The sequence below is a fragment of the Ascidia mentula genome, chromosome 7, assembly GCF_947561715.1.
Source record: "Ascidia mentula chromosome 7, kaAscMent1.1, whole genome shotgun sequence".
Lineage (NCBI taxonomy): Eukaryota > Metazoa > Chordata > Ascidiacea > Phlebobranchia > Ascidiidae > Ascidia > Ascidia mentula.
This window is the reverse complement of record NC_138572.1, coordinates 12,852,417-12,924,505: the sequence shown is the minus strand read 5'-3', so window position 1 is coordinate 12,924,505 and position 72,089 is coordinate 12,852,417. Positions and strand designations below refer to the sequence as shown.

At 39.5% G+C, this 72,089-nt stretch overlaps 3 protein-coding genes and 1 pseudogene across 3 annotated transcripts; 2 read left to right on the top strand and 2 right to left on the bottom strand.

Moving 5' to 3' along the window:
• Positions 1-11,720: 11,720 nt before the first annotated feature.
• Positions 11,721-12,785, bottom strand: LOC145909621 (uncharacterized). The gene has a single exon (XM_082996989.1). It carries the CDS (start codon positions 12,783-12,785, stop codon positions 11,721-11,723), a length of 1,065 nt encoding a protein of 354 aa, XP_082853115.1.
• A 2,965-nt stretch (positions 12,786-15,750) lies between these two features.
• Positions 15,751-17,233, top strand: LOC145909620 (uncharacterized; annotated as a pseudogene).
• A 2-nt stretch (positions 17,234-17,235) lies between these two features.
• LOC145909176 (uncharacterized) lies at positions 17,236-17,799 on the top strand. The gene has a single exon (XM_082996506.1). It carries the CDS (start codon positions 17,236-17,238, stop codon positions 17,797-17,799), a length of 564 nt encoding a protein of 187 aa, XP_082852632.1.
• Positions 17,800-44,673: 26,874 nt separating this feature from the next.
• LOC145909619 (uncharacterized) lies at positions 44,674-50,607 on the bottom strand. The gene is made up of 10 exons (XM_082996987.1): positions 50,542-50,607; positions 50,312-50,475; positions 49,571-49,725; positions 47,879-48,081; positions 47,647-47,785; positions 46,567-46,618; positions 46,325-46,490; positions 45,385-45,551; positions 45,160-45,331; positions 44,674-44,748 (listed from the first exon to the last, which is right to left on the bottom strand). The coding sequence occupies exons 2-10, from the start codon at positions 50,392-50,394 to the stop codon at positions 44,674-44,676; spliced, it is 1,212 nt and encodes a 403-aa protein (XP_082853113.1). The 5' UTR covers positions 50,395-50,475; positions 50,542-50,607.
• Positions 50,608-72,089: the final 21,482 nt, after the last annotated feature.

Genomic DNA, 72,089 nt, shown 5'->3' with positions numbered 1-72,089 from the left:
GGATAAACAATTTAGCAATGAATAGTTGCAATAGAACTTATGTTTATCTTGGATCGAGGTCTTCACATAAGTATGTCTGACATTGCGGTCAGATGACGCCACTTTAAATTTTTGGATGAGGCTCCAGAAAGATTAAGTTCACTGTTAATTTCAAAACACTTGGTCTTCATAAATTGTTCTTTGTTTGGAGGCAACAGCAGTAACACAAATTTGGTGGAAAACACCACGGACAAAAATATGACAAATTTATTAAAACTGACATAACCTACTCGGTGAAACCATGACATCGTTTCCTCATATTTTTGTTTCTTCTTTACTTCCTGCTATCACTCCATCTTCTCTTCAAACTTCGTTTAGGCATTTTTGTGATATGTTACCCGCGACAAAAGGGAAAAGTAGGATGGCAATGCTTTAAAGTAACAAAACTTATAAAATAAACCCACTACTACTAGAAATAGTTCCAAAACCTTTGACCTGTTGGCACGTTTAGCACACTTACGTAGACGAGTCGGATTGATGTTTTAAAAAGAAAGAAGGCAAATCCTTTTCTCTCTCTTTCTTGGCGGGAACTTCACGCAACGTGGCGTCTGTACGCATGTTGTTGACGTAGTTGTGCACGGGTTAAAATAAGATAAGGGATTTATTGTTTGGTGTTAGGTCATAACTTGACCCCAACTCATGGTGACGTAATTTGGGCTCTTTGTTATTTCTAGAAAAATGAGTTTTAAAAACTGTAGTTTCAATGTACAACAGTTCGTTTGCCCTACACCCGGGGATTCCACCCAGGGTGTAGGGCAGACGGACTCTGCTGCTTCGAATCAAGCACAAGTAAGAGTTTATCTATTTATAATTTGCAGAAAAGAAAGAAATTTCCGAAAGGGTATTAAGATGAGTATATGTTTTTTAATATTAATAGCTTACAATTTTGCAGGTTTCTTACATTAAAAAGGTTTAAAAAATTGCAAAGGTAAGCAGTTGTGCAAACATTTTGTATATATTTGTAATCTATACATGTACACCAAGTTTTTCAATGTTTTTAGACAGAAAAGAATCCCCAGCAAGTCAAAGTAAGTGTCTGTAAATTGTAAAACACTAATCGTACACTTGTATCAGTAGCCTTAATAACTGTTACTCCACAAATGGGTTCCCTTTGAACATTTTACAGAAATGCTTCTAATTTTTGGGAGTTCCTCTTAGTGTAGGTGTTGTGCCTAATTATAAAATATGGGATTAATTTTGCGAGAAAAAATTGCTATGTGGCCCAAATTTATTCTTCAAATAATTTGACACGCCCTAGTTTTTTTAGCATGTAAATTATGAAAACGCAACCACTTCAGGTTTTGATAGTTCTACAATATTTTTGAGTTTGAAAAAAGATAATCCTTTGTGGTAAGTATAGTGTTGAATAATCTACATTTGATGCTGTGTTACTTGGGTAATGTATAACAAGTAAAAGTATGAAAGTTTATGTGATGTTATTTTTTGTGCAGACAAAGAAACCAAAAATATACTAAGTAAATATATTTTTATAATGGTTGCACATAATCACATAAATCAAAATCTTTTTAACCTTGTTTTTGTGTAGACAACAATTTTAGTAAGTAACTGTATTGACTTTTTTTTAACTTGATTCCAAGTTTTTGTAACAGATACATAAACCACGATAGATAAAATGTCATACCGGTTTCTATTGAAGAGTAACCTTCATTTTTTAGTTCAAGTGTGGTCTCAAACTGGTGAATGAACTCAGACGCTTTATCTAGTGTCGGAAAGTGCTGAAATTTGGAAATATTACACTAGAAAATATAGCAATCATTTTTACTTTTTACAACCTTTTTGAATGTATTTGCACCTCCAAACCACTTTATGGACTCTTCAAACTAAAAATTATTAAAACTAATATAATAACCTAAATTAATTATCTAAACACGTATATTCTTGCAAAACTGTAAATAAGTACAACGGTCACGATACCGGGCCAGACGCCAGAAAAAGGATTTGCTTTTTTTCTTTTTAAAACATCAATCCTCTCGTGATCCGACTTGTCTACGTAAGTGTGCTAAACTGTTGGCACCGTCGCGCAGACAACCGTTAACGCTGCGCAGCGCAATTAAGCAAAATATTATCATTTGCAATAATTACCTTCAGGATAGTGGAATTAAAACGCGCGCACGTGGCGATTTATGTTCGTGTAAGTCGGCCATATAACGTTATGTCCACCCGTGATGGAAGGACAAACGAAAGTAGTTTTTGTCCGACTATTTTTGCGTGCGTCATTTGCGTCACTTCCAAATATGGTCACTTTGCCATAAAAGCGGCCATGGAAACGAAGTATTAAGAGACTTTAAGTTTTGCACACAAATACTGGATGCCACTAAAAAAAGATCAGTGAAAACCAAATTGGCGTATGTCCTTTGCAAACGACCCAAGCAGTGCGCGATACTTACCTTATTCAAATAGAATTTTGACTTGTGGGAGAGGGGCAGAAGTTGTACTTACTTTGAGTGGTTTCGGCGTCGCAAGCACGTGGAATGGCAACTTTGAACACCAAGCGCAGCGGTAAATACCACGTTTGCATCGACAGAAAAGTATACCTGCCACTGGACAGTAATTTGTCATTAAGAGCACGAGCCATCGTCGACAAGTAAACAATTACGTGAAAAAAGTAGCCCAAGCAGGGCGTGATGCTTACCTGATTCAAATAGAATGAGGAAAGTGGTTGCAGCATCGCAAGCACGTAAAATGGCAATTTTCAACAAAATGTGCAGCGGTAATTACCACTATTGCATCGACAGAAAAGTATGCCTGCCGCTGTACAATAATTTGACATAGAAACTTCACCCAACACATTGCTTTTTACAGCCCATTGGTAAATATCAAAAAACTCGTGTAGTGAATCGGAAACATCATCAATTGCCGAATCGTTCATGTTGTGTCGAGCCTACAACGATAAGAGAAAAACATAGCTTCCTCCGTTGATACTTTCAACGCAAATACTGTTTAACGTCAATGTACGTTTCAGTTATCTCGACTGCATCGTGTTGTACTTCGTTGTGTTCGACCGACAGGTCTTCAACATCACGACGATAAGTTCGTTTTAAATGCTGACGAAACGATTTAATTTTGGTGTGCGACAACATTTGGTGCAAAATAAGAGTTGATAACTTGAAAAGGAAAGCCAAAGCTAGTATACTGTTAATCATAATCACTGGGTTCATCATCAGTAATACTACATTGAACTGGTTGCAAAAAAGCGTCGGGTTAATGAAGGACTGAAAGGCAGAAGGGAAACAGCAGCAACAACATCGAGTAACAAACCGGAGGCGTGTTGCGCGACAGCAGCATCGGTAGCACAGTAGCAACGTCATAATTAGCAGTGTGTTTAGCAGGTATAGGGTTTGGAGCTGTCATCTATGTTCGGTGATGGTTTATGTTGCTGGATGTAAAGTGTTTCCAACATGAGCAATTTATATATATTTACCAAATCAAACCACATAAACTTATTTTGCAACAGGAACACCATGCGGTCCTATTTTGTTCGGAGAGGGCGACAGATATATTTTGTGCGGTCAAGTAACTTCGAGTTTTCTGTCAAGCTAACAAACGTCGGACTGGCTGATGTTGCTCAACTTTTAGGAGGTATGAAATATGTTATGATGTAATTGATTTCCGATTAAAGTGTCGACGACAAAACTGTTGATATGGTTGATGAAAGCATCTTAGAAAAAACTTTTTTGTGTATCACAAATACATTCATTTCAATAGACCTTGCGTTAATGTGTTTTCTTTATGTTTGTTGCCAAAGGATGATGTAACTGAGGTCTTGGAATCTAGTTTCGGTTCAAACACCTCGTTAAGTTGTAGTTCCCCTATTTCACCAGATGTTAGGTATACATTTTGGAAATTTTGCTAAAAAGAAATTATTGTGCTGACACAGATCCCTGAAGTTGGGCTACCTTATGGCTTATTTTGGTAAACTGTGATTTTACAGCAAGTAACCCAGGCTTATTGAGAAAATTACACATTTTTTTTGACAAATCAGGCTTTTTAAGAAAACAAATTACTCGTCAATGTTTAGAGCCCCAAAACTATTCAGTTTTAGTGGTAAAAATATAGTAGCCCCTAGTAAAGTAGTTAAATACTGTACTGTAAATATTTCTGTTTAAATTATTGTTGCAACATACACGATTTTCATTCATTTATGTAGATGTGGCATGGGGAAATTACCAGATCAATTGGATAGATACAGAGGAAGAAAACACTGCTATGAATGTGAGATCACGAATTGTTCGTGCAAGTGCTCGGTTTTACATAGGTTTAAAATATGACCTTTCTTTTAATCAAAATAAAATTTTTATGGACGTATTAAAAAGATTTCCTTTCCTACAAGATACATTTGTGCATCCGGATTCCTTTCATAAACATGTATGTGCTTTCTTTTTGTTGAGAATGGTCACAAATATGTAACAAAGTTCATCTGATTTCAGTCGCGACTGAAAAAAAAATTAGCACAAAGAGTGCAAAATGAAAAACACGCAAGCCAAAAGCGACCACCATCATTCTAACTCAAAAAGTCCATTTGCATTGCTGCTTCTGACAGTTCAAATACGATTAACTCATTGAAGGTAGAAATTAACAAGAAGGTAAAAATGACAAAATATTCCAAGGTAAAGGTCCGCTTACTTTTTTACAACAAGGATGCTTTGGTTCTGCTAAATAATATTTTCATGCTTTTGAGGATCACTGCCTGCTTCAAAAACTGGAGCCACATTTCCAAAATTACATACGCACTCCCAAATTAGTGGAGGATATCCTGAAAGAATATTCATTTCTCTCAAAACCAGAATTGGCAAGTGTGTGCTTTCCGTTAAGCCTGGAACTTTATTGCAACACCTTTTTTTAATCAAGGCAATGGTTATATCAGTGTGGTCCAACTGCGGGCCGAAGTTGGCCAGCGAGTTCCGCTTTTTTGCCCGCGAACTGATAGTTAGCTTTGCTTCAATCTAGCAATATCACTTCAATTTTTGTTTCTTTGTTATTGTAATTGACAAAAAAACTTTGTGAATGATCCTTTGTGATGCATAACAATACCACTTTGTTCAAAAATATTTTTTTGTTTTTAGATACTCGCCAAGTTGGACCACGCTGGGTTACATCAAAATGCTTTTATAGGTCGTTGTAGAAAAATGGTTGCTACCTCATTGTATTTTTACTTTTGTTAAACAGGTAATTGAACTTGCCGGAATACTTTTTACACCACAGTGTTTGGATATGGAACAATACCTTGTGGAAAAGCTACATGTATTGTTTGATGTGTAAGTGAACATCATTATTTTTCAAAATTCAAAACAACAGAAGCGAGAATGAACCGACAGACCGAGAGCTAAGGATGTATTGGTGGGGATTGAGCAAAACAAGATAAAAAATTAAAGTGTTTTCATTTGCATTGAGGTGTGTGATATGTAGTGCAGTATTGATAAATTACATAGTTAATGCTCTGTTAAAATATTTTCAGGGGTCGCAGGTTCCTTCAACAAAGCACCCACAAATAATTTAGATGTCTTTTGAAAAGGACATAACACAAGCATTTCTGTCGATAGACGGAAAAGTCATGGAAATTCCAAACCCTGATATAGTGGGTTGCATTTCTTATTGGTTTGTAGTGCACTACTGAGTTAATATTGAGTATGTGGCAACACAAACCTTTGCACTCTATGTAGGAGATAGCCTATGGTTTAAAAACTTTGGTTCGTACAGCATGTAAAAGCAAGCCAAGCAACGGCGCCCGAAGAATGTGGAGATTCTTTACGTTTGTGTGAAAGACGCTGGTTTTGTGTTTTTAAACAAGCGGATGTAAAAATAAATAATCCGACCAAAAAAATCGTATCATTGTATGATTGGAAAAAAAAACATTTTAGTGAGCAGTGTGAGGCCATATTTGACACGCAACACGCGTGTAAATTAAATTTTCGTCCCAAAATGTCCACACCTGCTATATAGGGCCTCCAAGCAGCGTGTTAAAATAACACGTTTGAATTTCTGGTGGGTTTGTTCCCTTAACGAGTCGCCAATTGGTTCGATTTGAAGCAAATATAGAAAATCCAACGCTTCTTTTGAAAATAAACTTCATAAACCAATCAAGCAAAAGTTCTACCAACGTCACATGTTCTGGTGTAAAATTTATTTTAATTTCATTATTTACAAGTAATTGCAAGCATACAATTCATGTTTATTTACATACTATTTTCAAAAACCACCGAATTTATTTTAGAAAATCTATGCAGGCATTTATTCGCTGGCTCCGTGATTATACTACAACATTTCTATCACTTTTTGTAAGTTGTTTCCACTTACTGCAATCCCCTCCTTTCTGCGTTCTTCAGTAATGTTTGTTGCTGTCTTGTAAGCCTCGATTGATCTTTTATAAAAATCAACACTCTCAATGAACCGATTTGTTTCCATGCAAACGATGCCAAAATTATTCAACAAGTGTCCGAACACTTCATACTTGGCTGAGTTTTCACCAAACTGTTTCTTCATCATTTCAAGTTTAATTGTTGATTCTCTTGATGAATAATCTCCAATTAAACCATGGCACCATTCTATCCAGACTAAACACCAAACTTGGCATAAACAAGAAACTTTTTCATCCACGTTTTTGACATTTTGTACTCGGAGTCTCATCTTTTTCATGAGTGGAATCACATGGTCACGAACTATTCCTATGTTTCTAAGGTTCTGATCCGAATTCAATGTTTTCAACATGCTTTTGCATGTCAGTTCAAGACTCTTAACACACTCCTTGACACCCTCCGCGCCTCTCCTTCCGTCCTGTTGTTTTTGATAAAGCTCTGATGAAAGATCGCAAAACAAAATAGATTCTAAATTTTTTTTTTCTTTTCTGTTTTTATCTCCAGTTTTTTTCAAGTCTTCCGCAGTTGCTCCAAGACCTTCAAGTGACCTTGCAAATTGGTCTCTAATTTCATTTGTTTCAGAATATTTTTGTTTTTTTAACAAGTCTACATATGTTTTTGTCAGTGAAGCCAGGTCCATGTTTTCATCTGAAAGATAAGCACTTTCTTTAGTTAAATAAACTGATATAATTGAATACCAAACATACAAATGTCACAAACCAGCGCAATTTTGCATGTTTGGTTTGTTTAATATGCGCCACACCACATACACTATAGAGTTTGTGACGGTTCGTTTGATTGATTCAGACTTGCAATTCCAAGCGAAAAAACGATCATAATATAAATGTGGCATTTGCAAGTTTTGCATTGTAAAAGCACAAAGCGACCTTATTGTTTTTGAACAATTATAGGTTGTTTGCAGCGATTCCACACCATGTTAACATCTTTACACAACAAAAATAAGCATGGATGTCAAGTTAAGTAAAAATTTTAGTTGGTGGAATTATCCACCGAAATTTTACGCAAGTATCCCGATTACACAGTTAACTGGAGTAGTTTCCTAACGAATTATGGGTCAAGGTTTTTGATTTGACGCAATAAACATGTGCTAACAAAATTATGTACTAACCTGTTTGAAGCACTGTTTCATGCATGTTGTTCTCTACATGATTCACTTCACTAAGTGATGATTGACAGTGACCGACATCAGAGGAGGTTGCAATCTCTGTAACACCTTGTATTAGTTTAACAGATTTTCTCGTAAACAACAAAACAAACAGTCTGGGCATATAAACCCTGTCAAAAATTTCTGTTTTGTATGTCCGACAGAGGTATTAAATTCACCTGTGGTTTTGCTTCCATCGTCTCTTGCAACATTTCCACTGCAGTATAACTTGGGCTCTGCCATTGACAAATGTTGAAAATATATATCAAAAGCAATGTAGAGCCAATAATATGAATTGTGTATAAGCTGCGAACAGATAGCCACTGTTTCGACCTAAAAGGTCTCATCAGTGCAGCTGGTGTGACTATCAGACGACTTTTCTGACCAAACGGCCAAGCAAAGACTTCCACTTTGTGGTGACTATACAATCACCGTCATCCGTTGGGCACCAAACTAGGTGCAACCTTACGGAGAAAACAAGGTGGAAACACTATGGCCAAGCAAAGCTCAACCAATAGTGCCGTCAGGCCCCGTGTCACTATAATCATATGATAAGCAAGCTGCACTGATGAGGCATTTTAGGTCGAAACAGTGTCCATCAGTCTGCAGCTTATACACAATTCATGTTTTTCCACATTGCTTATCATACGATTATTGTGATAAAGGGCCTGACGGCCCTGTTGGTTGAGCTTAGCTTGGTCATAGTGTTTCCTCCTTGTTTTCTCCGTAAGGTTGCACCTAGTTTGGTGCCCAACGGATGACGGTGATTGTATGGTCACCACAAAGTCTTTGCTTGGCCGTTTGGTCAGAAAAGTCGTCTGGTAGTCACACCAGCTGCACTGATGAGACCTTTCAGGTCGAAACAGTGGCCATCTGTCTGCAGCTTATGCACAATAAATATATCAGTTAAAGTAATAGGAAAGACCTAATTACAACATATAGATCAGTGGTTCTCAAACTGTGGTACGCGAGAGCTTTTCAGTGGTACGCGATTTAGTCTACTCAATATACAATTTGCCGCACTTTGCAGAAGCCAAAGCCGCTGCAAATACACGATGTCGGTTTTCTTTATTGTGAATTTGTGATGCAATAGTATCAACGTGAAATTGTTGCACTGTTGAAGTAATTCTGACATCGTGTATTCAACAGTGCAACAATTTCACGTTGATACTATGCGTCACAAATGCACAATAAAGAAATCCAAGCAACTGGCGATATTGGCTAAATTGTTATTCATTGGTGGTATGTCATAACAGTTATGGTATAGTAATACGGTGGTACGCAGTGTATTAAAAAACAAATGAGCGGTACGTGATTGGAAAAAGTTTGAGAAACACTAATATAGATGATTGTTGTTTAGAAAATAGAGATATATACCTGCTTCTTGTATTGAGCATTGTGCAAGATGTGATGTTTGTTGTACTCCATTCACATCACCTTTAAAATATTTGCTTTATTAAATCCAAGTTTTTGTCATTGTAAAAACCAAAATCTGTTGGCGTACTGTTGGGCGCGCAAAATCACTTTTGAAAACAGTAACAATCACTTGTTTTAGCTAATAAAGTAGTTCTAATGAAAAAGAAAAAAGATTACTTAACATTGGTTGAACATTGTGTAAGTTGCAGTCAGTATATTCCATCCACATGTTCTTTTTTTCTTTAGCAATGTCAATTGCAAATTTTTTAGCTTGAAGTGATCTTCTGTAAAAATCAACGCTTTCATTCAGCCGATTTGTTTGCTCGCAAACAACACCGAGATCATGTAGCAAATCTCCAAACACTCGATGTTTTGCTGAGTTTTCACCAAATTGATTCTTCATCATTTCCAGTCCAAGGTGAAGTGTTGTTTCGCTCGACGAATGATCCCCGATTGAAAATTGACATATTTCTAACCAAGCCAAACACAAAACTTGGCATAAACAAGAAACTTTCTCCTCCACGTTCTTGACATTTTGTATTCTGAGTCTCATTTTTTCCATCAGCGGGATCACATAATCACGAACTATTTGTTTGTTTTGAAGTTTTTCAACGAAATTCGATGTGTTGAGCAAATCTGCGCATTTCATTTCAAGACCATCAACACAATCTACCACACCATTTGCTCCCTCATCTCCATCGTGTTGCTTTACATAAAGTAGCGATGAAATATCGTAAAATAAAATTGATTTTAAACTATTTTTCTCTGTATCTGCAGTTCTCTCCAAAGCTTCTGCAGTTACCCCAAGACCTTCAAGTGACTTCAAAATTTGGTTTCTTGCTGAATTCGCTTGAGAATATTTTCGTTCTTTCAACAAATCTACATAGTTTTTTGTCAGTGCAATATGATGTATGTCTTCATCTGGAACAGAGACAAATAAAATGACTAAAACAACAAAAACTGTGATGTCACAATTATGTACCCTAGCGTACATTTTCAATATTAGTAGGGTAGGTTTGACGAGACAGTTTTCATCCTTGCGCAAGGACGGTTGCTACAGTTTTTGCCTAAGTTTCGTTGGCAAAACTTAATGAAGCATGGGGCTTCTCACTGCATATTTTCAAGTGTGGTATTTTAGTTTTTGCAAAGATTTTTAGTGACATGAGCGGAGGAAAAGCTAATTTGTAATAAAATTTCGAAGAAACCTTTGTGTAATATGTGTATCTTTTTCGTTTCTTTAACTGTGTTGTGTTGATACTCTTGCTTCGCCAAACACTTTGCGGGAAGAAAAGTGCACTCTGTTTTAATTTGTGTAAAATAATCATGTTGTTTTTACTGTCTTTTAAATCATTTTTGTGCGGTGCAGGAGAAAAAATACTGCACAAACCGCAACTGACAGAAAAGAGACAAGAAGCGACACTAAAGGTCAACATTAGTTAGCAAAATTATATATTAACTCTGTTTGATTTTGAATTATTTTTGATAAATATCTACCAAAATGTATTTTTAAATTTTACTGAATATTTTGTTTCCAATGTACACTTAATATATAATTTGCTAACTAATGTACACTTTATGTACTGTCATCATTCAACAATAATTCAAGAATTTAGTGCAATGTATTCATATTTTAAATAATCTTACATGGGTGGTTGAGAGAGCTTTTTTTTCCAAACCGTTGGAAGACTTTTCTTAATAAACCTGTCTTGGGTCTTGGTGAGCCTAAAAACAAGTGCACTTATTTTTAAATGAATATGCTAATAAACTACTTGGATCGTAGAACGAAAAAACTAAAAGTTTGCTGCTAAGCATGGGACTAATGGAAAGAAAACATTCGCTTACCCCTTGTCGGGTACAGACAGTACAACCAGTTACAAGTTTAACCAGACTTTTCGCCTTGACTTTTCACAATATTATACTAATTCTATGGGTAGCTTGGTTTCATGATCCAGTAAAGTTTGAACTACTGAATTAATTCTGCGAATATTCTTTATTAAACCGTTGCAGTTTTCTAACATATGGGCGACGTGGTGATGAAAAAGCTTACGTAACCTATGGTGTTGATGTTGCTGCCGGGCTTAGTAAATTTGAAGTGTTTCATATAAGTAGTATAAGGTTGACAGAGTAGAGAACAGGGAGACTTCCTTCCTGTCTCTGAGATTCCCTTTCTTGATAGGGAGACAGGAAAGAGTACTCTTTCCTATGCATTTCAAAGGGGGGTCTTGTGTCAGGGAGATACTCACATTTACTCATGAGCCTTCCAGTCTTGAATGGGAGTAAAATAAGATTCTCCTATTGTTTGTCTCTTTCCGGTGTCGCAATCGTGATTCTATTTTTATCTTGAGCGTGTGAACTTTGTTTGAGATGTTTCGATGATCCGTCTGTTTTCCCCGACGCTGCGAATTTGTGGTCGTGTGGCGTTTGTGGGTCTATCTGGTGAATTGTTTCTTGAATGCAACCGTTTCTCAATGCCTTCACGACGACATCACGCGAGATGCGACGAGATCAAGAAACAATTGTTTCTCGATCAGTTGTTAATTGTATCCGGTCTTAGGTGGATGAGGTCGCACATGGATTGTTAACATTGTGGTGTGCTTGCTCTTTATTCGTAGTCAATACAATGCCGCGAACATGGCGTGACACGTGAGAGAAACGCACGAAAAAGGCAACACGCACCGAAACCAACGCAAACCCGCGACGGCACATCCATACAACATATTATGTCGCTACATTACTCCCCCCCCAGAAGCGGGTTTTGCACTTTTTGGAGGTCGGCCTCTATTTTTAGGCTTTGGTGTAAGAACTGGCTGTGTTGCATCAATAAAGGCCGGCTTAAGGCGATCAATGGAGACTGTTTGCCGAGTTCCAGAAATATCTAACACAAAATATTTGTCGTTGCGCGTTACAACATGATATGGTGAATTTAAAGGAGGACGGTATCCATCTTTACGAACAAACACATACTCGCAAGTAAAAAGCAAATCAGGAACAAAAGTACGATAAGTTCGATGGCGGGACATCGGCACAGGTAGAACACGGGAAACGGAACTGCGAAGCGTTTTAAGAAATTGCGAGGGTTCAACAGCAGTGGTGGTGTGCGGAATGTAATCACCCGGTACAGCGATCGGTTCGCCATATACCAGCTCAGCGCTGGAGGATTGAAGATCATCTTTCGGCATGGCCCTGATTCCCAGCAACACCCATGGCACCTCATCTAGCCAATTTGAAGAGTTGAGTCTGGCCATAAGACCATTTGCCTGAGGGCGGAAAGCTGTTGTGCAGTTGCGCTTAATACCAATAACGTTGGTAACAGTCGCCCACAGATGCGATGTAAATTGCGAACCTCTATCCGAGGTAACTTGAGATGGAACGCCAAATCGGGCTATCCAATGGTGGATAAGAGCACGTGCGCAAGTATCTGTGGTAGCATCGGGCATAGGTATAGCCTCAGGCCACCTAGTAAACCGATCAACGATTGTGAATAAGTATTTGTTACCTTGGCATTGTGAAAGAGGCCCCACAATGTCAACGTTGATGTGTTGAAAACGGCTTGCAGCTGTAGGATAATGCTTCAATGGTGCACGCGTGTGTCTGCCAACTTTTGCCTTCTGGCAAGCATTGCACTGTTGAGCCCATGTGCGAACTTGCTTATTCATGCCATGCCAGACAAATTTACTTGATACCAGCTTCTGTGTGGTTCGAACAGAAGGATGCGCCAGCCCGTGAATCACGTCGAATACACGACGTTGCCATGGTTGTGGAATGATTGGTCGAGGGGAACCGGTTGACATGTCACATAAGAGCGTTAAATCGGGTTCAAACTTTATGTCTTGAAGCTTCAACTTGGTAAGCGCTGTGCGGTACTTCTTGGCTTTGTTTAGCAGCAGCGAGGGCGTTGTAATCAAGGTCAATATGTGCTTGGGCTGCAGAGGCAATGTACGACCGGGACAATGCATCTGCAACAACATTTTGTTTTCCCTCGATGTGTCTAACATCCGTTGTAAATTCGGATATAGCAGTTAAATGGCGTTGCTGTCGAGCAGAAAGAGGTTCTGACTGCTTCTTCAGAGCGAATGTTAAAGGCTTGTGATCAGTGTACGCGGTGAACGTTCGACCTTCAAGAAAATAGCGAAAGTGGCGAACAGAAAGGTGCAACGCCAAGAGTTCACGATCAAAAGTGCTGTACTTTGTTTCTGCGGGTCGCAGATGCTTGCTGAAGAAAGCCAACGGCTTCCAAATTTCATTGATTTGCTGCTCCAATACCGCGCCAATAGCTTTATCCGACGCATCGATGGTTAATGCCGTTGGAGCCCGTGGTTGCGGATGGCACAAAACGGTTGCACGTTGCAGAGCCATTTTTGCGTTTTCAAAGGAGGCATTTAATTCAGGTGTCCACTGCAGCTGTAAATTTTTACCAGAAAATTGTTTATAGATTGGGGACATGATTTTAGCAGCTGCAGGAATGAAGCGATGATAAAAATTAATCATACCAGCAAACTCTTGTAGGCCCTTAATCGTAGTTGGGGGCGGAAAACGTTGAATGGCTAAAACTTTGTCAGGAAGTGGCTGAGCACCGTTGCAATCAATTCGATGTCCCAGAAAATCAATTTGCGTTTTTCCGAAAACGCATTTATTCACGTTAAGGACAAGGCCATTGTCTGCAAGTCGTTGAAAAAGTTGTTTGAGATGTGTGCGGTGAACCTTTAACGAGGAACTCGCAACCAGTATATCATCTAGGTAAACAAAGGTAAAATCCAATGATTGACAAACAGAAGCCATAAGTCTTTGAAAAGCTTGAGCAGCGTTCTTTAATCCAAAAGGCATGCGAAGGAACTCAAATAAACCAAAGGGGGTGATGACGGCTGTCTTTGGAATGTCGGTTTTAGCAACTGGCACCTGGTGGTATCCGCGCACTAAATCAATTTTTGAAAACACTTTTGCTCCATCAAGCCGAGAACTAAAGTCCTGAATGTGCGGTATATTGTAACGGTCTGGTATTGTGGCAGCATTCAGACGGCGATAATCACCACACGGTCGCCAATCACCGGAGGTTTTCGGCACCATATGTAATGGTGATGCCCATGGACTGGAAGATCTGCGAATAATACCCAGTTGCAACATTTTTGAAAACTCGCGTTTTGCTATTTGCAATTTTTCTGGCGACAAGCGTCGTGCTTTTGCGTGAACTGGTGGACCGTCAGTTGGAATATAATGTTCTACCTGATGTTTTGGCGTTGCTGCGGAGAACTTGGGAGTAGTTATGGAAGGAAACTGCGTTAGCAATCGTGCGTAAATGTTGTTACTTGTCGAAAGTGCGTTGAGTTGCATTGGTGAGTGATTGGTACAATGAAGTGGTGCACTCGCAAAGGAACGAGCGTTTAACAAGCATTTGTGCCTCAGGTCGACAAGCAAGGAATTTGCGCGCAGGAAATCTGCTCCGAGAAACGGCCTGGGCACGTGGGCTAAAACAAACTTCCAAGAAAACTTGCCGGCTACTAAATCGAGCGAAATTGTTTTTGTTCCAAATGTTTTAATGGCACTCCCATTAGCGGCTATAAGCTTGAAGTCGTTGCATTGACGCAAGCGTTCCCTACTGGAAGCCGGATAAACGCTAACTTCTGCTCCAGTGTCGACCAAAAATTGTTGTTGTGAATTACTGTCCCATAGAAAAAACAAATTCTTGTGAACGCCGGCCGCTGCTGCAGTTAACAACGGCCGGCCTTTAAGTTTTCCTGATAAGCACAAGGTTGCTGGCATTTAAGGGCACGGTCGCCAAAGCGTTGGTGATAAAAACAGAAACCGTTCTTACGTGATTGCTGCGCAGGTCTTGCTGAAGGCATCTCACGCTTGCGGACTTTTGAAACGAAAAATTGTTCGCTGTTTCTTGCCTTCCAAAGTACGTCGGCACGTTGTGCTAATTGCCTTGGTTCGACCAACGTCTCTTTTGTCAACACGACCCGAATTTCTTCTGGCAAGGTTCGAAGAAAAATGTAGTGAAAGAAAAAACATGGCTTATGACCGGCCATCAGGGACAACATTTCATCCATGAGCTGCGATGGTGATCGGTCTCCAAGCTCGGTAATGTTAAGCAATCGTGCAGCTCTTTCATACTCCGTAAGTCCAAGCGTTCCTTGATTGCTGCGTATTTGTTCTGCTCCGGCGGACATTCAAGTAGATCCAAAAGACGGCTTGCTGTTAGTTGGTCCAATGCTGACACCACATAATAATACTGCGTTCTATCGCAAGATATTTTGCGTAGCGTAAATTGTGCTTCGGTTTGTTGAAACCACACTCGGGGTTGTTCAGTCCAGAACGTGGGTAGTTTCAAAGAAACAGCAGTGTGTAGTACTTCTTCGTGATCCTGCATTGTCCAAGAAATATCGTTTCTTGACGCTCGGGGTCACCAAAATGTGGTGTGCTTGCTCTTTATTCGTAGTCAATAGAATGCCGCGAACATGGCGTGACACATGACACGTGAGAGAAACGCACGAAAAAGGCAACACGCACCGAAACCAACGCAAACCCGCGACGGCACATCCATACAACATATTATGTCGCTACAACATATAGTATTGCTGTGTTTGTGCAGGTAAACGATCTGTATCACAGGTCGAATGGTCTATTGCGACGGGCGCCGTCTGAATGGATTTTAATGGCATTACGCAGGCCACTTAGTTAATTTTCTGTCAATCGACATTTTTTATCGGGCACTTGTTTCCTTATTGCGACTTCCGGGCCAAATACTCATGTAACGATATGGTTAACATGCCAGCGAATACGATCGACAAGAAAACATTCGATTTGGGTAGAGTTTTTGCAAAGTACATCAAAGTTCTCACCTTGGGACACCCGAAGACCTGAAGTTTTGATTGAAGACGTTTCTAGAATATTACAACAGCATAGTTGTGACGAAGACTTCGCTGAAAGCGATAGTGGACAAACTTAATTCTCTCTACCGAGAAGCAGAAGAATTAATGATCAACAAACAGAATGCTGAAGCAGAAGCAAGTCTCTTTAACCTTCGAGGAATACGTTGAAAAGCATTTTGAGTATGCCAATGCTATAAAACGTAATAACGCCAAGTCCAAGGCTAAGGAAGAGCTGCGCAGCTTACGGAAAAGAAGAATTCGAAAATCGTATCGACGAGTGGCTGTCTGACATTGAAGAGAATCACGACGATAATGTTACCGTGAAGTCACAATTCGCATGCGTCAAAGTCAGCTACTGTGCGATCATCGATTGCCAGTTCCCGTTCAAGTACGAAACGCACCAAAGCTGTCGTAAGGAAAGAACTGGCTGTTCTGAAGAAAAAAACAGCGAGCGAAGTTGCAACTCGAAGAGGCTGAACATCGCAAGCGTAAAGAACTGGAAGAGGCTGAACATCGCAAGCGTAAAGAACTGGAAGAGGCTGAACGTCGCAAGTGTGAAGAACTGGAAGATTCTGAACGACGTAAGCGTGACGAATTTGAGCTTTTAGAAGCGGAACACGAAGTACAAGCTGCAGCGGCCGAAGCTGATATATGGGAGCGTCGGTCGTTCAATTGAATGCGCGACGTGCTGAATTTGGATGACGTTTCTATAACATCAGTACCTTGTCGAATCGAGGAACATGTAAAGGAAACGCCGAAAACACCGTTGCAGCAAGAATTGAAATCGAAGACCACTTTGGAAATGCCAGCTACGCAAGAACTGTTACCGGTCGAAAGTGCATTAGATTTGTCCAATGGTGCGGCACCGAATTTGGTTAGTGGTGAGCACAAACCACAGGTCAGAGATTTAATGCACGTTGCTTCACTATTGAAAGATGGCCTCGATTTGCCCAAGCCCGAGTTGTTGCATTTCGATGGCAACCCGCTACATTACACGCGTTTTATGACAACGTTTGATGAATGCATTGCTAGCCGTGTGCAAAGTGACAAGTCCAAACTAAACTATCTTATTCAGTATTGTTCTGGCGAAGCCGAAAAAATGATATTGTTTTGTTCGTGTATGGACGACGATGGCTACTGCAAAGCTCGGAAAATTTTGCATGACCATTATGGTCGCCCGTTTGTCATAGCTAGATCCTATGTTCAAAGACTGACCCAGGGTCCGTATTTGAAAGCTGATGACAGCGAAGGGCTGCAGGAGCTAGCACGTCACTTGTATGAATGTTATGTCACTTTGTCTCATTTGGGATATTTTGCTGATATAAATAACTTCGAACATCTTCTAAGTATTGCCAGACGTTTGCCACTAAACATGCAACACAGGTGGAAACAACATGCTGGCGAGATCGAGCTGCGTGGAAGCGAACCGCAGTTTTCACATTTGGTGGAGTTTGTACAGAATGAAGCGCTGATTGCTAACACTCTGTTTGGAAGAATCATGACGTCTAAGGAGGACAGCGGACCACCGAAACCGGTCAAGCCCGCGCCAAGGATGTTCAGCGCCTCGTCACACGCTACTTCCGTGTCAACAGGTTACGACGGAAGGCAAGCATCGACAAGCAAGCCAACATGTGACGAGTGTCCAATCTGTAATGTGCACCATGCTTTGGCGCAATGTAAAGTGTTCAAAGGAAAGCAGTTCGGAGAACGGCTGCGGATAGTGCGAAGAGCTAGGCTCTGTGACAACTGTTTTGCTAAAGGTCACATCGCTAGAAATTGTACATTGCAGAGTTCTTGTTCAGTCGAAGGATGTCGCCGTAGACATCACATGCTATTACCTCATGATTTACCTGAACCAGAGTCGTACAACCTTTCACAGCGAAGAGAGCAAAGGCCAGGTCCAGCAAAGAATGGAAGTGCCTCAAGACCGTGGTAACCTTAACTTCGTGTGCAGCCAAGTCGTCCGTATCTCAGGTTGGCCAAAACGTGTATATTAATATTGTCCCAGTAAGGGTCAGTGGCAAAAACGGAAAGGAGGTTGAAACGTACGCCTTTCTGGATTCCGGTTCAAACTCGACGATGTGCTCGAGACGGCTGCTAGATATGCTTAACCTGACAGGTAACAAGATTGAATTTACGCTTTCAACGATTAATGGGAAAACACAGAACAACAACGGTTCTGTCGTTAGTCTATCAGCGAGGCCGCTAGATGGCGCAGGAGTTGTTGACTTGCCACAAGTGATTATGGTGGATAATTTACCTGTTGTTTCAAATAGGTGCGAGAAAAAATGGTCACATCTCCGTGACATTGAATTCACGACGTCACTAAACAATGACGTTTTAGTGCTTATCGGACTGTATGTGCCTGAAGCATTTTGGATCGAAGATGAGAGAAGAGGACGACGCGGAGAGCCGAGTGCGGTCAAGACAGTTCTTGGTTGGTCTCTGTTCGGTACCGCTTCGTCTCGTTCTGTTAGATGCAGTGTACAACACGTCCAGGTGAATCACGTTAACTTGTCTAATGAGTTGTTGCATCAACAAGTAAAGAAGATGTGGGAAACTGAGTTTAAAGATTCCAGTCTAGGTTCCAGTGTCGGAATGTCAAGGGAGGACAAATACGCGATGAAACTAATGAACGACTCTGTGAAATTAGAAGATAATCATTACTGTTTGCGATTGCCGTGGCGTGCAGGATCGCCCAATCTGCCAAACAACCGCACACAGGCTGTGCAAAGGCTGAGCTACCTAAAGCGTCGTTTAAACAACGACAGCCACATGTGTCAGAAGTACAAGGAGACGATTGACGGCTACCTGAAGAATGGATACGCGCAGCGTCTGAAAGCAGATGATCAAAAGAAAGAGATGAGGTCTATTTGGTATTTGCCACATCACCCAGTTCTGCACCCGCAGAGGCCAGGGAAGGTCAGAGTAGTGTTTGACTGCGCGGCAAAATTTCGGGACACGTCCTTGAACAAGCAGCTGTTGCAAGGTCCCGACCTAATGAATAGCCTGGTTGGCGTTCGTTTACGGTTCCGGCAAGAGGCTATTGTCATTGTTGCAGACGTCGAGGCAATGTTCCACCAAGTGAGAGTGGATCCTAGGGATATTGACTGTCTGAGATTCGTCTGGTGGCCGGACGGAGACATGTCGAGGGAGCCTGAAGATTTCCAAATGCTGGTCCATTTGTTTGGAGCGACGTCGTCGCCGTGTTGTGCAAGTTTTAGTTTGCGACGTACCGCAGACGACAATTGTCATGCTTTTTCAGAAGACACCTTTGCTACAGTGAGACGCAATTTTTACGTGGACGACTGTTAAAAGTCTGTCGCTACTTTATAGGATGCCAAGCAGTTGGTGCAGGAGATCCGCGTGCTTTTACAGCGTGGAGGTTTTCACTTAAGAAAGTGGTTAGGCAACGACGAAAGAGTCTTAGATGATGTACCTACGAGCGACTCAGCGAAGTCTTTATAAAGATGATACCGGTCAAGTGGAACGTGTTTTAGGTGTGAGCTGGAATTATCGTTCCGATACGTTTTAATTTGATGTCAAAATAAAGCAAAAGCCGATCACTAGACGAGGCATACTGTTTGTGGTGAGTTCTCTTTTTGATCCTATGGGGTTTGTTGCTCCAGTTGTCCTGCAGGCGCGAATGTTGCTGCAAGAGTTGTGTAGATAGGGTGTTGTATGGGACGAGAAAGTACCAGAAGATATTGCCACAGCGTGGCGCCGTTGGATTTCCGAGTTTGCCGGAACTTTTGAAATTGCGCACTCGCTGTCAACAGATTATTTTATTGGCGCCCTGCGGAGATTCATCGGTCGCCGAGGGAAACCAAAGAAGATCTTTAGTTACAAAGAAACCAAATTCATCGGAGCCAACCGCGTTTTGCGCGACTCGTTAAGGGCTTGGAATCAAGTGCAGATTTATAATTGTCTCAGGCAGCGTGACATTGAATGGGCTTTCAATCCGCCTACTGCAAGTCACATGGGTGGAGTTTCGGAGCGGCTCATTCGGTCTGTGCGGAAAATACTGAGTGCTCTTATGTCTGAACAAACGCCAAATGATGAAAGTCTCATCACCTTTATGGTTGAAGTGGAAGCAATACTTAATTCTCGACCACTCACTCCAGTCACTATGGATACAGAAAGTGACGAACCTTTAACGCCAAATCATCTGGTGTTGCTGGGGCATTTTGATACACTGCCGCCCGGGGTTTTGATAAAAAGGACAACTATGTTCGACGTCGTTGGCGCCAGGTGCAATACCTAGCCAACCCATTCTGGTCTAGATAGGTCAACGAGTACCTGCCGACTTTACAAGTTCGGCAAAAATGGACTGTTCCAGAGCGCAATCTGGCGCTTGATGATCTTGTTTTTCTCACGGACAACTCCGTCCCGCGAGACAGATGGCTGACGGGGAGAGTCGTGGATACCTACCCTGCAGAAGATGGATCGGTACGCACCGTACTGGTAAAAACCAAAAATGTGACTTTAAAAAGGCCAATTGCTAAATTGTGCCTGATTTGCAAGGCGGGCGAAAACTAGCGTCGCGTTGTTTTCGACTGTACATAGTGAATGTGTTGCTATGTGCTCGCTGTTGTGTTGTGTTTTAATTGGATGTGGCGAACAGATTCGCACGTCGGGGCCGGGAATGTTACAGCGAGAAATGACTTGTGATGTGCTCTCTTTCCCTGTTTCTAGTTCATGTCAGTGATCTGACTTCATTGACTATGACGTAACAAGGCACTTACCATGATTGTTTAGAAATCCAAAAACGTAACAATGAGTGTGATGTCATTAGTGTCGCAATCTTGTACTGACCACGTTTTACAGTTTCTTTCTGTGCTGTAAGCAGCGGTTTCAGTTGTCGCGGTTCATGGTTGATCCAATTTAGTTTTGGAAATGTTTTGTTCTAACATTAGTGTTTTATGTGTAGCTACAAAAACGTGAAAGTTAAACTAACTGAAATGCTGAAACGTCTTAGTCCGTCAAAGTGCCTGTAATTCAGTCATGGACTCCTAACAAGTTGGTACGTAATTGAATGTGAAATTGTGTTAGTTAAATGTCGTGATAATATTTGTGTATGAGTTAAGAGGTGTTGACTTTCTTAATGTAACATATTTCTTTGTGTAAGTTTATCGGCCATATTGAATGTGCGTATTATTGCCGATTGTGACACGTTTCTGTTCGTTTAACAGAGAACCAATGCTGTTGTGCAAGCGAAGAGATATTTGTATCCGAAAAGGCAGGCAGTGTTGCGTTCAAAACAAATTAGGAAACCCCCTAGTGCGGCGGTCGGTGCAGACCCAGGCTGCACAGATTTGAGTAAATTACGGCCGCTACAACGCGTATTCAAACGAAACGGTCTCGCAGTCGTGTTGGCTTCTAAAAAAGCGCTAAACTCCTGAAGGTATACGGTGGTCTGGCGAAAGTGTCGAACATTTCCCCGTAACTGCGAGCGTAAAAATAAAAAACAAGCCAATATATTCCAGGTTGACTGGATAGATCACTGTTTACAATATACAACGCAGAGGTTCGATGACGTAACGAAGCGACTTCGTCTCTCCCACGTTATCAAATTCACAAAATGCAATTATCGCCACAGGCGCGGCGAGAGCGCTTTGAAATCGCACCTCCAAGTGCACCGAACCGGAACGCTGAAGGTCGAAGGTTGCAAGGTCGCTGTGGTCGGGTGTCAAAGAACAGACAGTATCCGCGCGGGTACGAGCGATACGATATGGAATTGCCCCGGTTTTTATAATGCGAATTGGTCCCTGTGAAAAGCGATAAACAGCTTCTTGTGTAATGACCGCCTTGAAAATCGGGCTTAAATGCGGTGGCGGGGTAGATACGTCCATCTACGTGCGAAGCTAAGTATGTAATGTTCATGTGTTTGAACTCAAAGAGATTTTGGTTGAACGCCCCGTTGTAGGCTGCGGCGTCGACAAACCCGAACACACATCTGACGCGAAATTCCGATCGGCGCATCGCGTACTTTGCAGAATTGGAATGTAAAATCTTCTGGTGCGCGACAGTTACAGCCGCATTAAGTTTGACTTTACGGACCAATAATCGCACATGCATCACTTTGATTTTCACATTCGCATCACCGGCGGCCATCACAGCAAACTCATCCTTACCGCGCGTAAGACGCAAGCGTATGTCGACGCCGTTTAAAATGTACTTGGACTGCCGGCATAAACTGACGTGGAGTTTAGACAGCATTTCGATTGAACGGCTCTCGGCCGCCATCGTGCGACGGACTTGAAACCCCTGTTACTTCGCGTCAATGCGTTCATCTGGCCTGCATCGTCATCATACCAAAGCGATGTGGTCAGTTGTGTATTTTTCGCTTCCGATCCAAATGATAAAAGTGTCTCGACATACGATTTGTATGCGTTACTGTAACTGGCAGGCGTCATCGTTTTATTATGGAGAGACAGTTCCATTTGACTAAACCAGGCGTTTGCGAAATAATTCGAAGGTGCCACGGCGGCGTCGGCGTCCAAATGTGTACCGTCAGCTTTGGTGATACGCACCGTGCACGAAGGCAACGTGTCGTTTAAGTCAGTGTAATGTTCCCGTCCGCGGCGATCAAAAAATCATACGGCCCGCGTCTGTTACCGTAGCGAGGGGCAAATATTGGACGAAGAGCGACGAGCTGTCGCTGGTTTGTGTCGGCTTTAGTGTAAACAAATCCAATTCGCTTTTGCACAACGCATCGAGTGCTCGCTGATCAACGTCATCCCTCCAGCGAAAATGTCGTCACGGGTGCGCTTGCGCTTGCCTGCCGGTTTCTTGCGTTTGCGCTTCTTTGCCGGTTCGCCAGATGGCAACGTCAAGTTCTGACTCGCAGTGGTTAATAACCGGCGACCCGCCTGTCGTGATCTCTCTACAGCCGCCTTTCGCGGAGTATGTCCGGCCATGACGTCACTTGAAAACCCACACCTGATTCCAGAAACTGCTTTCCCACTTGCCGCGCGGCCGATTTTAGCACCGGTAACACGGCGCATCTTAAACTGGCGAACAGGTTACCAAGCCCATGTCCGCGCATCGAGAGAGAGCCAGCGAAATGCGGTAAGCCACGGCCGGTCTGGCAGTGATAATAGTTCTCGTAATCCCTGAAGTCGGCCTCGGCGTTGTACGGTATGTGATGTGTCATGTTCAAAGGTGTAGCGACTTTTTACGCAAATGTAACGTCACAATCATGATACCACTCTCAAATGATATATGATATGTTTGCCGAACCCGTCATATAAAGCCGACCACGCGAGGTTGAATGATGTCCGTGTAAACATACTTCGCGGAGTAATCTGAAGAAACGCACCGGCGCGTGCTCGTATGTTGACCCGGGGGCAGCTCGACGTGTTCGAAACCCAGCGAGTGGGCCAGTTTCGGTGGGAGGGTCACCGCGAAACCTCCTGGAACGTGCGCACCAGTGCATTGCGTTGTTTCGTCGAAGGTAAACAGACCGTGACCGGTAAAGCGTTTGATTTTAAAATCTTTCGATTTCCGCATTCGTTGCACTAAAATTCGCCCGGTTTCGTAATAGCCCGCATTGAGCGTGTAGCGCTTCGTGCTGCCACCTTGTATGATGTCAAACCAGCCTTCGAAATTGCCAATATTATTCCACGAATGCGGGAATATAATCTCGCTCAGACTGACCTCCCACTCGCCCGTCTTCAGGGAAATAGCGGCGGGTAGCTTTGTTGTGAAATCGGACGGATGGTTGTTCGGGAAAAAAGGGTCCAAGGAGTTATTCGATGGCAGGGTACATCACGCCATTTTTTTCAGTTTAGATGCGGGTAATACGTAACCGATGGAGCTTGCTAACAGCGTAGTCCACAGGCTTTGACTGGGACTTCCCACCGTTAAGTTAAGCAAGCTCGTCACAATCACCGAATAAATCACGACGATTTGGAATACGAAGAACACTTCAGACCGTGGGACTTATTTGCCGAAAAAGCTCCACTCGCTTCTATTCGCAGTACTGGAATGATCGTCCATCGATCCAGGAAATAAATTTCTCGCCGTAATGTCGCCACTTCACCAGATACTGTTTGACACTGCGCCTTTTTCTGGTTCGCAAGACTTTCTCCACCTCGAAGGTACGTTTGTTCACGCGTTGTAACTCCTGTTCGTAGAACGTCCCCCCAAATAACTTCGCCGCTGTAATCGCGCACTTTGTAAGTTGGCTGGCATCCACTGCGCCGCGTATGAACAAGAAACAACTCCTGACTCCACTGGGGAACGTAGCCCTTTTCAAAGCATGCGCTAGCGGAAGCCACCCGGGCAGGTGCACCGACCGGCAACGTACAAATGTCTGGGCAGGCCTGCTCGCCAAACAAATTACTCCAGACCTCCTCCTCATTAGCGTGAGTGACTTCCGCGGGACTGATGCCGATGCTACGATGATAACTACGATTGTAACTCTTCACTATGCACGGCAATGCAATTATCACTGCCTGTGTGTGTGAAATGGCGCCACACGCGTTCTTTCAGCGTGCGGTTAAAGCGCTCCACGACCGACGCTTTCGTTTCCTGATTGTACGTCGTGTAAAATTGAATATTGTGCTTGGAAAGCCACTGTTGAAAGACATCTGTTTGCAGTAGAACCGGTCGTCGCCCGCTCGTACGAATCACACGATCGACGGTCCACACTAGATTGGAACCGTTTTTTCGCTTAATATTAGAGAATACATCGATAATGGTTACTAAATATCGCACACCACGATTTTTACGAGCAAACTTCTGTGCTTCGACGAGATCTATTTGCCACGAAGAATCTTTTCCGGACACAACGACACGTGAACGCAAAAATGTTTACGACGGGGCTTATGCAACGTGTACGTATCTTGACTACCCAGCCACCGCTTTGCCGTTTCATGGCTTGCACCCACAGCAGTCCGATAACGGTTCCCACCACCAAGACTGCCGCGGTACGCGGGATCGTAGTAAGTTAGGCTTAAATCTCTTGCCATCGCGACAACGACTCACGAACTACGCTCCGACGACGCGGAATGTGTGAAGTGGATGGCGCCGGCGCAGCCCTTTTAGTCAAAAGCGTTTTGGGCGTGTTCGCGTCATTCAGTGCTGCGATGAATTTAGCTTCGCCAATCGATTTCAAGCCTCGAGGAGATTTTTTGCGCAACACACCATGTATCCAATCTTCGATATTACTATTACCGACGCTTTCACCCTTCAAAACAAGTTCACCCGATGGCAAAAACTCGATTCCGGGTGCTTCGCGAATAAACGAAATCAGTGATTCGGCATAGCTCGAACAACGCGCTGCGCAATAGACTCTTTTCGATCGTTCACATCGTCGTTCTTGCGCTTGACGATTGTCATCTTCATGGGTTTATTCGCCTGTTCTTCGTTAAGGAACCGATAGCGCTGCAGGGCTTGCCCGTACAACTTCACCTTTTCTTCGGCCGGCCTTGCGTCATAAATGAGATCATGCATTTCACGATTCAGTTCCGATAAAACGCGCTACACAGGTGTCGCGGACGCTGGCGCCTTGTCACGAATTGTCTTTAAAACATACGGATCGATCAGAGCAAGCTTTTGCACAGATTCCATCAGCGCCGAGCGAATAAACCCACTAGAGCAGGGACCATTGTTCCAATAATGAGAGACCCCAGGAGTACGGACAGGAATCCTCCGCGTTCAATCATGAAAATACTTGTATGGCGAGGTGGTTTATCTAGGACGAATCCCTGGGCTTTTAAAAGACAACAAGATAGTGTTTGCGTTCAAACTGATTGTACGATGCTCGCTGCCCTTCAGAAAGTGGTTCTGCACGATGTAAATTATACTCGTGTCTCTATGATGACTTCTTCCTTGGGTGAACAAACGCGAGATAATTTTACTGCTTTCGGGCATCAAGTCGTCGAGAATAAAGAGGGTTCGTACGCCCGTATCCACAGAGGATGGCGCACCCAGCACAAGCGATAAAATCGGGTAGACTTTGGTACGCAGATTGCCACTGGTCGTAGTAACAAATAATCCGCTCTGGGCGGGGCACGATGAGATTCTCCTTTATCAAACGGGAGACGAAGCAAGTCTTCCCACTCCCAGTTGGCCCGGAGATAAGGCATGTAAACGGGTGAGCAAATTCCATTGTAATAGCGAAAACGATTGAGGCGATCCGCACAACTGATCAACTGCTCAAACGTCTACCACCCAGTGCTTCAGGACAAATGCGGCAAATCACCAGGCGCACATAATTATACCAAATAAAATTAAACCACAACACCGAGTATGTGAGATATAAATTATACGCAAGTGATTGACAGGATCGTTTCTCGATCACGTCACCAATCATATCATCGCAACGTCATTAGGAAACAGTCGAATCGGGAAACAATTCACAAGATAGTTTCACAAACGTCACACGACCACGACAATAAATTCACGGTGAACTGCGTGTGACCCCGAATTACTTGGCGCGGAAAACAGACGGATCATCGAATCATCTCAAACAAAGTTTACACGCTCAAGATAAAAATAGAATCACGATTGCGACACTGGAAACAGACAAACAATAGCAGAATCTTATTTTACTCCCAATCAAGACCGGCAGGCTCATGAGTAACTGTGAGTATCTCCCTGACACAAGTCCCCCTTTGTCTCCCAATCAGGAAAGAGAATCTCAGAGACAGGAAGGAAGTCTCCCTGTTCTCTACTCTGTCAACTCTATACTACTCATAGATTTTATTTATATCGACATTTTTCCGCTTGTGTAATTTTCGACCCTAGTAGCTGGTAAGACTACCAGACTAAGCCATAAATGAATACATATGCATGTATATGACTTTTGTTGCTGGCAAAAACTCTGCTATCGATTTAAGATTAAGATTGCACAGGACCTCTTTCAAATTTGTAGCAAATAGAAAATTGTTTTTTTAGCAAAACTTCAAATTTATTAGAATTTTAGCAAAACTTCAAATTTATTAGGTAACCAGTTTTTCAAAAAACTGTTTAACGACATTTAAGCAACACGCTAACAATTTTACTTCAGGAACATCATGTGTCTCGAAAGTCAATCTAAGGGGTTTTCCGAATATGAAATGTCTCGGAACTGCCATGCTTTTTCATCTATGTCTATGTTTCTCACCTTGTGATTGTTGTCCTTCACAAACACGAGATGACCCTTCATGATTATCATCCTGTACATCAGATATGTTTGTGAACTGAGAAGCTGCTAAAATAAACATTCATAAATTGTTTGTTTTTACTTAGAAAGTGTCAAACAATATTTATATTTTTTTCCCTAATGTGCTGCATATTTGCATACAAAATTATGGTTTTTCTTCGGCCTATATTATTAAAAAAATTTTTAAAAAAAGAAAAACTGGCATTTGTGCGTATTTTAATTGCTTTCTCGTTAATCCGAAAAAAAGAAAACTATAGGGGCCTGTAAAGCATTGTGGGACGCGGTTGAATGTGACGAACCCCCGTAGCGAAACACGCAAAATTATTCATGTTTGAGTCATCCTGATTAAAGACCTGGGATTTGCAGCGAGTAATTCGTGTGTATTATTCGTCCAACAAGTTTTTGTTTAATTGCTAAGACGTGTTGTGATTTAAACACAGAACAGATACCTATATATATATCTGCTAAACCATTAAACTGTGATCATTGGATTGTAAATTCAAAACCAAATCTCTTTCTCAATGTTGTGCACATTTGCCTTTAAGGTTATGCATTGCCAGCCAACAATAATTTAATTGAAGAATTTAGTGTGATATGGTCATAATTTAACTAACGTTACCTGGGTGGTTGGGGGAACCTGTTTTTCCAAACCAATGGAAGACCTTTCTAAATAAACCAGTCTTGGGTCTTGTTGAGCCTACACAAGTGCATATACAAAGATAACAATGTTTCAGATATACATTCAAAAATTACCGCGTAGAACTTTTGCCAATTAAAAAAAGACGTTTGAAAATGGTGTTAAACAAACTGTGACGGCATTCCAACATCTTTACTTGGGAAACAATCATACATTGCGTCATCATATATTCTTGGTGTACAAAACACAAATAACAGCATTCAAACACTTGCATATGACAATATTAACCCTAACAAAAACAACAAAAACTTAATCACGGAACAACCGCTAATTCACATATTTAAATTCTTGCTGCGTTATTTCCAACGTTAAACCTTTCAGGTTTGTCTTTCAAATGGTTGGTTTTGTTCACAAGTCACAAACAGTTTTTGATTAAACTCATAACGACAATTTTCTGCAACTGTTGTGGTCACGCCTCAAGCATTCCACACTACAGTTACAACGCTTGCATGCCACTGCCACATGATTTGTAAAATGTTCCCCAGTGCACCTGTGACCATTTTGTAATTATTATGTTTCTGTGTTGTGCTGATTCCAATTACCTGTCTTATAAATGCGTGTCCTAAGTATCAAACCTTTTCATTAAGTGGTTTACAATCATTTTAGTATAAGCAATCCAAACAAACACAGCATGAAATTTATTGGATATCTAGTCCCAGCATTTAAGTTTCGTGGTGTTAAAATTAGCGAAATACTTGGTTTGCTGACTTTTCTGACACCTCCTGCTTGGAACTGGCACATTCAATATCATCGATAGGCCACGCTTTCACGGTCTGTATGCGTAATGAAAATCAAATCAGGTTTTCGTCCTCGCTGAGCTCACCTTCGGACACCTGCGTTACTCTTTGACAGATGTACCTTCAAACTCCCCGCCTGACAAGGGCTGTATCCGAGGGCGACGCACTTCAGGCTAAACCGTGACCCGGAGGTCTGTTCCGCTTTACTGAATAATGACGCAACAAGCAAAGGTTTCGTCTTTCAAAGTTCCATGTATATTTTATATGTGATGATTTGTGAAATAAAGTATTTACAAAACATTTACAACTTCAAGCAAACACACTTGTGAATTCATGGTGATAATAAGTATTTTTATTTATTTACGCAACTCATTCCATTTGTTAGTTTTGTCTTGACCTTAATTTTATTACATTACGGGTTTTATTTTATTTTCCGAACGTTTACGTGATACCGGATTCCAACTGTTTGAATTGTATCCTCTTCTCTCCTCCCTGTAATACCTTCCGTTCAGATTGGCGTGATAACAATTCTTATACCACCAAGCCCCATAATAAATAACAGCACAGTTTCCACTACTGCGATCGTTGTCCCGGTTATGTGTGGTGAATGGCATCTGATTGTGATAATCCAGTTGATCACCTATTGGTGCAAAATTTCAACAATTTAGTTTGCAGTTCAGATGTAACCCAGCCAATCCCCTGGCATACAAATGAGAGCAGTGTATGTTTAATATAAGTTTTACGCATTTTAGTTCTTTGGGACATTTTTATCTATTTTTTTCACGATTTTAGCATTATTAATTCGCTGGCATTTTTCAGAAACGATTAAAACTGGTAATCATCTGCCACACAAGAGATTGGATTTTTAATTCAAAAGTGCCCCTGATGTAGCATCAGTAGTGTCTTAAAATCATCAAATTAAAGGAGGTGAGCCCGTTGTTGGGCATACTAGCCAAATGTAACAAGCCATTGGTTGAAAAATGGCACGCGAAAAATAAACCTACTTTGTGCACAGCTAATTTATTTAGACCTGTTTACTCACTTACCTGCGTCACCAATGTAACCACCAACCGTCAGACGGTAATTCTCCCCTGATGAACCGATACTGAAGTTGCTGTCAAGATGGTACAAGTAGGAACTCAAAACACTTGGGACTCAAACGCACACATGTAGTTACCTGTACTTTGCATAATACTTTGTGTGATCGAAATTTTGCAGGTCAACGCGGAGCTCTTGACGTTTCCAACTTGTAAGTTCGTGCATCAACTGCAAGCCTTGATTAATCAACAAACGTTTAGTGTTGATATTTGGAGATGAAAAAGCTTGCACTTATGCGCAGCCCAAGATATGACACTCGTGACGTCTAGCAGTCCAGAGCAGCGGAAATAATGAACTAACACTTAACAGTTCACATGGGAAACAGGAATTGCTTACATACACATGCATTGGACATATTGCACAACTCAGTCGTTGCTTTTATGGTGATGACGTAGCAATATTTTAGCTTGGTAATTATAAGATAGTGACACATCCAAACGTGCTTCCAAATTTTTTTTCAGTTACGGATTATCAGTGACATGGTGCGTTGTGAAACGTTTTCTGATGGATCACCTTCAGAAAAATCCAATCATTCTGACAAAATTAATAATAATTTATCTTCAAGATCGGACGGAGTGTGAAATATATCCAAAATGTCGACATCTAAAAGCAACGTGCTTATTTCTGAGTCCATGTCGGTGGTAACCCTGGGTGTAACACGTAATTGTGATTGCTGCTTATTGCTACATTATAAACTTTGTATGACTTCCGATCGTAGACAAATTTTGCGTAAGGTTTTTACTGGAACCTACTATAACGTACATAAGACGGGTAAGGCGAAGCAGCACGTTTGCTGAGAGTAGATTGAGAGAAAAAGAACGTTATTTTTTCTACATCTCTCTCGTATTTTAGCTGGATGTCTTGCATTTTAGCTGCATGTCTTTGAACTTGACTTATGATTTAAATGTAGTTTGTTGGTGTAGGCTAAAATTATGATGGAAACTATAAAAACTTTCCAATTCGTCGCTAGATGTCGCAGGTATTTGCTTATAGAGAACATATTATATGTTACTGTGAAAATGTAGGCCCTTGACTTAGTGCCCAACTTCTTATTTTATGGCCAGTGGTTGGTTTGGTACACGAGTCACAAACTGGTTTTAACAAAACGCATATCGCGGAATTTGATTGAAGTATGTTTGCAACTGCTGTGGCCACGCCCCATGCCTTTCACACGACAGTGATGACGTTTGCATGCCTCTGCCACGTGATTTGTGAAATCGTCTCCACTACCTGTGTGATTATTGTTTTTGCGGTGTGCTGAATGCATTTACCTGTCCCACAAATTAAGGTACATCCACAACAATTATATTTTTAAATTATTTCGTCTCTAAGTCAATTAAAAAAAGGAAAAACTGCACTAAAAGTTGCAGCGACCATTAATCGTAAACCTTTTTCGCTGTAGCAAATTTGACGTCATACCATGCGTTCGCGACAAAAAGTGCCTCGTTTGCACGAGAATAATGACCCATATAGTAGATATCGCAACTTCATTACTCTTTACCTCAATAAGACTTGGATGGTGCGTTTCTTCGCTCATTGACGTTACATGACGTAATTTTGGGTGTGATGTCATAACTTTAAACTCACATTTGTGGTGACGTAATCTGATGTTTCTGACATTTGTAGGTACAAACTGTGTACAAAACCGAAAATTTTTTTTTAGTGCGGGAAATTTTGTTGTGATAATGAACTTGAACAATAACCAGTAAAGCACCTCTTCGTTTAACTAAGTTGTGACCGAAACCGATTATTGCGGACCACAATTTTATTCGGATAAATTAATCGAATCATTTTAGATGTTACGCAAACTCGTAGGCAACGCTACTGCCAGACAAAAAGTAGTTCTATGGCAAGATATTTGTGTTCCATATATCTTAGTTTTGTGGGGTTTTCTTGATGGACTTTGCCGACCGAAAAATTAAATTACCGGTACTTATCATTTGCAGGGAGTAGACAAATCGACAAGGCTTCAATAAATACTAATTGACGCGATAAATAAACCAATACCGGGCTGTCTCTTACCCATTGTTTACTTGTTGGGCTCCTGTTTAATGCAAAATTACCAAACCAGCAGTTTTTCAATGTTTTCCATTTGTGCGGATAAGCCTCGCTGGCAGCTCCCGCACGAATGAATCGTTTTGCATGACGTCACGCAACAATAATCTCGCTTTCGCACGATTACGTAAGTGTAGTCGGCTGTATCTTAGAAACCTGCGAACGAATCAAGCAACTTTTTTTACTAAAATATGTAGACAGTTTTAACCATTTACTCCTTCTGGAGTTCTAGGAATATAGTTCTGACCATTTCATATTTAAGCTGTACTGATTTTAGTTTATTTGCAAGCCTATATATTTTTAATTCACAACAAAATCATTTAGATACATTTTTCCAACAAGTAAATGTTTTGAATTATATTTTTGAAAATTTTATATTTGTTCAACCAGTTTTCCACGATCTTCGTTTTCTTCAGGTCTAAAAAGTTACAAAAAATGCCTTAAAAAAAACGATGGAATCAACCAAACAAGGGAAAGTGGTATAAAAAGATACATACATTTTCGGTAGTTTAAAAATCCTCTGTGGCAAAGAACCATCTAGTTTCTTCCTATAAAATTTTTCTGCTTCTGGAAACGTCATCATCAGTTCATGGTCTTTGGTTTCAACAAGAATTGCAGCTACTAAAGCTCCAAACAGAGAAATCATACCGAATATTGTCTGCAACACAAATATTTGATAAATTCAACTTCTTGTTTATAAGACATTGTTGTTTACGTTTATCACATATTTCTCTTACTTGAGACAACCATGGGATGGTGTATTGTAGTTGAATGGTCCATGGTGTGATAATGGTTCCGATTCTGCCAGTCATTGAAGAAAGACCAATTGCAGTTGTTCTGGAAAAGGAAAACGATGTTAGCAACTTTACCACGTTTGTCGTAATTAGTATTCCTCTATCAATAAATTACAAAAACAACTATTCAGGTTGAATTTCAGGGTTTGTTTTGTTAAAGGGGGACACGTCATTGCGAGATTAAGCTAAAGCAACTATACTTTTACTATTTTAAATCACTCCCAAAACCAAGTGTATATGAAAAAAGTTTCGTTTTACAACTTTACCTTCCGCTTGTTGGAAACATTTCTGCAGTATGAACGAATAAAACACCGAAACACATGCTTACACCGAACCGACCAATGAGAGCTAGAATTGTTCCAAACATGTGAAGACCTACAAGTAATAACAACAGTACGAAAGCAAATCGTTTTAGTTTTTTAACCACACACCATGAAGTTGGCCAGAAATACATCATACAAAGAACACCAACCGTATAAAGAATAACTTTTGTTAAACCATCACTCGCAGGAATCACACAATATGTTGCTCGTTTGTTATTCGTTTCTTTGCCCGACAGTATCTACTTACCATAATTATCGTTAGCAAGTTGAACTGTCAAGGTGGATGCCAGACAGGCTACACCAGCCATACTGAGTGTAAACACTTCAGTTTTCACTGCACCAAACTTTCTGATGACGTAGATTCCTGCCGCACAAGCCACTGCCTCCATCACGCCACCAAGCGCATTGTTGATAAATGGATTGCCGGCCAAAGATCCACTGTTTAAGGCAAGTCCGTAATACACCAAGCTGTAGAAATATTTTTTTTTAATTTCGTTTTCACGCAACATTGATTAATATTTCATGAGATAAACGCAAACATGACCACAACAACATTTTCGGTTTAAATATACATTGTATAGACAAAGTAAATGTTGAAAATTTAATGACCAAAACCTGTTGCGTTACAAGATCGCCGTTGTCAAGTGGTAATTACAAAAGCGTTCGTCAATACCACATTTGCTTCGACGAAGCAATTTTTGTCTATCCTGTTATGTGTGCGTAGGTAAAAACGTCAGTTTCCAATCAATTAGCGAACACTTCCAATCTGCTTACCTGGTTACAAACCACACAAACATGTTGCATATTATGAGAAGTCTCGAGTAGGGACGTTTAAATATTTCCTTTACTGTGTTCAAATTTTTGTTTGAGCTCTGTTTGAAAAAAAAACCGATAGTTTTAGAAAAGGAAACATGTCGCCAGAGGCAGCTTAGCTACTCATGCTTATTTAATCAACGTTTATCAGGGTTTATTTCACCAACATCTTGTGACTTGTGGTCTTTCAACATTTTATCCCAAGTTTTGCCCGGAAAAGGGTTTCCAGTATTTTCGGAAATTTTTTTGCAGACTTTCTTTGAATGGTTTACGCTTCCCCGTGCAAACAACCATCTGCAAAAAAAACGATATCTAAGACTTATGCACATAAAACTTTCTATAAAATAAACAAAAATGCCACAATCTGTGTCACCTTGGAGATTTAGGAAGAAAATATGAGTAAGGTAAGATTGGAATCAACATGATGAGAGTGTAAGCCCGTTGTAAGTCTCTCCATTTCCTCCAATAAAATGCAAAAACACTGAGCAACATGCAACCCACGCCAAAAGCTGTGCTGAACAAAAAAGTAACTGCCAGTCTCCAAGATGGCGGGCTTACTTCGGAAACTAGACGAAAAAGTAATGTTATAGTAATAGATATAACAGAATACCTAATTTTAGTCATTATTTATTTTGTTTTAAACACTTAGTTTTTATTTGCTTTATACTGAAAGAATATATGTTTACATTATACTTGCCGTATGTAAAAGCCGACGCGACGGATTGAAAGTAAAACATGACTTCCATAGCCCTTAGCACAGAGAATACGTATACGTTTGGCGAATAAGATGTAGATACTCCCATTATAATTGCGAATGTTACCCCAAGCCGAATTGTAAACAATCTTCCAAACCTGCATCCAAAACTGGCTCGCGTTAATAAACAGTTGTATGGAACACTATAGCAGGTACAGTAATTACCTATAATGAATGGACAAAGAAATAAACATCATGTTCCTTATAATCTGTCCTCCCGGCACAATTAATGTAACTTTTTTGTTGTGTAAATGACAGGGAACGGTGCGAATGTTTCCCGGTGTTTACAAGAACTTGTTTTAACTGTTGTTTTCCGCGTTTTTAATTATATAACACGATTTTGCAAACGGTGTTGGCGGTCTCTTTTTTCGTGTATGTCCGGTCCTTAATGCTTAGGTTGTGTGCTGCACCATTACCTTGAGTAAGCCCATACCTGAATAGCAGGTAAAATGTCGGTCAATAAAAGTTACGTTAATTGTGCCGGGAGGACAGATTATTGATATAAAAAAATAAAAGAAACAAACAATAACAAAAAGGCATTGTTTATAATGTTTTATTGCTTATGGTTATTGTCCCATGTGCTCATGCGCTTTTTGTTTGAAGCGTTGTTATCCGTTATGACGATTTGTACATTTAAATGTCTGTAATTTGTGGAACTAACAAATGCGTTGTTTCCAAAATGTTTCCAACAAGATGGCTCCGTTGTAGTGGCGAAAGCGGACAGTCGTCCAGTTTAAGAGTCAGTAAAATGCGTAAACTTTTTGTTTATCAATGTGGTTCAACTATGTAGTTTCTGCAGCGATTAATAAATGACTACATATGTCAGTATAGTGAAATGTTAGTTCTCTGTGGTGCAACACTCACCTGTCGGATATAATTCCTCCCACCACTGAACCAATTCCAACACCGATAAAAAACAGGGAGGTTGAAAATGAAACGAGGGAATATCTTTCACACACGAGATCCCACTGCAAATAAACACTTTGAACACCGAAATGTCAAGAATAGTCTTAGGGATTGTAGCAAAAAAAAATCTAAGGGACAATTTCAAAAATAGTTAGGTTGATATTTTATGCTTCAAATACAAGTTTTAAAAAACCTTGAAAATAAAAAGAAATACTTCGAGGTCAATCGTAAAAGAATATTCAGTAAATTTATACGGAAAAAACAAAGACAAAGTAGTGTTTAATATTTTATACTTCTGTGGCAACAGTTTCATCGTAGTGACTCCTGTCGTAAATGTAACTGTCCCGACATGTGGTTTGGCTTATAACTTCGGATGAGTTCAAGCAAGTAAGTACGGATATATTGGATGAACACCAACTGTCGTTGATCAAGTTTCGATGACATCTGTCCGGTTCCTAGTTTTGTGTAAATAAAGATATATCAAAGTACTTCATTGACTGGTCACATAAATATAATTTCGAGCCGCTGCGTTTTGTTAAATATCCTCAGGTTTTGTCAATAAACGAGAATGGAATCTGTTCAATTTTATTGCTATTGGAGGGAAACATCGTCTTGTTTATCACTACAAGTAACTTTATATACCCCAGTGACGTCATTGTAGGGCATGAACTTTAGGGAGATGACATCATCAGTAAGATGAGAATATTGTGTTGCGTTGTCGTAAGGATCTACGTAACATCGTGATGGGGAAACTCCCGCTGTATTGGTTGGAAAATCATGACAATATTATTTTAGTTTTAGGCAGAAATCAGTTGCAGGACTTTCAGCGACTAAAGTAACGGAAATTAAATTCATAATCAAACGTTCAAAATAAAATTTGAATCATGATTTATTGTATCTTTAGTCAAAGTCATTACGTTTATTTCAAAACTACAACTGCATTGCTTTTAAACCAATGCTTTTCAGCAAATCCTGTAAAAGCAACTTCAAATTTGCTTCCTACCAAGAAAGACTGAACCAGTCATTATTCCAGATGATGTGACATTTACCAACAAGGCAGTCGCAACCAGGAAAAGGGCGTACCAACTCCTTCCCACAACTGCATCAATGAGTTTATCAAAAGAAATCATATTTATGCAACATGTGGTTAGCAACCTGCCAAAAATAAAATTTCCGTTATGTTACAACAAACAAGGAAAAGTGAACCTAATCCTTAGTTAGTAATAAAGTTAAAAAAATGGTGTGGGCTGTTTCAAACAACTTTTGTGTTTTAGGTTTTCGTCTAGCGTCTATAGAAATAAAGTTATAGACGGTTAAACTCGGTAACAGTAATTAGCAATACACCTGTAATTACTGCTATATGAGCGTGGCAGGTAAAAGGTTAAGGGTATTAAGCGTTTGTCGGCTGCCTTATTACTTCAATAAATTAACGCGTGAAAACAACGATGCTCCGTTGAACGCTATATCAAGCCTAAATACAGAATCCAAGTCAAAGCAATGCTCATTTGGCACTGTGCATATGCTTGGAAATGAAGTTAAAATATTGGTCCAGAGGTCACGATATAGTGTTGCACACCACGTTTATGAGAAGAGTGGGAGAAGTGTGGCGTGGTCAAGGAGGTAAATTCGGCATGAAAAAATCAACCGGGGAGGCAAAATGCTTTGTTTTGGAGAGGTTTTCTCCCAAACGTAAAACAGGCTGCTATTCATGCCCGCTGCTACAGCAGCTGGGTGCGGTCGGCTGATTAGATTCCGTGAAAATCGTTTCCCTGAAAATCACAAGGTGGGAAAAACAGGCGAGCTTTTTTTCCAAAACGCTCATGATGGAAGCATGGACGCCTGTAAGTTCCACGTTTGGGCGAAATAGTTTTTCGTCGTTGTACGCGCGCAACTAAGCTTAATCATCTCGACAAGCCTGCAATAACGAGTCTGCTTGTCTTGCCATAAACCGACAATCCAAAAATTCCTTAACGGCTAAAACAGTGCAAATTTTATCCGACATATGTTCCATAAACAATTTTTTAAATAGAAAAACACCTGTTTCACTGCACAAGCATTTCATCCATGAGGGCTGTAGGTAATTTGTCTCCCAAAGGAGGCATATAAAGCAAATTCTAAGCTTGCAGTGCAGGGGTCAAGGTATATTTCTCTAACAAACGTTCCTTAATTGTTTCGCAGCAATCCTCTGCGGCGGATCTTCCAGTACCTCGATTAAGCGAACGGCTGTTGGTTGATCCAAGGAAGGTACCACATGAAAATACTTTGTTGTGTCGCTCAAAATATAGCAAAGAACAAATTGTGCCTCTGCTTGCTGAAACAAAACTCTTTACTGCTCCGTCCCAAAACTAGGCAGCTTAACTGCCACTGGATTCTGCGACTCTGTGCTGCTGTCGTTCTTAATGCAAATAAAAAAATTACTGGTTTTGATTGGTCGGGTTCAGCACTAATGCGGTTTGATCTTTATTGTACGAGCATGTTTTGTGAACTAACCGCAAACCAGAAACACGTAGCACAAAGCGAGGGAACGTAGAAAGAAGGCAACATATCCGCTACATTTCATCAACCACAGTTTCGCACATTATCTAACCCAGTGAACAATTTCTAGCAAAGTTGAATGCCTGTCACGATTCTGATAATTATTCAAAGATTTCTAACTTTTAAAAAATAAATAGCTTATTTTTTTAAGTTGCAATATTGTATTTTTGTGCCTCGTTTATGTGGTTCTTGAAATAAACAAGTGTCGTTTCTTAAGTTTCTTACATCCAAAACACAATTTCCTAAAGTCACATTTTAACTAAAACAAAGTGAAAGCTGAAATAAATTTGCAAGCTTAGCATTAACACAATTCATGCCCCCCCCCCCCCCCTGTTGTTGTAAATGCGTTGCCTAATACTATTGCGGTCTGCGATATTTTTTTTTCACGCCTCAACACAACCACTTCCTTTTCGTCTTCATTACTCCATTATAACCAGAAAGGATGCTTGTGTAATCGTTTTAACAAGGGATCGGTTTATACAGCAATGTGTTTATCATAACATAAACGTGCCGCCAAAACGCATAGGCCAAGAAACCACCACAAAACACGGATAGGAAAAATAACCCTCTTTCCAATATGTTGTTGTCGCCAAATAAAGTTTCCAAATAAAAAAAAAAAAAATATGATTATATCGTAAAGTTTTCAGTTTACCATAAAACGGCTGCTTAACTGTTTTCGTGACTTTATTGACGCCATAATAAACTTTTCTCCCCCCCCAAAAAAAAAAATAAATAAGCTGATGATTGTTTTGAGGTTAGTTCGGGGAGGAATAACAGTATTCACTTTCCATGTATTCATTTGATTCTAACAAGTAAAATTTACTTTGAAATATGGTATAGGGAAATACATTGAGCTACTGTTAACTATGGTTACATATAGTGGAAGGTGCAGATGTCTACCTAAATCACGATACAAAAATACGCACATTACAATCTGGGCAAAAACAAATCATTTTTATCTTACATAATAAATAGCCAGGCAAATAAAGTAACGTAACTGAAATGGAATAGGACACCGGTAAAAACAGACAGGTTATCAAGGCGCTAATGTAAAGTTGATTTTCTCACTGGAAATCACGACTTTTGTGATAGGATGCACTTTTTGCACTTTTCGTGGCCACTCGTTTGCGTAAGAATTGTCAAATTGTTGCCTGTACGTGTGCGAACCAGGAAAATACATTTGGTGCAAAACGGTCAAATTGAAAAATAACCAACACAAAAGGAATCGCTGAGTTGTTTAATATGCATGTGTGTTAAGAAAACCCTGTTTTTCCATGTGGACTGGTAATAATACTGGTTTTATGTTAAAGCGTAAATTGTTTCCTCTGGTCTAGGCTGCCTGTGTTTGCAGTCTAGTGCTTGGTTATTCTATTTCTATCGATTGCCACGTAAACTGCTTGTGTGACAAAAATTAAAGTTAACGTTGCCCTGGTCCAGCAATTGGGAACTTGGCCATAATAAAATTGTACGCATTAAATGGAAAAATAAAATTGTAGATCTTGTTTGGAAATATTTCAAAACCAGGGAAGAGGAAAAGGTAATTTTGAGCTGAAAGGCTTGAGATACCTGAGGGTCATTGACAGTAAACTCGAAGACAGTAAGTTAAGCGCCACTGTTTGTTTTCATCGTTGTAAATGCATTGTCCCGTTTTAGAACACAAAATGCCTGTTCAAACGGAAGTAATTAAAACACATATTCCAGGAAGTCGATACATTGTTCTTTTTACTGTAGGGTGGTGGTGGTATAACTAAATACATAACTGAAATACATACAATTTCCACGGACATAATGCATTATTTACTTGGTAGTGTTGTTGAAGTAAAACACGCCACACTTTTTACTGCCAATAGTTATGTGATGTGGTTCGTGTCTTAAGGCCCATTTGTGTTGTTGTACATTTCTTTAAAGAATAATGTACGCTGTGTTTTAATTTTCCCAGCTTGATGGTGACAGTAGTGTTGAAATAATTCCGTAGTTATGGTTGGAAAATGATGGTCAATTCTGTCGTTGTCCTCCATATCAAGACAATGCGAAAATGTCTGAAGCTATTAAATATCAAGTTCATGAACCTTCGTCGTGGAAGTATGATATTGAAAGAATAATGTACACAACTGGTTATTTTATTTAGATTTGTTATTCTTTAAGGAATTTTATGTCATTTATGTGTAAAGTCTCAGAGTCTCATCTGTAAACAGCTGCAGTTCCCACACAACAAGTAGGACTCGAAAAGAGGCAAGATGGTCTTGCTGTAGTTACTCCAATAAGGCTGTGCTGTGTGCATATTCATAAAATATTTAAACGGTAAACTGCATGCATATATAGGACTTTGATTCTGCACACGTATTACTTCCCCGAGGAAAAAAAACGCTTTGGACCAGTTACTCCGCTTTTAAGGGCAAGCAGTACTGCTACAGAAAATGAATATAGAGAGCAACTCCTTCACAACGAAGTGGTTACATCAGAAAGACACCATATTTTAAGCTCATCGGATGAAACTACTAAGGTTTCACCATCACCATCATGTATTGAATCTCAAACGTTTCCTAATACCAAAACAAGGAACAATCATAAAACACCCACAAGTAAGTGCCTAAATCCTTGTTAACATGTTGTAAGTGTGTATAAAAGTGATTTTAAGTGTATGTTTAGCTATTAAATCATAGATCCTTTCCAATCTTGAACACAAAACATTTGCGAACAATACGCCCTGTAACCGCCAAGTACGTATCTTGAACGCAATCAAATAACTGCCGCTTGTAGGCTTGATTACACACGTGGCTTCATTTTCAGCACTTAATAAATAGTTTACGTTTTCGTAAGGCCCTACTCTCGGCAAGTGTGCCTAATTCTGTCATTGTGTACTTTATTTGGTGATTATCGTATGCATTTGTTTGCAGAAAACCTTACGTTTACAATCTTGACCGCACCAATTCAATAAATAAGTGGGAAAGTGTACGTATGAGTATAGACAGCGGCAATTCAGCAACGCACCACAGCTTCAAATTAAAAGGCTGCGGTTACACAGCCCTTGTCCACACATTCTCTATCAGAATAGGTGATATTGTCACCTGGCATTAAACTTCCCTTGAACAAAATGGAAACTGTGAAAAACTTCTAAATAACAAAAAATAAGAAACAGGTGATAAGTGACCAGCGACAGTATTTGACTGTAAAATATGTAAAACGATATATAATAAAGCAATGAGTGGCGAATATCTATCAAACATAAGCTTAAACCGCTTCGTCATTCGCCAAAACAGTTTTGAGAATGCCTTTACGTAGGTTTCCAGGTTTCGTTTTCCAGGTAACGTGGCTGTAATTTATTTCGCTTTGTTGTAAAACAAATATATGACTGGGGAATACTTGTCAGAGGTATACTTTAACCGCGAAACCAAAATTCTGTTCCCGTAAACGAAAATTCTGCTCCAGAAACGAAAACTCATTTTTTTACACGCAATTTAGGTTGCGTAACAAAATTTTTCTTGAAAAAACGTTAATTGTGTTTCTGGATCGAAAAATAATTCTTCCTCTGAAACGAAAATTCTGTTCCCGTAACGAATGTTAAATTCAAGTAACAAAAATTTCGTTCTCAATGACAAAAGTTCCGTTTCCGGAACAAAACTGATGTTCCATCCATATTTTTATCTTCCATTAAAAGTCTCCACATTCAGAAAACATCCACATTTGATGAAGTCGACTTTTTATATTTATGAGCAATACTACGTTTTTTCTTCTCTTTGCCGACATCTAGCGGTGCTTTTTTGCTTGGTCGATTACCGGAAAACTATTTTTAGTGCGATATTACCCAATTTGTGATTTTGGAAACACAATTCAAAAACCAAAATATGTTTCTGTAACGAAATTTTGCGTAAAAGTAATGTTCCCAGAACGGTTTTTCTTATTTGGGAACGAAATTTCGTTTCTCGGAACAGTTTTGTAACGAAATTTCAAAAGAAAAGCAAAAAATATGATGTGATTTTACCCTGCTGCCAATCGGCGGTTCCCACCATAGCGATATCTCATGTTAAATGTCAATGTTGATACCTCTTGGTGCAATGAAGGGAAATTACCTTGTGTATGTAAAAGCAATAGAGCCAATAATGTTTTTATAGTGAGCTGCACACAGGTATGTTTACCGCTTTGGTCGTAAGTAAGTGCGGTACAATAATACCATCGCCCTTAGTCAATTAAAACTGGTTGATGCCTGAACAAAGATCATTACTTAAGAAACTGCGACATAATACATGGGAACCATGATGTTGGCCAATACATACAATCCCCTCTTTTCTCAAATGTTTTTCATCATAAGTATTCTGTAGTTCGGAAAGATAATTTTGTCCATTGGAAAGATTGGATTTCGGAGAATTGTGGTTCGAGGTAATTCGTGTTTTTGTTCGTTATTTAAATTTTCCGAACTTTGATTTGATGGCTCTTGTATGAATTGTCAATGTCTTTTGACGTGATTTCCTGCGTCAACTCCACTGTACTCGTGTGGAGATCGCAGTTGATTGATTGACTCCCGGACGTACGTGTGAACCCGGTGATAATCGTTGAAATGTGAAGATCTCTTTATGTTCGTGAACGTTCGTTCGAAACCCATGTAGTGTAATGGCATGTATTGAGATTTATGTACTTTGATCACCATTAGATATCCCTAACACAGAAGTTATAACGCCTTTCGAGCTCTTCGAGTTCCTTCGAATGCCTTTAGGGCTAAAAACTGTGTTTTAACCTCATTGGTCTTATCAGTGCAGCTATGATGTGACTTACAGTCACCACAAAGTGAAAGGCTTGTCTGCTATTTAGCTGACAAGATCGTTGTAAGTCACACCATAACTGCACTGATAAGACCTATGACGTTAAAACATAGTGGCCCTGACTGCAGTTTAACATGTGTATTTTCTTTTACTATGTAATGTTAGTGTTCTTACACGGCCGGATGCGATAGTTTGCAACAAATTGTCGAATTAATGCAAATGCCACTGTGCTGACCGTATGTGTTTGTATATTTGCATATTTTACTTATGTTTGTTGCGTTAATAAATTTGTATTAGAGTCAGCTTATGTTGAGAGGTTGGATTGTGCTTGGTGGCAACGCAGTAAGTTTTGCTTACAAAGCAAAAATTCTTCACAACCAAATATATGCCAGGTTATATTTCAAAGCAGAATAAAAGGTAAGTTATTCACGGGATTATCAGTTTTCTCTGTTAATCAAAACAAGCAGTTGGTTGTATACAATGTACAATTATGTCCTCAGTAATCACATTAAGCATTCTTGTTGAAACGACGTCTCAAGAACCAAGCAAACAACCCCAGTACAGCAATTAGCAGAAGGACGATGAATCCAACGGCTATGTAAACACCTTTTATATTCTGGAATCCTTCAAATTTCAACGCTTCTTCCACCTCTGCACACACATATACAATACAAAGTTATTGGGACATGTAGTTACTTAGTATGAAAAAAAGAAATATTGGTTTGTTTTTGTAATGATTGGTTGTCATGGTTTTATTGAAATTTTTTGGTGCAAAAATTTTGGATTTTATTCATCATGCAACGTTTTTTAAATAAACAACTCTAATCACGTGTACTTTTAAAGATAAGAAGAACAACTCTTGTCCCTCACAAAATTTATTGCCGAAAAGTATGTAAGCATTTGGGCAACAGACGCACAAGAATAAATATAATTTTCGAGAAAGTGTTTGTGTTGCCATGTTCTTACCAATGCAAGTTATATCATCCTTGTCGAGGTAGCGGCCTTTAAAACAAGAGCATTGGACGATTCCATTTTCATCGTTGCAGAAATCCGAACATCCACCATTTTCCTACAAAGAAACAAATTTATGATACAGTATTGACAACAGACTGAAATATTTGTACAGCCTCGATACTTAAAAAATGACAACAGAATTAAACAAACTAAATAACTGATAAAAAGTATACCGAGCTACCCTGGCAGACTGTTAATCAATAACCATGTCAGTAGTTTCTGTGCAAAACTGAATATACGCGCGCACTAATACACATTAGACCTTGTGTTAACTTAGCTGCTTACGTGGTTTGGAGGTTTTGTTAGGTATATATTTTTCCTTTATCACATTTAATCTGTTTTTCGCTCAGTATCTAGTGTGATTTATAATTTAGTACGACTCTATACTGTATACTCAAGTGCATCTACCCACCTTTCCACACAAATCCGGAGCAGAAACGTAGAATGGTCCAACCGTTAATATCTCTTCTATATCCGGATCCACTGATCGTCGAACACGTCTTTGTGAGCAATCCTGTGAAACAAATGAATAATCAAAGTCTTGTTTTTTTCATAATTACCAACCCGCAAATTTTCAAATAAATCCAGAATCTTATCGATATTATTTGGTTGAAAATTGTTTTAGTATTTTTTCATATAATCAGTTTTGTCTTTGTCAGTCAATATGTTACTGCGTATATAAACCTCACCGGTTGTTGACAATCAGTAGTGTTGTCGCACAATTGCACGTAACAGTGAGCGTACAGTGATTGCTCGTTCACAGATACGTTGTTCCACACGAATGAGCGAAATTTAAAGGATCCGAAAGAAGTTTGGTAGTTTCTCAAAATTACAATTGAATCTTCTGGGTCCATCCCGTGGGCGACTTTGCAACTGCGATTATATGATTTTATCTGTAAAATGTTATATTTTCTCACGAACATATCCCTAATAAGATGCATGCAAACATTTTGCAATTTTGACAATTGTTTTGAGAAAAACAAGCATTTTCAAACAAATTTTAATAAACTTGTGTCAATTGCATGGGCTTTCGCTTGAACAGCACAAAAGTTAGGTAAGAATTTGTGCGTAGAATTTAAATTAAATATTAATATGTTTCTGGCATTCTTTAATATCATATTCGCTTGAATATAATTGACAGAAATGTATTAGCAAGGTTTTGTTTCGTCTACACTTTACCTCTCTGTGATGAGTCCATATTTCAAACCTCCTTCATCAGAATCCAAGTTGCTGACCCAGCATGATTTTAACTGACAAATAGAGTTTCATTAAACATTGGCTCGGCAAAGAATCTTTGTACAATTTATAGAAATATTTATCTGAATATACCAAATAGAAACCATCAACCGTGCCTTTAGGGTCTGCCAAAAATCCAGTCCACACAGAAAATTATATGATATAACCTTTGTAATAGAGGAGTCTAATTGTCAACCAGGATTTCGTATTAAAAGTTTATTTATTCACAAACATGCCTTTCACATGTAACTTATGAAATTCATTCATAAATTTATTCATTAGCACATGTAACTGCATTTCAGGCCATATATTTTGACTTACCTTATGACCGACAAAGCCTAAATCTAACACAGTATACTGATACACTTTTGTTTGAAATGATTAATGAACAAACATTGGGTATAGAGCTTGGGAAAAGAGATTACCAACACGTTGAACTTTTCACTTGTTGCCGAATCAACGATAGCGTAAATGAAATTTGGAACTTGGACGATTGAATTTGATCTAAGTGGATTTTTCATTTCCTCGTCACTAAACAACTCAAATCTGATCGTGATATTCCCGACACTACTATGTGAAGCCAGAATACTTTCTTTCCTGTTTAGTAAAATGCATTAATTTCATTGTAGAAAAAATTACTTTTTACATACAGTTTAGTTGATATTGCTCCAGAAGCAGTCTTGATATCTCTGTTTAACATTCCTGGAATAACGCACGATATTTCCAAGATTGGATTGTGAGATGTCCGTCTCACAACTGGAGTGGTAAATTTGTAATTGCGAACTTGGTATAAGAAGCTTACGTTGCTTTGCGATTTCTTTGAAAATATATAGAGTATAATTTTGTTTAAATAATTAAAAAATATAATTCTTCTACAAGTTGCTTTCGATAAAGCCCAAATTTTGGAGATATAGGTAGGCTATGCCAACCGGCTCTATCTTGAAACGCTGCACATTCATAAATACAAGGGGGTATTTTAATGGTAAAGAAGATAATTTGTTTCCTTTTTGTGCTTTACTATGTTGTGTGGTGCACTTTTGAATTGTGAATTGAAATACTGATGGAGTCTTGCTGTGTGGCGGACTAATCGTCGGAAGAATAAAATTCATTTATTATTTCATACCAGAAGAGCAGTCATGTTTAAATTGTGATATACCTGGCAGCAAAACTAGCACAATGTCCATGACATGGTTTATCTCATTGGGGTGTAATATACCTAATTGCGAACATCGTTTACAAAAAATCACAACTCATCGTACGTGCATTCACATCACAACTTCTTATTTTAACTTTTCATAACATGGGTGACGTCATTTACGTTTTGAGTGAAGTCTAATATTATCGCTTCATAAGTTGGACGACAACTCTAACGACAAGGACCTCATTAACGTGTAAATTGAGTAAAGATAATGGAAGTGAACTATTACACGAGACTTATCTATTAATCACCAGTAGGTTGTTTCCAGCTACTGAACTACCTCACTTTTTGTATATAATAAATATGTTAGAATTAACTGTATTACGAACCAGATTATTTACAGCCAGGTTCAGATTTTCATGAAACAATATTTCTTCACTAAACATAATTACCTCCAGCGTTGAAGGACACTCGTCCATTCCAAATTGGAAAACAGGATTTTGAGCAGTAGCTTTACAACTTTCAGGTAGAGAATCAAGACTCGTCATTGTATGATTTGAAATATACAAAATATCTTCTCGATTTGCTTCCAATGTACTTAAACCACGTGAACTGACACTGGAGAAAAAGTTGTTTAAATAACAATCAAATTGGCGCAACTTTCAACCTTACAACAATTTTTTTTAAATCTTACTTTAACTTGACGGAATTGATGTTACATTCCATTTCATTGTACATTTTGCAATCTGAAAATGAAACAACATTCTAGAATATTCTATTCTAGTTTTACATTTTATGTTTTACACTGAGTTAGAATTGGGAGAAAAATTATTCTTGGGTCAAAAACCTTATTTATTTTCAACAGACTCACTTAATTGATATTCCCGGCTATTCAATCTGAATGTTTTGTTTACATTGTATCTGACGTCACATTTTTCGTATGTTATGTTGTGTTTACGTGGCATCTGTATTTTTATTAACGTCGAATACGCCACGAACCCATTTCAACATACGGCGGATAACGCGCTGTTTATTGTATGCACGGAAGACAGCTAAATATCCGGCTATTCAAATTCCGTGACCCTTCCATCAACACAGCTGTCTTTTTAAATGAGTCACGTATCAGTCCGAACCCAAACGACCCTGTATGCGTTTTCTATATAAGCCACACATTTTTGGGTAAAACATAGAGAAACATAGAGTCACGGAGAGTCATTTTAGAGTTATTAAGTCAAGACATTAAGTCGATAATTTTCAAGCCAAACATACATAAACTTTAGTTCGCGTGGTTTGTAACGTTTTGTTGTAATACTCGTGCGTCTGTTATTTATGTATTAAACTGACAGATTAACTTTGGTTTAGATAGTAGCCTTTTTATCAGGAGTCAGATATACGGCAGTGTTAGTATTTTGTGTAGACGTTTTAAAGAACGCCCTACAACATTAATTACTCTTACAAAAATTAAAGCAGCCTTCCGTCATAGAGCTAGCTTTACATCGAAAAGCAAAACAAGAGCTTGCAAACACAAGAAGTGCGTGATATTGGAGGCAAAGCGATGCAAGTGATCGCAAAAGTCTATGAAAAATATTTCGTTTCAAAATTGCGTTGGTTAGTCACAATGTCATCCACGCACTAAGTATTGCACTCAACACAGTGTCCGCATTGATGAAATATTAAATCGGTTTGTGTGTCAGTTTCTTTGTATGATCGGTTGCTCAATTTGTTCAATCCACTTTATTACTACGTTATTTGCAAAGTTGATTTTAATACAAACCTGATCTGATGTTGATTGAAGGATGAGGAGTGTCAGAGTAATAAACAAATATTTGAATATTAACTCTTCGGGCTTGAAGTTTTATTATTTGATCACTGCCAACAATTACCCCAGGATGTGAAGGATCATCGGATAAAATCTATTGAACAGCATATTGCAGAATATTAAATAATCTTTGTTTTGTTTAACTTTAAAAAAGAAACACAGACAAAACTTTAAGATCGTAACTTACGTACAGTCCATCCTCGTAGGCAGTATTAGCGAACCGAGAAAGAACATCGGTGGCTGCTATTGTGAAATTACATCTCAGTGGACTTGTTAAAGAATAATTACAAGCTAGGCCTTGTAACAAGTTCCCATTGCTCGAAGTTGGAAGAACAAGAGTTGTTGGAAGATCGTCCACGTTCAACTCCGAATCACAAGATTGTTCGTTAACTAAAGAACATTTCATGAATCACATGAATGAGTTGATATAATTTAAGTAATCAGATTGTCGAATCGGAACAAGTGCATTGCATTCGACCCCAACACGACTATGGAATCAACTTTAAACTGGTTCCCTAAAACTACAACTAAACAGTCGCACATTATTGAAAAAATGCAACCAATATATTGTGTTGCATTTATTAAACGAAAGATCATCGGTGCCAAAGCATTTGTTTATATACCAGCTGTAGAAAAAGCTACAGTTTCGACTTGCTAGGTCTTATCAGTGCAGCATCAGCTACTTGTGAGCTAAATAGCCAAGCGGAGACTTTGTGGTGATGATGCAGTCGCAGACGCACCCTGGGCACCAAACTAGGTATTCATGTGTAAAAGTGGATGAATCCCAACTATTTAGTTTGCGCAACCCCACAAAACGATAATCAATTAACGGCACACAGCAGCTAAGCGACGAGCACTCGTATCGATTGCTTTGGTCAGACTTCAGTTTAAATCCAATCTCCAGTTTTAACATTTTCACTTTAATTGCATGTTGTATCAAACGTTTCTACAGTAACCGTATTTGACCGATTCCTTGATATTTAACAGAAACAAAAACGTTGCAGCGTTAAAACATACTGGCCAAGATATTGATGACTATCAGAAAAACAATTGGTACCAACTTGGTTAAAATTGAAATCATAGATACGAAAGTATTTTAAAATTTGATCGTGGTGCGTTGGTAGGATATCCTGGGTTCGCATCCCGGTGTCGACAAATAAATATAAGTGTGTGATACGATTACCCATAAGTGTAGCTATCCACTGTATACGTTTAGAACAGAGAGTTCCTATATTTCAGCGAAAAGGGTGGAGGATGCCTGGAAAGCCACAGCTCTAGATTTTTTGTATCTAGCCCGGACTTTGGGTGAAAGTGGCTTCAATAGAGCTCTTTTATGACTCGAATTTAACCGAATAATCATAATTTCACCACGTTTTGTGTGGATATTTGTTTTGCAGAAGTTTTTCGACCAGCTAGGTTTCGAAAATAAATGTTTGTTTGTTTCCAAAAGTTTACGTGTCCAGTGTATGTTTAAGCATGTTAGATTTAGGGAAATTTTGGCATTATCTAAATCCATCGAAGTCTTACGACGAGTCTACCGAGAGTATAAGTTTAGTCGAACTTTCTTTTTAGTTGAACTTTCTTTATTCAAACCTCAGGACCGCAAAATTATTAACAATGGTTTCATAATTTTGAAATCGAAACCAAAAATTTATGTATTCGGGTGAGTTACAACACGAGTCTTTTCAAAATCTTTTTGTCGATGAAAATGTTTTAATTATGTTTAAAATGTGACCGGTTTCGGCTGTTTAAAATTCGTCGACCAAACCGAACATTTGATCAATAATGAATGCTTGTGCGTCTTAACTTTAATTAACCAATGATGGTCAAAATACAGTTCCTGCATGTTTCTTGCGTTGTTTGATTTTACGTTTATTACCTTTCATGAATGTGAAGTAGGGTGGTGAAGAAATGCCTCGCAACGTGGGACAACTCAAATACATTGAACCGGTTTCTGATTTCACAATTCCTGTTATACTTCCATTACCAGTAAACGTTCCTAACAAGGCACTGTTTGTTGCTTCCTTCGTAAACCTACAGTAAAAGTATAACGTAGCATACCTTGTGTTAGTATGAGAAACGGGGAATTCCCCGTTCCACATGAACCAGTATTTGCTTTCCAACAAATTCTATTTTATATCTCAATATTTTGCATACGTGGAATTTACTGTTTGATTTACGTTCGGTTGTCAGTTGACTATTCAACGATTCACAACTTTATATGTAGTTGTTTTGAAATAGTTGGAGGTTAACAAGTTGTATAGCAAAATAAGATTTAATAGAAATGAGTAATTTAAGTTTTGTCACAAAAAAACTTTACGTGAGCTGTTCCACATGAATGAGTTGTGTCCAAGGTTCGCTTTGGGGTAATTTTAACATCAATATCATAATACAACCACCGTCTCCTTCATATATTTTTAAAAAAGCCACAAATGTTACAGTGGTGTTTGCGATCCGGAAAAACAACAGTAGAATTTATCGTCATTATTATTATTTTTATATCTTTCAGTAGCGAAAGGAAATATTTATTAACTTGTTGTGATAAGTTTGGTTCACGTAAGACCTTCCACCACTTAAAATTAAGGTTGGTTTAGTACAACAACAGAGCGAGTATTTTCACCGAACAAATGTTATTGCCGAGTGTGTTGTCGTAGAAATGTATTGCAGCAACGCCTCCATTTCCAGTTGATAAAACTCTCCCATAATATGTGCAGGAGGTGGAGATGCCGAAAGCAGATCGGTGTCCACTATAAGCTGATCGTCGGCAAGATGTCGATCCTCCACCTACACGATTATGGCGTGCAATGTGTCAGTTAATAACACATAACGATTTAACGTAACAAAACATACCTGTAACAACTAGGCACAAACACAAGAGCAAAATAATTCCCATTTTAAATGTTTTTCCTAACATCGTCCAATTCTAGAACGACAAAGAAATTATCCTAAGGAAAAGCAATATCACCTCTATATAAACTGACGATGTTACTGATTCTTAAAAACCAACTTGTTGCAATAAATCCCACCCATGAAGTTACTAACAATGTGAGCCAACCATAATACTTTCCAGCAATTAACTTGCAAGTAATGACACTAGGTGCGCCACTCACACTTAGTTGCTATGACAACGATAAAAACCAGCATCTTAAATTTGCCAGAAATCTAAAAAGTGATTACGCGTCCCATCGAACTATAAACATGACTAATATTAAAGTCACACTATTGTTACCACATCTTTCCGCTTACGTTATTGGTTTGTGTTTGCCCAAACAATTGTAAACTTGCATTATCTCTAGCGTAAGGTAATCTGTTTTGCAATAAACGTATACGCTTTGTGATATCGATGAAATCCAACATTTTAACGTCAAACAGTTACGACTTACGTTATAGATAAACGCCAAACCTAAGAAATTGCCAATTAAGATTACGTGAGCTTCCACTGTTAATTGACAATTTCTTAAAAGTAATACGACCCAATTAATTTGCATTCTTGTTATTTAGACCTCGCACTAATTTTTAATACTTTGCTTTAGCTGCCTCTAGACACCTAGTTGTCCCAGTTAACTGAATGCAGACAGACTGCTACAAGACCCCGTTTTATAGAAAAACTGCATTACAACTAAACACGCAGCAGGTAACTTCCCAACCACAAGATGTGAAGTTGTTTCTACTTTTAGCAATCGCGACACGCAGTACCAAGCACCTACTTCATCTTCTAATTTAATCTCCCACCAAACATCCTGAGATTAATCTTGTACCAGGCAAACGTTTTACTTGCAAGAGTAATTTTACACCAAAGATGACAATGATTTACAGAAAATGTCGAAAAGCCAAGCCGCATAGGCAAAAACGATTCTCTAACTATTTAACAACGGCACAAACGTTTCGCATTGGAATTTGCGTGTGAAAGTTGCCTGAATGCAGTAGGACCGAAATTGCCTGCGCGTGTCAGACAAAATGACGTAAGGATCTGCATTGAAGCCTGGGGGCAAAATGTTAAACGTTTCGGTTCTGATCGTTTTGATATTTCGCTCTGAACGAAGTTTTTAGGTAAGTATATTGACAAAAATTTCTTCACTTCTCCCATACTTAACTCAATGTTACTTAGTTCAATGGTGCGGCCACGTTCCGACCAGCTAAACATTTATTACTTAACTGTTCGATGTCCCGTTGAAAAACAACAAATATACACGTTTTGTAAAAAATAATGTATTTTTCTTGCGGATTGTGTTTTTATTCAGTATAAATGTACAGATATCAGTAGAAAAAATAACTCAAAGCGTTTTTTGCTTGTGAGGTCATACACGTTGCAACAAAACACTTTTCTTTTACAGGCGCGTTGTTGTTCTCACTTGTAACACAAGGAATTATCCGGACCATTCGCAATATAAAACTTTGTCAAATGCAGGTTTTTGCGGCAATAGATAGTTTTGGTAATCGCGACGCGCAGCACCAAGCACCTACTTGATCTTCTAATTTTGTCCCCCACCAAACAACTTGAGATTAATCAAGTATCAGGCACTGCATGACTTCATCATAACACTGCAATCACATGTATGCAATAAACACGATAAGGAGACTTGAACATGCGTGGGAATATTTCGTGCAATGGCATGATTTGCAGGATCGCCACACTGCGCAGGTCATTGGTTGACGATCACAGCTATCGTATCGCGATCATTAGGTTTGGAGGTTTATCGGGATTTCAAACAAGTTTCAGGGCCTACTCGTATGCACGTACTTACATTTATTTCGGGACCGAAAATCAAAGAGTAACTCATGTTTATAGATTGTCTATGGATGTGCATACACCGCAGCGAAGGAGATGACGCGCAACGTTTCGCTTGTGGCTTACGTCTGGTTTTCACCACTTTGATAGATTGCACCACAAATAATATAAAAAGCTAGGAAAGACATAAAATTTTTGTTTTTTTGCGAATGACAAAATTCCAAAGGAAGCGTAAATTGTTGCTGAACAACAAAAGGTGATTTATGACAACTTAACGGATGCATTGTCTGTAGAAATTGTCGAAAGACCAAATCGTTAAAGCATTAACAATTATATGGCTTTAGTTTTAACCAAAGACAAAAAGCATAACAGTTACAATGTCACAAATGATTCGCATAGGAATTTACGTTTCAAAGCTAGCTGAATGCAACAAACAAGTTTGCAGGCGCGAGTCAGACAAAATGACGTAAGAATCTGCATTGAAGCCTGGGGCAAAGTGTTGTACGTTACTGCTCTTGTGAAAAGGTTTACCAAAACCTTCAAGACTACACACACTTCTCTTAAAGGTCCCTAAACCCAAGGTGCGCTCGGTTCCGATCAGTTAAGCATTTATTACTGAGGTAAATTTTAAACAAGTTTTTTTGTTCTACTGATATTTGTTTTACTTACATGTGACTAAATGGAATTTACACAATTATTTTATTGCATTATAATGAGTTGTATTATATACAATATCACAGCGGATGTAGAACAATAATATTCGGTGACATATGAAGCCTTTCTAATAAAACAAGCGGAATGTGTTTTAATAATTAATGTACAGTTATCAATAGAAAATTTAACTTAAAGCGGTATCTGCCTAAAGTCATAAACGTTGCAACAAAACACCTTTCTTCCACAGGCGCGTTGTTGTTCTCACTTGTAACACAAGGAATTATCCGACCCATTCGGAATATTAGACCCATTCAACTCTCTTTGTTCAGGGTTGAATTTCCCACTCAGATATGCAATAGGCAGCGGTTCTATATACGTTAGGTAGGATTACAAGTGTATTGTAGATTCCCAAACAAAAATTTCGTTCTTTTCGTTAATGCTTTTGTTATGCTTTCTATGTTTGACGCAACACTCATAACAAAGGAAAATAGTACTACACCGGGTCACAAAGTTTTTTCCAAACTTGATCCACGTATAAGTCTACGTAAAACAGAAATCTGTTTGAATTTTATTGATTAGGTGCAAACAGGGCCACCGCCTGTTATTTTTGTTTATAAATTTAACTTGAAATACTTCACGAAATCGCAGCGTTAATATCCGCACAGATTTCTATGTTACATAGGGTTATATGTGGATCAAGTTTGGAAAAAACTTTGTGACCCGGTGTAAAAGTATCTTCCCATAAAAAAGGCTGCGCAGTAGCTCTGCGCGTGCAGACCGCGTGGTTAGGTTTGCTTGTACTTGTGTTGTCAGTTGTTTTTTGTCATGTGCTTTAACCTGATTCTATTTAAATAAAGCGTGGATAATGTTTACGTCTGATAACTGTGTTTATCTCTAAAAACTGTGACCTTTGGAAGTTTTGCTGGCATCTGATTGATGCAGATTGTGAATGTGATTTTGCAACGGGCAGCCTGTGCCTGCTGATAGATCGGTCGCAAAACAGTTTGGTGAGTGTACTAGAATGTTTGCAAACCGTATGTACAATTGTGTTTCTTTTTGTTTATAGAAACCGTCCCTGTTCCGTTGGTGTTGTGCTGGTCATTTTTGTTGTGTTCTGCGGGCTTGGCCACTACCTAGGAGAACTGGGACGCGTTTTTAACACATTTTGGATAAAGGCCAAAACTGCTGTGTAGCGTGTAACGCCGCCGATTCGTTGAAAAAGCACGCTACAGTATTTTTACGTTTGGAAAGTCTGATAGACACTTCGGTGATGTAAGTTAGTCGAAATTTAATTTATGTATAGTTGTTGCGGGACTTGAGTCTCACCTCAGGGGGTCTGTCACAAAAAAAGTGGACGTCGTAGGTCGCACATATGTTTAATTCACAGAGTTAAATACAAAATTGAACTTTTCTGGATTGAACCGTGCAAGATTCAGCTTGAATAAAGGTCACAGAAACCAAAGCAGATAACCAGAGTAACGAAATTACCAGGACTTTTTTGATTATTTTTCCACCTCACCGAACACAGGATATCCTGGTCAGGGTTTTCTTATTAGTGTGTCCAGTCCTGTTTGATTGCATTTAGGTGCTTCTGCAACAAATTCATAATTAACAAAACTACTTGATGCATAAGGGTCATATTATTATCATGTCACGAAAGCCAAATTGGTCGTTGTGTTGTGTGTTGTTTCCAGTATATCGTCGTTGCTGGCGTACAACATACATCGAAGCACACTGGCGTTAACATGGTCAGAGTTGGACCAACGCCAGCAACGACGATATACCATAAAGAAATATATAATATATAAAAAAAAATAGTCTTGAATGTAAGCAAAATAAGCTGATAATATTTTGTGGCATGGTTGCAGTTCTATATTTAATTTCAGGCACAAGAAATGCAATCTCTGTTCAAATATGAACAACATCATGGTTCTTGAGAGAAATACGTACCCTCAAAGAAACTCGTGACTTTAGCATGTTATATTCTTTGATACTCAAAGCCATCCGATACTAAATTTATAAGAATGGTGATTGGCAGTGGCTCTAAACCAGTGTTTCTCAAAGTTTTTTCTGTACCGCCCCCAAAAACACCTTAGTCATTTAACAACGCCCAACAGAACAGACAAAAAACATAACGAATTTATTTGTTGCTTATCAATTAATGTGATGGATGAAGTTGGTGGAATAACACCAATTTCATCTGATTTCTAATATTTCAATACCAAACTCCTGTTAAAAACAAGTAAACCATACCACCAAAAGTCCTCATTTTCCAATAGCGATTAATTAGCGTTGATTTATGACACATTGTGACAAAAATAAAATTTGTTGTGACGTCAGAATCAATAACTTCTAGTTTAGCATGCGAGAAAAGCCTTTTTTGAAGTAGCATAAATTATACAAAGATTGGACTGAATCATTTGGGCCAGTGATTTCCAACCTTTTTGTGGTTGCGTACCACTTGGAGGTAAAACAATTTCGTCGTGTACCACCTAATTGAGTGTTACAAAGTAATCTAGGGGATGAACTATCGAAAATTTTAAATTCAGTTGCGATGTTTTAAATTCGAACTGTCCCGGCAAATTACGGAAAGGTGGTCACGTACCACCTGGAATGCGGTCGCGTACGCATACCGCTTGGCAGTGACCCGAAAAGACAAACAAAATTACGTTTATGCGGGTTTGCTATATTTACACTATCAAAACATTAATGGTTTGCTGCTTTTTAATACGCCATTGTTGCATATATAGACTGCTGGCAAAACAGCATTGGTCCTGTCTTATTTATCATGTTTGGCCGTGGTTTCTCTATGCGTCTAAAGTTGCTTATCAAAGAATCAATACAAAACGTTAAAAGAAAACAAACTTAACAACAAGAAAGAAAAACTTAAAAACAAGAAATCCATCTTGGCATTTAATTGTGGTATTTTTTTCGATTACTTTACTTAATCGATTGATTATTATTATTTGTTTTTATTTCACGACTCTCTTGGTTGGTTGGTATTGTGTCCGAGCTTCAGAGAAGTCTTTCGGGAGACGCAGGAATTTTTTTTTAATTGCAGCCACTAACTACCTAGCAACGTTGTTTCACAAGGTATGGTTCATTGTGCGTTCCGGAAGGCTGTCTATGTTATTTGGCGATCATCTCCTGCTCCTTGAGATCAATGTTTCTGTCGTCCGGGACCGCGATGTCTATTATTGACGCGGCCCCAGACAGCTTGTCGATCACTGTGATGTCTGGGGCCTTGCTGGAGCATTTTCTAATGTTGTTTACTGAACTTACGTAAAAATAGTGAAACGCCATTGTTTTGAACAAAAACATAGGAGTTAACCTTTTATATTTTTTATCTTGCAACCCCGGAACGAACAACTACTGCATCACTTAAAACTGCCCCCACTGGTTTGTCAGCACTATTGTGCCTGGTGTTGTTTTTTAACGAACCCGATAACAACATGGACATCCTGAGAGGCATGGCGTTGCAGAAGGCGAGAACAACATTAAGAGAGATTACTAAACAACGGGATTTGCTGTTTTAATGCCATCACAATGGAAACCGTTGCTGCATGGCCCAATATGCACACACAATATTCTCTGGGAGCAAACTGAACGACCTTTCAACCATTCTGTTTTCTGTGTATTTTTCTTGGCATCCAGTGCGTTTATTTGATGTTATCAAACCCGATGAAGCAAGAAAATCCTGGTGAATACCTAATATTTGAAAACAACAAATCAAATCAGTAATATTGAAGGTCATTGCATCGAAACGATTTTGTGTCACGAATCCAACAGCGCAATTGATTCTAAGCCTGACACTGGCAATTTGAGGTGATTGACCGCGGGCCTAAACCATACGGTCCTACAGCTTAGTCTGTAAAGTTCCAGACACTCTAGTTTTTCAGTTTCTTTTATTTATTAGCCAGGCCAGGATTTTTTTGGAACATAAACCACATTTGGAAACACAAGAAACATAAACCACACGCAATTTACTTCAGTTTTTATCCCTTTTTAATTTTTAATTTTTTCGCTACAGGGAACTCTCTGTTCCGCCTTTTGTCTTAACTATTGCATTCTTTTTACTTCTTTCCCTATTTTCGTAGCTATTTCATGGGATGTATTGTCTACAAGACAGGCAAATTCACTGTAAGCACTGCAAGAAGGCAGAATGAATAAAGCTATAATAACTGCAATGACGAGAAACAGATTTGCTTCATATACTTGCATACGCTTTGTATAACCGGTCGCTTGAAGTATTCCGGACGCCAAAACAGACAGAGAAAAACACTGCACAAGGATCAAATTGGTAAAATAGCCAAAGACTAAAGTTATTCGCAGGGAATATTTAGTGAAGTACTCGAAAGTGAGGTGAGTTTGGTATTCTCAGTCTTGTCTTCGTGAAATCTAAAAACAAAACTAGGATTTATTTATATTATAAGCATGTCGCCATTAAAAATGAGTTCTGTGAGATGCATAAATATGCCACTGTTCGACCGATGCACCCAGTTTGTTGACCAACAGATGACGATGAATGCCGCCCACAAAATCAGGATACAAATTCAATGTCTGGTTTTTACTGTGTAATATTTTATGTTTTCTTGATTAAATTTACTCAAGCTCTACGACATCCAATGCGACAACCAAAAATCAAACATTTCAGAAAGCCTTAAAATCCTCTTTGGCAAAGAACCATCCAGTTTCTTCCTATAAAACTTTTCTGCTTCTGGAAACGACATCATCAGTTCATGGTCTTTGGTTTCAATAAGAATTGCAGCTGCCAGAACTCCCAAAAATTGTGACAAACCATTACCAATTATTTGATAAAAACATTAAATTAGCTTGAATATATCGTGCGGAAATGGATTGTCACTAAGCAAGCATAAACGTATGCTGCGATCGAATTCGCGTACTTGAGACAACCATGGGATGGTGTATTGTAGCTGAATGGTCCATGGTGTAACAATGGTTCCTATTCTACCAGCCATTGAAGATAAACCAATTGCAGTTGTTTTGCGAATAACCAAAGTTGGAATTGGGAGGGAGACAGAAATGTTAAATGCGTGTGACAGAAAGGTGAAAGATCAAATAAGACTTTTACCTTCCACTTGTTGGAAACATTTCAGCAGTATGTACATATATGACACTAAAACACATGCTTACACCGAACCGACCAATGAGAGCTAGAATTGTTCCAAACATGTGTAGACCTACATTTTTTCAAATTGTTATGAAGGTTTGCCGTATTTGTCAAGTTATTTTTCAGATAACAAGATGCAGGTATTAACATTAAAGAATAGTATTAATGAAAAATTGTGGCCACAAAGTATTTTAACGGAAGGCCATTTAAATAGTGGTCCCTTGCTGGCCGTACGCATAGTGAAATGATTGGCCAAATTGTTTCATCATTATCGTGCTCACCATGATCATCGTTAGCAAGTTGGACGACCAAGGTGGATGCCAGACAAGCTACACCAGCCATACTGAGTGTAAACACTTCAACTTTCACAGCACCAAACTTTCTGATGACGTAGATCCCTGTCGCACAAGCCACTGCCTCCATCGCGCCACCTAGCGCATTGTTGATAAATGGATTGCCGGCCAAAGATCCACTGTTTAAGGCAAGTCCGTAATACACCAAGCTGAGGAATACTAAAATTAACGATGATGCAAAAAACATGCATACCACGGCATGATCGTCCAATTTGGCGACTTGACCTAAATTACTTAGTCGGGTTAATGGAGCGAGATACGAAACCTACGGATTCTGGGCACTGTGGGCCAGTCTGTATACGGTGGTGGAGAACTTAAGTAATGAAGCAGGGTACTGGATCACAATAACCTCAAAACCAAGCTTACATATTTGACTATATGTGCAAAACGTACAGAACACAACAAACTGTGAGAAATCATCAAGGTTTAACCATTGCTGCGTGGTTACTATGCAGAATGTAGGTAGAAAAAACACTCACGCAAAGTTAATGATGATAGGAAATGGGATACAAAATATGCTGCTGAGGAATACCTTATTATAGTTTGTGAGGATGTGTGAGGGAAGTGGCTACATTTAGATATTTCATCGAGCGAATATCTCACGTTTGCTTACCTGGTTACAAACTATGAGAAGTCTGTAGTAAGGACGCTTGAATAATTCCTTGATTGTGTTCAAGTTTTTGCATGTGTTCTATTACGTTAAAGAAGAGTTGACAATAGTTTTACGAAGCAATGCTTAGTTTCTGCCCGATGTTGGAAAATCTACCTCATCTTTAATGCAAGTTTGCGGCTTAATATTTAAAAAAAATATTTTTTTATAAATCCAAACGTAATTCATTAGTTTTAAATCAAGCCCTTTCTCTGAAGCTTTTTTTCCAGATTTTTATGATCATATAATCAGCATATATCACACTCTATACACCAACATTTTTGTCGTCTGATTTGTAATCTTCGACCATTTTATTCCAAGTTTCATCCGGGAAATGTTGTATATTATGAAAGGCGTTACCAGATCAATAAAGTTAAAGGCTCTGTTAAGTCACCCTTGGGCAACTGTTTGACAACTTATCCACATAGTTTGTATTAAGTATGTTACAAGCCACTACTTCATATTAAAATCGTAATATAACGCAAATGACTGGCGCAAAATCTTAAGTGGCCTCTAACTCACTATTGTTGCCAAGCCTGAATGTATTAAGTGCGACAAGAAATAAGTGCACTGCGCCCCACATGACATAGATAATAAATTTTGAACAACGCGCGTATTCGAACGAAACAGTCTTACAGTCGTATTGGTTTCCAAAAAAGTGATCCGGCAAAACGCCAGGGGGTCGATCGTAACCACATTGTCGAATTTCACAAAATGCAATGATCGCAACAGGCGCAGCGAGCGCGGTTTTCAATGCACCTCCAAGCGCACCGCACCGGAGATCAAAGGTTGCAAGGTCGCTGTGGTCCGGCGTCAAATCCACAAAAATATCTACACGGGTACGAGCGGTATGATATGGAATTACCCTGGTTTTCATTGTGCGAATTGGTACCAGTGAAATGCGATAAATAGCTCCTTGTGTAATGACCGCCTTGTAATGTCCATGCGTTTCACCCATTCATGGGATTTGGCCAGTCACAAACGCGTCGCAAACCGTGGTTACACTCCCGCCGGCGATCGTGAAAACGCGAACTTCCGAGCGGGGCATCGCATACTTTGCAGAATTGGAATAGGATCTTCTGGTGCGTTACAGCCGCATTTGACTTTGCGGACAAATAATCGCACATATATCACTTTGATTTCCACATTCGCATCACAGCAAACTCGTCCTTACTGCGCGTAAGAGGCAAGCGTATGTTGACGCCGTTTATGATGTACTTCGACTGCTGTCATTAACTGACGTGAAGTTTATACAGCATTTCGATTGAACGGCTATCGGCCGTCACTGCGCGACGGATTTGAAATCCACTGTTACTTCGCGTCAATGTGTTAATCTGCCTTGCATTCTCACCATACCGAAGCGATGTGGTCAGTTGTGTATTCTTCGCTTCCGATCCAAATGATAAAAGTGTCTCGACATACGATTTGTATGCGTTATTATTACTGGCAGGCGTCACCGTTTAATTATTCAGAGACGGTTCCATTTGACTGAACAAGGCGTACCGTCTTCTTTGGTGATTACTCACCGTGCACGACAGCAACGTGTTGTTTCAGTCAATGTAATGTTCCCCGTCCGCGGCGATCAAAAAATCAAACGACCCGCGTCTGTTACCATTGCATAGGGCAAATGAATCCAATTCGCTTTTCGCATAATGCATGCGAATGTCGTCATGGGTGCGCTTGCGTTTACGCTTCTTTGCCGGTTCGCCAGGTGGCAACGTCAAGTTCTGACTCGCAGTGGCTAATAACCGGCGACCCGCCTGTCGCCATGTCCTTATGGACGCCCGTTGCGGCGATTGCCCGGCCATGACGTCACTTGCCAAACCCACACCCGATTCCAGAAACTGCTTCCCCACTTGACGCGCGCCTGATTTTAGCACCGGTAACACGGCTCGCCCTGTACTGGCGAACAAGTTACCGAGCCCATGTCCGCGCATCAAGAGCGAGCCAGCGAAATGCGGTCGGCCTGGCAGTGATAACAGTTCTCGTAATCCCCGAAGTCGACCTCTGCGTTGTATTTGATGAATCATGTTAAAAGGCGTAGCGGTTTCTTAGGGAAGTGTAACTTCACAATCATATTACCACTATCAAATGATATGAGTTTGCCGAACAAAGTTGTTTGGATGGTGCTAAAATGTCGAATGCGAAACGTACACCGTGCATTTTTTCAAACCCATCGCCCGCCGGAACTATTTTTTGTAAAGATGCAATCGTATTTCCGACCACGCGAGATTGAATGATGTCCGAATGAACACATATTGCAGAGTAATCTGAGAAAACGTCACACCGACGCGCGCTCGCATGTTGACCCGGGGTCAAATTCGGTGAGAAGGTCACCGCGAAACCTTCTGGAGTGTACGCCGCAAATGAACAAGAAACAGCTCCTGACTCCACTGGGAACGTAGCCTTGAAGCATGCGAAGCCACGCGAACAGATACACCGACCGGCAACATGCAAGTGTCTGGCCAGGCGTGCTCGGTGAAATTACCACTGCCCGTGTGCGTGAAATGGCGCCACAAGCGTTCTTTCAATGTGCGGTTAAATGGTTATAAATATCACACACCGCGATTTCTACGAGCAAGTTTCTATACTGCGACGAAATCTATTTGCCACAAAGAATCGATTTCAGCCACAACGCCACGCGAACGCTTAAATGTTTACGACGAGGCTTATGCAACGTGTATGTATCTCGACTGCCCAGCCAACGCCGTGGTTTTGCCGCACCCACAGTAGTCCGTAACCGGTTCGTAGTAAGCTCGGTTTAAATCTCTTGCAATCGCGACAGCGACTCATGAACAACCCTTTGACCAGATAGACCAACAAACGCCACACGACCATGACAATAAATTAGAATCACGATTGCAACACCGGAAAGAGACTATAGGAGAGTCTTATTTTACCCCCAATCAAGACCGGAATGCTTATGAGCACTGTGAGTTTCTCCGTAACACGTCCCTAAGAAAACGGAAAGAGTGCGCTTTCCTTTCTCACAATCTGGTCTCAAGGAACCGGAAGGAAGTCTGTTCTCTACTCTGGCTCGTGCGTTAGTAGTATGTGGTTGACAGACTGACTTTCGATTAGAACGCAAACTACCGGACTTGAAATATGTGGAATGACATATTATTTTTCAGGGTATTTTTGATGACCGTAAACAGAAAGTCACAGGCCCAGATTTAAAAAAAATAATAAACAAATGGCAACAATATGAATTTGTTTACTCTGGAATAAGTTGCACGAACTCTCAGAGGGTTTGGAGAAAAATGGCCAATATTTGGCGAAGCAGCCAGGATCACGACGTGAGTTATGAGCTATGATTTAACTTAACTGTTAAAAGCAAAGTAGAATTGGTTTTGCAGTCGATCCACTCTTTTCGACAACGCTGTAAATAATATATTCTATAAATTCCCTTGCTGCCTACAATGTCCACGAATAATCGATTGAGGACTGCATACGAACCAATACATCTAAGTCGCATGCGGGTTGGTCTTTTCTGAAAACACACACACAAAAAGCATTTTTTGCGCAAGCTACAATGCGATGGAATTGTGGTTCACTATAATATAAAATATCCCTTTTTCTAACGCAGCTGGCAATTCATAAACGTGTTTTATTTTATATACACTTTCCGCCAACAACTCACCAGACATCGAGACAATCTTTACAACATCATAAATTTACCTTCGACCGACAATGAGAATTTTATTTTCTTCGTTGCGTTTTTATTAAGAGTGTCTCGAATTGCCCAAAAAGAATGAAACGGTGTTGGCAGACTGACCTGTTGTGATGTAATAAAATAACTTGGCAAAAGACTGAACAGTTACTCTGATCAGTATTCTAATTCTACACATGATATGAAGAAAAACATAAAAATCCTACTAAACACGCTAGTTCCTTTTTTCTAAATGCTGTAACTATTACACGAACCAGTTGAACTCAGCTACCAGTAACTAATTCTATGCTGCAGAAGCGTTTGTCATGGTAATGGCTGTAGATAAGGATAGCAGCTCTATCACATTTGCCAGAAAAACAGCTACTGTAAAAAGAGGCCAGCCTGCTCAGCAGACCTATCATGACTATCCTAGGCTACTGAACAAATAGCTAACAGCACTGCAGATTCACCGCTATGCTGATCAGCGAATAGCACAAATGTCCAGTTACCATAAATGGACATCTGTGACACACGACGAAATCAAGGTTTTCTTTGGCCCAGTTTTGAGGGATTACTGGCAATCATCGTCAGTCACAGCAACACCAGAATTACATAAAAGCTTTCCTATATTTTGCCAACAATTCTGAGAGAAAAGAAAGAGTCTTTTGCCACAATTTCCTACCTGGCAAAAACCTGTCGCTTGACGAAATGACAATTCCATTCAAGGACAGACCAGCTGAAGCAATATAACCCCAAGAAACCTTAAAAATGGGGTTACAAATGGCTACTGCCTATATTGGAAATTGTATACCAGCAAATCAGACGATTGTCAAAGACCTAATTGCACCACTGCTGAACACAATTCATGTGGTGTAAATGTATAGTTACTACTCCTTTATATGGCCCATTGCTATCAACAGCCTTTACACATATAAAAGGCAAAACACAAATAAAAAACAGAAATGAAAATACAAATGCAAAAACACAATTGACAAAACTCCACGTGGCCCAGCGCTATCATTCATCCAAATGCTATCTCAATGGGAATTACGTGATGGCCCATCGCTATCAAAATCCAGAGTTCGAACTCGACGCGGTGCTAAGCGGCAAAGCAAGCCTGTCGAACGATCTGAGGGGCTTCATATAAACTTTGGACCGTCTGTGATGCAGTTGATAAGGAATTGCAAGATCCTGGCAAACTATTAGGTTACAGGGCAATGAACCAAAAACTTAGTTCCAAGACACTTGGTTCTACCATAGACAACTTAACACTGGACTGAACCTTCAATGTGATTCGCTGCAGATCGGTCACGGTTGAATGCACGTGTATAACAATACCGTTTTGTCGTAAGTTAGATGGCAAGACAGCACGTAAAATTAGTATAAACACTTGTTTATGATTGTGTTTGGTGCAATACCAATCGAAAACCTACCGAAAGTTATAATATATAAGATATGTTGTGTGTAAGCTGCAGACAGATGGCCACTGTTTCGACCTAAAAGGTCTCACGAGTGCAGCTGGTGTGACTATCAGACGACTTTGCTGACCAAACGGCCAAGCTAAGTCTTCCACTTTGTGGTGACTATGCTATCACCGTCATCCGTTGGGCACCAAACTAGGTGCAACCTTACGGAGAAAACAAGGTGGAAACACTATGGCCAAGCAAAGTCAACCAATAGTGCTGTAACACGACCAGCTAGCCTTGTCACAGGGGTTTGACCGCACCGTCAGGAAAGAACAGTATTCTTTTATTCTGCGGCACAGTTACGTTCACTAAACAAACAAACAAACACATATTAGTGAACAGTCACACATGCAACATGACATACGGTATTAAACTCACCAATACAAGATGCACAAGGACCGACTTCGAATAGCATTCGGTTGCACCAGGTAAATTTACGTTAGGCAGTCACTAATTAAGTTATCAACTTAAGTCAATTCACTGCAATTCACAACAGATATTTAACCACCAAAACAGTTTAATGCACGCGGACAAATTCAACACGTGGCAAACATTAAGACTGCTGGCACTAGCCTTGCATCATACAGTTGGTAGGGGCATTATGACGTTTCTATTGTTGTGAAATTTTCTCACATGGAAAGTTACGCGCACAGAAATCTTACAAGTGCCGTCAGGCCCCGTGTCAGCTTATACACAATTCATATTATTGGCTTGACACGGGGCCTGACAGTTGTATTAGAAATTAAACACCACATATGGTAGGTCCAATCCATGGACTGCAGTGTACGAAGAGCCACTTAAAAAAAGGAAAATGAATTGATGTAAATGTAGCCTACAACTTTTGTGATCAATGTGGTTTTGAGTTTATTTTTAGCTCTCAATGAGTCTACACTGCGTGTAATAATAAAACGATTCCAGGCAGTAGAAGATATGCATGTAAATTGGACAGTGTACAACATAAAGAAATAAAAACAAAGTTATTTTTGTGTCACATGCTTACTTTATAAAAAGATACATAATGTAATTTAGTACATCTTTGCCATGTGTTATATCAGTATCTGTGTTTTGGTAATACACATCTATTTCCAGATTCTTATGAATATTCATAAAATTAAAACACATGGACGATTAGATCCAAAAAATTAGAAGATGGATAAAATATAGCCAATAAGTAGCCAGTTATATATTCCAACATGTCTGTAATTAAATCCAACTATTTTACCGGTATTTCTAATTGGTTAAGGTCAGTTATTTTATGCAAGCTTCGCCAAAATATCCATAATATCTGTTTTTTATGTTATTGTAAATATTTACCTTTTTCACGTATGTCCACTACATAAATTGAAGCAGGGGAAAACGTTGGCCTCTCTTGAAGAGAGTTTACTTTCAAAATTGTATCAAAAGTTTTTATAAGAAGCTGGGCAGTCTGAAGTTTTGGAAGCTGAAACGTGGTGTCACAGGTTGCTGAGAGAGCAGGATATTTAATATATAAATTTTCCGGATTATAATCTTTTTTGAAATCTTTGATCAGTTGTTTGACAAAAGCAATAGCTGGACGTGTTGGAATTTCGTTGTCGAATCGTGCGTCATTTTTTATTGCTTCCTGATATACTTGACACACATCGTCGTCCGTTAGAAAATTGCTTCTACTTCGTTCATAGAAGCTTTATCCAATTCTTCCCACATGTTTGTCAGATGCAATAAGCTCAAATCAACAATAACAGTTTAACAAACCGACAGAGAATAAAGTAGACTGTGAGCGGGAACACGACGGACGGAAAGTTACACGTTCATCGAACCGTGACGCATCTGCGACAAAACAATTATTATCTATGGCGAGTGCAGTCCAGTATTCAGTTGTCTATGGTTCTACAGAATTGGCACTACTACAGGTTTATGTGGAACAGCAGCGGTTCGAATCGTTGTCCCTGGCAAGCAACCGCCAGCAGACTGCTTGATTGCGCAGCCCTGTTCCGCAATTCGCACTTACGTACGAATTGGACGTGTGACGTCATTGTAAAATTTCTCGTTGACCCTCGATTGGTCCCGTGTTGATCGCATGATCCATGCCATATTAGGTGACGGCCAGAAAACTTTCAAAATCAATTGCAGTTTCGGTTTCACCATACTGGGTAACAGCGATGTTTTTTACGCGTCGGATAACAACGCGATACTTTTCAAGCTCGCTGGAGTAGAACATTTGGAAATCATCAGATAAATGCGTCCGACTCAAAATGGTCAGAAGATTCATTAGCAAACCTTTCTTTCTTCGTGCATTACACACGCATCTTTGTATTTTTCGACGTATCGCATCGCACCTGAAGATGCCATAAGGCGGAATGTGTTGACAACTTCAGAGATGCGTGTTTGCGAGAAGTGCATGTGGGCGCTGTAGCCGTTACACAGTACAAGCACTCTGTTGAACACCTACCGGTTGGCAACATAGAATAATGGGACATGAAAAATCACTCCAACAGGCTGTTCTGAGGACCACGACAAACCGTGTACGTCCAATTGAAGAGCTGCAAACAGAAAACACTTTCAAGTCCAAAGCCTATTGGTAATCTAGACAAGTTAAAGGTAATTGGGCACGAGCACCGCTCCTTCAACAGACAAGAGAGCTGCGGGACATGTCCCGGTGTGCCGTGCATGGCTGATGAGCATAGCAGGCTGCGATTTCGCTGTAAGGGCTACCTGTCCAAGATGCCTGTTTTTCCTCAGCAGCCCCTGTACAAAGTGTGTCCACGGCCTGCTGAACTCGAGCAGGAATCAGTGTTTCTAAGCTACCCTGACCTGCTTCCAGCACAATTGTTGAGCTGACCCGAAACAACTTCCGCCAAGGCTCAGGAAGAGCTCTGGACCAAGAAGCAAACCAAATTGTGGGCGCTGTGGCCATTAACAGCAGTCCAAGCAAGGACATCCTGGTTGTTTCAACACTTACACGAATATGCCCCGAAGTTCGCGCTACACAAACAAAGTCAAGCCAACCACGCTTTGACAACGTGCAATAATGTACATGACATGGGAGATATTCTTTCCTCTCACAATTGCAAGTGGCAAAAATCACCACAACAGAACGAGATCTATGCTGTTCGAAAGATCAAGTTCAACCAGCTTACACCGGAAACACAAACCCTATGCTGATTGTACCAAGCAGTATGATACAGACAGAACACAGTCTTCATAAATGCCATGACCCTTTGCACAGTTTGTGGTCCAGTCCCACAAGCAATCTTTCTGCCACCGCCGTAATTTTTGCGATGAACATAGAAACCCAGAGCCATCTCGCTGCCATTGGCAGATATTGCTGTTGCATTTAATTTTGTTGAATTCCCCAAAGGACCTATATGGGTATTAAGTTTATGCAATAATGCACCTGGCGATTGTTCAGAGTCTTATGACTTACATAGGGACCTCAAAATGGAAAAAATGCTATTTTTTGTTAATTCTTGATGATTTCTGCTATTCTTTTTCAGGAGTCACCAAGCAATTTTCCAACCAAACTTTACAGACAATTGACCATCTTTTGTGAAGTAGTAACATGATGATCTGATCACTGAAACATATCAACCACTAGTAGTACCTAATGACAGCCAGTAGGATTCTAGGGTATATATGGCATGAATACTGTACTGAACACACGTCCTGCTTTGTTCGGGTTTTGATCGTTACAACCCCAATATCAAGTTACTTTCAGGTTTCTCTCCTGAGACAATAGGGAGAGTTATCAAGATTTTTTGGTCATACTTGAGTGTTTCAAAATTTCGCTTTGTTGGGAGTATGTGCAAAAATTGTTTTAAACTGAAAAAGTATGTAATTTTTACATTATCAGAAAGAGCAGCATGTAAAGGTCTTTTATCCAGTTCTTGCATATCAGAGTCAGGGTGGTACAATTGCGTTTTTTAGATCACCACCCTGTATGTGTTTGCAAGGGCATTGTTGAAGCATTTGTAGTACTTATTTCATTGTATTGGATATATGATGTGGTGTTTCCCACCTCGTATCACACGTTTGCTAAACAAGCTGCAAGGGCAAAGTGTTTGTGTGTTATTTTTGTTCTTTTTCAGAATGCTACAGCATGTTAATAAAAACTTTCATTGTTGGATACTTCACTACATTCAACCACCGGTGCCTATTACCGTCTCACAACTGCATTAAATTGTGCCCGGTGGTATATGAACACACCCACGGCAATGGGGTGGGATTTTGTAAACCTGGGTGATAAAAATGGGACCACTCATTTTATTTACATTTGCAATTACAGTGTAAGAAATAATTTGGGATTCACCGCGAGAATTGCCGTCACCTAACTAGCGGAAAGTTAGTTCCAAGCCTGCATCACAAAAGCATTCCACCAACTTATGTTGTACAGCATTGGTGGTTGTAACCCGAAGCGACACCCATATAATGTCACCAATAAACCTCTTGTTTATTTCTGTGGTAGCTTTGCAAACAATGTAGTAGGTTATTGTGACAAACAAGTTTCATAACACACTACAGCAATGCCTGTTTTACAACTAGAGCAGCTGTGCAATTACCTTTTAGCAGATTTTTTCCGGTGTCTGGCAAATCCATCGGGGAATCTACATCTACCCAATCATCAAATGTGCTTGTAAATTCCATCTTTGAGGCACAAGTTATAACCTTTTTTCTTCCACCGCATGTAATATGAAACTCCATAGTCAAAAATACTTTCTAAACCTATACCTATTGGATTTTCATGAAACTTGATATATATGATTTATCAGCTTCTGCTCTGTTTTTGCCACAAAAAAGAAACTTTGGTTTGTAGGGGGAATAACTTCATTATCTTAACATCAGTCTTTTTAATAGTCCCCAGAAAAGTGCAATTTATTCATTACTGTAAATACACTATAAAACTGTTAACACAAAGGTAATAAATCTACGATAATTTCGCAAAAATTTCAATACTTCATAAATATTGTTTCATTCACAAACAAAATATTACAAATTTTAGCAAATATTGGTTCATCATCAATTACATCCCCTACACATACATTGTCAACTTGAAAGCCTTTTAGAGAAACTCTACTTGCAGTAAAATACTGCACAGAATGGATTTCTGGTGGTGGCGGTCAATGAAGGATTTTTGTGTCCTTTAGTCAGCATCACTCGCTGAATGATAATAGGTACACTACAAAAGTATCTCGACTGACTGATTCAGGGGTTGATGTGCTGGCAAGGCGTGCACAAACATCTTTGATAAGAATCCTTTTCATCTGCTCTACAATAGGAGCACTTGCTCTTTGCCAAGATTTGTGATGTTGGAAAATGGATTTCTTGACGAAAACCACATTTTTGCTAAAAGTAAAAAAAACGAACAGTAGAAGCAATAAAACGTAAAAATTCTGACATTACCCACGGGATAGGCGGCACATCGCCGTTAAAATATTGAATAGTAAAATTACAATTTATCTTCATTGCCTGCAAAAAAATACTGCTTTTGCCACGTACTACGTAATAGTTGTTTACATTCGTACAGACCATCGTGCAAAGCGAGAAACGTGATAGAACGCAATAAAAGTGAATGAGTTGACTCAATACATTTCTAAACATAAAACCCTTGAAATTGTACACAAAAACTAGGTAGGTTATGAGTAACGTAGAGTCCTTGTGTTGGCTGAAAGAGGCGCTAGATGTCAAAACTATGAAGCCCGGAACACAGTAGATCATTCTTTAGTAACCGAATCACATTTTCTTGTGGAACCTAAAATAATAAATTATGCATTTCTTCCGATTGTTGTATTGTGCTCACTTGTATCGAGTTTTATAGTTTTGAAACACCTCGAACGTTGTCAAATTCGACTTAATCCAACCTTAAACCTGGGGTATAGCAGGATTAAAATAGAATCCCATTAGTTCCTTGGTGAACGTTGTGCCAGTTACAAATGCTATTGCTGAATCTCTTCTCAATGCTTTGAAAGCAGTGTGGTAAGTGCCAAGTTAGTGGATGACTTGAGTCTTGGTTGCGACGGTAATGGAAAGTACGTGTTTGTTAAAGAATCCGGATGGTAAACAACAAGTCGCCCCTTTGCTTGCATATTATATCTGCACCTAATTTGCTGCTAATACATCCACCCGCTGTAAGGCAGAAGAACTTGGAAGGATGTTTATTTTTGTACTGAATTTAAAAGCACCAACGCTGCGTTTCAAGGAACCGATTGCACAAACTGCTGACACACTATAAAAGCTTTCTGTGAAATTTGCCTGGCCACAGCATGCATTGGGACTTGTTTTCGACAATGATCTTCGACAGACAAATTCATATCATTCTCTATAGTAGCCACTGCCTCCTGTGTTGGTGGGAACTTGTGTGCCATATACACATTTCAAAATGCACCACTTGCAAAAGGTGAAGTGGAAACTTGTAGTGTTGAATTGCTCATGTTAACCCACGTACTGTCACTCAATGAAAAAGACTCTAGTTGTGTTGAAATGCTTTTAGTAAAGTGCTAATGGAAATTGATTTGGGCACATAGCCTGACTTTGTAGGATCACGTATCTTCTCGTTTTTGGGTTAGATTGACTACCATCCTTGGGGCTGTGATAGAATCAGAGGTAATTTGATTTTTCAGGGTGGTCTGCCAAAAGGGTGACATTTCGGCAAAGGAAGGACCAGGTTCTCCTAGGCTCTATAGTTGTTTAAGTTAAGTCTTTCGTGGATTTTTTTTTGTTCAGTTTTTGTTTTAAAAATTGCATGTGATGTGATACATTGTATGATTTCATGCTACTGTATATTTGTCTAAAATATGTGCTCTTATTTCTTTTCAATGTTGTGTTTATTCAGGACTCATTGCTAAAAATCAGCCGCATTGTTCAGAAAAATTCAATAACATGAAAGAATAACTTCTCATTTCAGGGCAGGTAAAATTTTTTGACCACGGTCTTGTGAATGTGGTAATTGCAGGATTTGACAAACATACTTTTGTTCCTTAATGCAGTACTTCTTGGCATTTAGTACTTTCTCTCGATTAACAACGGCCGGCTCTAAGTTTCTCTCTCTGTGTGGAAGCCAATGCGCGTACTCTACGCCCGCGACAGTTCCTGTGTGGACGTGCATTTCTTGTAATTGTAGAGATGGTTGATACCTTTGCTTTTGTGAAGCATAACTGTAGAAGTAATAATTACTTGTAATGCCAAAGAGAGAAATGAGAAGTTTTTTCAAATGTCCATGTGAATGTAAAAGTTTTAATATATTTCCAGTAAGCAATGTGTTTTGCATGTAAAGGAAATCAGCAGAAAAGTGGTTTGCATGCCTTATCACAGTGGTTATGTGTTAGTGCCCTGTTTACATCACCTGTGATTGGATGTGACACATTCTCAGATCAGAGCAGTATGGAAGGAGGTTGATAGAGAGGAAGAAGGTGTTGTTCCAAATAGCTGGGTAGCAGGAACATGGTGCCTTAGCCGCTAGAGGGCGCAAGCAATTCCAGGAAATGACTGGAGAAAATTTCCCTTTTGAAATAAACTTTCAGTCATGTATGGTGTAGTTCATTGCATGACCTGTAAGATGCACATTGGGTGAATAATATTTTGGTTACAAATAACGTTACTCAAAGGAGAATGTGATGATTATGATGACACAACCACTGTAGTGTTGTCTGACTGTAGAGGCAAAGAAAAAGAAATCTATGTTGAGTATTGTTTTTATTGCTACCGTATAAAAGAACGCCTGTGACCTCCAAGGCGCAGTACAATAACTACATTCGCTGCAATTTTTGCGCATCGAGAACGGGAATATTTTTG

What these genes read in the sequence shown, in the direction of transcription:
- LOC145909621 (XM_082996989.1), bottom strand. Translation starts at nt 12,785, where the DNA reads ATGTCAACCGGTTCCCCTCGACCAATCATTCCACAACCATGGCAACGT.
- LOC145909176 (XM_082996506.1), top strand. Translation starts at nt 17,236, where the DNA reads ATGCAACACAGGTGGAAACAACATGCTGGCGAGATCGAGCTGCGTGGA.
- LOC145909619 (XM_082996987.1), bottom strand. Translation starts at nt 50,394, where the DNA reads ATGGGAGAGTTTTATCAACTGGAAATGGAGGCGTTGCTGCAATACATT. An exon ending in CTACTTCACATTCATGAAAG is followed by an intron (nt 48,082 to 49,570) that starts GTAATAAACGTA and finishes AATGTTCTTTAG; the next exon opens with TTAACGAACAATCTTGTGAT. An exon ending in GGAGCAATATCAACTAAACT is followed by an intron (nt 45,332 to 45,384) that starts GTATGTAAAAAG and finishes TTTACTAAACAG; the next exon opens with GAAAGAAAGTATTCTGGCTT.